A 66,565-nucleotide genomic window follows, 5' to 3' on the forward strand; every position below is an offset into this window, starting at 1 on the left:
TGCTATTGCAAATGCCTACATTAAACAAAACTGGAAAATCTGGAGGAAATGGAAATTTTTACCAGGTACCAAAGTTAAATCAGGATCAGATAACCATCTAAAGAGTCCCATAACTCCTAAAGAAATAGAAGCAGTTATTAAAAATTTCCCAACCAAAAGGATCCCAGGACCAGATGGGTTTAGTGCAAAATTCTATCAGACCTTCATAGAAGATCTAATATCAATACTAACCAAACTATTCCACAAATCAGGAATAGAACATACACTACCAAATTCTTCCCATGAAGCCACAATTATACTTATACCTAAACCTCACAAAGACACAACAAAGAAAGAAAACTTCAGACGAATTTCTCTTATGAATATAAATGAAAAACTACCCAATGAAGTTCTCTCAAACAAAATCCAAGAGCACATCAAAATGATTACTCATAATGTTCCTGTAATGTTCCACAGGGAGGAAGGGATGGTTCAATATACAAAAATCCATCAACGTAACAACCTGCAACACCACAGTACTGAGAACTGGGAATAAGCCTGGTAGATTTAACAAAGACTCAGACTCTGGACATTCACGCTATGAGAACGCCAAAGCTTTACTGAGGTTCACAGAATATATACACCAAGTCCACAGGGTGGAAAAACCCCTGGAATCACAATGGAAAAACGAGTTTACATTCTCAGGATGAAAACAGGAACTGACTTAACTCTGTTACCACCCGTCAGCTAAACAGCAAAGTCCAAGATGTTCTTTTCTTAAAAACAAAAGTTTCCACATGTATTAGCAAAGCTTAGCAGGGGCAAACACTGAGATAGCCCAGGAGGTTCCCACAAGTCCCCCTTTATGACTTTTTTAAAGTTGTGTCTGTCTTAGTTCACTCTGGGAAAACTAACTCCGTTTCCCATCATTGGGAGTCTCTGCCAGTCTCAGAGCACCTTTGTTAAGCTGGTGATGATCCCAAAGAGTTGCCCGGCATAGGCTAACTACTTCTTGTAAAGGCTGAGCCAGATTTGGGCATAGAGATTGTATCCTGACAAGAAGAGCAACACTTGCTTAGTCACTGCCTGAGGCTGGGAATGTTTTCTACGCATGTGAGAAAGAAGTAAAAGGCCAAGTACTGTGAGACTGAAGGCCATAACACCGAGGTTCATTGTAAGGTTTTGAACTCTAGTTGGAGTCACAAAAACATGCTTGAAAATAGAAGAACAAGAGGCCATATGAGATCAAGCTGTTCCTGTAAAATTGCTGTCTGTTGATTTAAATTTAGAATTCCCAATTGTCAGCAACTTCTCCCTTAAGTTTTTCCATTGTGCTTGCCTTAACAAGAGATTGGGAGAGGGCAATCCCAGACACTGCAGCCACAGTAGCCACAGCTGCAATGATTGTTATAATAGCAACAATGATGCTAAAGTCTCTCTTATGACAGGTCAAGATCAGTTGATTTTCTCCTGAATGGTTGGCAGACAATGGAACTATGCCTGGGATTCACAAACCCAGGGCAGTGTCCTGTGGTCCCCAGCAGCTTGGCATAAATGGCATTCCTGTGAAGAATAGTCAAGACGATCTCCAGCACTAGTACCATTCCAAACCACAATGAAAAATCGAGGAATTACAGAGGTAAAGGAAGAGATATTAAAATATTTAGTAAATCTGCTATTTTCAAATGTAAGTAAACCTTCAAAGATGATAGACATATTCCAAGGGGCAGTGGAATTAAAAGCTACCCCCATCTTAAAATCAGAGGAGTAGCATCCAGGTATGTAGGAGGACCACAAAGAAACATTCCAGCGGAAAGTGGAGGGAACAGTGTGTCCTATCTGCAACCACTCCTGGCAGAAGTCCATGTGCTGCCTTCAATCCTCCAGAGAAAAGGGGCCAGTGCTCTACTCACACAGGATCATAACAGCAAGCCATTTAGCAGTGATCTCCATGGCAAACCTCCCAATCCTGTCCCATCTGCATGGGTTCAAACAACCAGGTCCCATCAGTCCTAGGTTGATAGTCCCCCTGTCTTACCTCCCCAAACTCTTACCAGGGGAAGAAAAATCCCTGTTCATGCAGCATCCTCTGCACTGGTTGGAGTTGGGTGGTAACCACCAATCCCATATCATGTAAGATGTCTCTCCACTATCCTACAGCAACATCTTCCTGAGCTGTCTGGGTGCATTGCTCCCGACATTCTCCTCTCCATATGAGACAATCTCCCCAAGACAGCACTTCCCTACATAATTGTAAGTAAAGGGAGCAAGGGGCCCATAAGCAGAGCAACTCCTTACAACTGAGAGGAACATGTTTAATGAATTGACCTGTATTGTTGGGGTCTGATACCCCAACAACAGGATATGCCACTCCCTGTCTAGGGAGAGTCTGAGGAAAAATTACCCCTCTCCTTGGAGCCTTCTCTCCATAAAACCACTCCAAGGAAGGATAGGGTTTATAGACAGGAGTAGTAGCTCCCTCTTCTTTAAAGAATGGATTTTTACTAGAAGATGAGATTCTGATTTTGTTAGCCATCCTACACTTATTAATCTTCCTTTTTAGCTCCTTGATTTCTTTTTCTAATGTCTCTTCTTCATCCTCCTCTGAGCTTGATTCCTGATCTGAATTAGAAGTTTGTACATGTTAGCCATCCTACACTTATTAATCTTCCTTTTTAGCTCCTTGATTTCTTTTTCTAATGTCTCTTCTTCATCCTCCTCTGAGCTTGATTCCTGATCTGAATTAGAAGTTTGTACAGACTTACAAGAGGCATCATCCTGTGCAGCTCCAACTTTTTTTTTCTATCTCTGACATTTGTTTTTTTATTTTAGTTTTAGTACTCAAGAGAGCATCCTTGACCAATCTCCACAAACAGAACATGACAACAGGAATGGTCTCAGATCCATCTCTCTGCTGTGTTTTTTGCAAATCTGTCTTAACATATTCCCTATCAGGAACATTAAGTCCTCTTGAATGAACAAACCAAGGACTATTCTTTTCTAAAGTTTTAATAAATTCTTTAGATCTTTTTGCCTATATCACTGTTTTGTGCTGTTTGAGCAGAGCTACTATCTGATCTGTTAGCTATAATGTGAAACTCAAAGTTCCCATGGCACGACCCTTTTACTTACTGCAAACTAAATTTACCTTCAGTTTGTGCCACTCACCCAAAACGTTTCTTTCACTTCTCTGGCCAGGTACCTGGAATAATCCAGTCAGGCTTTCCTTACTTTCCTGATCTCAGTGAGACCTCATCTTGAGGGCACCTGTGCTGCCATGTTACTGAGAACCTGGTGTAAGCCTGGGGGATTTAACTGAAGACACAGTCTTGGGACATTCACACCATGAGAGTGACACAGCTTTACTGGGGTTCACAGAATAGATACACTAAGTCCACAGGGTGGAAAAATCCCTGAAAGCACAATGGAAAACTGAGTTTATGTTCTCCGGATGAAAACAGGAACTGACTTAACTGTGTTACCACCCGTCAGCCAAAAAATAAAGTCTAAGATATTCTTTTCTTAAAAACAAAAGTTTCCACATGTGTCAGCAAGTCTCAGCACTTGGCAAACACGGAGGGAGTCCAGGAGGGTCTCACAATCCACTTTGTAAAAAAAACTCACATTAAAACATGACATGATCATCTCATTGGATACTGAGAAAGCATTTGACAAAATTCCACACTGCTTCATGATAAAAGTCTTAGAAAGATCCACAATTCAAGGCCCCTACCTAAACATAGTGAAAGCAATATACAATAAACCAGTAGACAACATTGAACTAAATGGAGAGAAAATTGAAACAAGCCCACTAAAATCAGGGACTAGACAAGGCTGCCCACTCTCTGCCTACTGATTCAATATAGTACTCAGAGTCCTAGCCAGAGCAATCAGACAACAAAAGGAGGCCAAAGGGAAATAAAATTGAAAGGAAGAAGTCAAAATATCGCTATTTGTAGAGGATATGATAATATATTTAAGTGACCCCAAAAGTTTAACTGGAGAACTATTAAGCCTGAAAAACAATTTCAGCAATGTGGCTGGGTATAAAATTAACTCACAAGAATCACTAGCCTTCGTTTATTCAAAGCATAAATAGGCTCAGAAAGAAAGTAGGGAAACATCACCCTTCACAATAGTCACAAATAACATAAAATACCTCAGTGTTACTCTAAACAAGCAAGTGAAATTTTTGTATGGCAAGAATTTCCAGTCTCTGAAAAAAGAAATTGAGGAAGATCTCAGATGATGGAAAGATCTCCCATGCTCATGACTAGCAGAATTAATATAGTAAAAATGTCCATTTTTCCTAAAGCTATCTATAGATTCGAAGCCATCCCCATCAAAATTCCAGCTCAATTGTTCATAGAGTTAGAAAGAATAATTTTCAAATTTATGTGAAAGAATAAAATACCCAGAAATGTGAAAAGTATCCTCAACAATTAAAGAACTTCTGGGGGAATTACCATCCCTGATCTCAAGCTGTATTACAAAGCAATAGTGATAAAAAGTGTATGGTTTTGGCACAGAGACAGCCAGGTAGATCAATGGAATAGAATTGAAGAATCCAGAAATGAACCAACACACCAATGGCCACTTTATTTTTGACAAAGGAGCTAAAACCACACACTGTAGAAAAGATAGCATTTTCATCAAATGGTGCTGGTTCGACTGAAGGTCAGCATGTAGAAGAGTGCAAATAGATCCAATCATATCACCCTCTACAAAATTTAAGTCCAAGTGGATCAAGGACCTCAACATCAAAAGAGACACCTTCAAACTAATCGAAGAAAATGTGGGAAAGAGCCTCAAACACATGGGCACTGGGGAAAATTTCCTGAACAGACATCAGCGGCTTATGCTCTAAGATTGAGAATTGACTAATGGGATCTCATACAATTGCACAGCTTCTGTAAAGCAAAAGACACTGTCATTAGGAAAAACTGGCAACTCACAGATTTGGAAAAGATCTTTACCAATCCTAAATCTGATAGAGTGCTAATTTCCAACATATAGAAAGAACTCAAGAAGTTCAAGAGACTAGTTTTAGACTCTAGAGAGCTAAAAAAAAAAAAACCCTATTAAAATTGGGATACAGTATGAAACAAAGAATTTTCACTGAGGAATATTGAATGTCTGGGAATTATCTAAAGAAATGTTCAACAACCTTAGTCATCAGGGAAATGCAAATCAAAACAACCCCGAGATCCCATCTCACACCAGTGAGAAAGGCCAAGATCAACAATTCAGGTGAGAGTAGATGCTCATGAGGATGTGGAGAAAGAGGTACATTCCTCCATTACTGGTGCGATTGCAAGCTGGAACAACCACTCTAGAAATTAGGCTGCAGATTCCTCAGAATACTGTATATAGTACTATCTGAGAACCCAGCTATATCATTTATTGCCATATCCCCAAGTGATGCTCCAGCATATAGCAAGTACACATGCTCCTCTATGTTCATAGCAACCTTATTTATAATAGCCAGAAGCTGGAAAGAACCCAGTTGTCTTTCAACGGAGGAATGGATACAGAAAATGTGATACATCAACACAATAGAGTACTACTCAGCTATCAAAAACAATGATTTTTGAAATTCATAGGCAAATGGATGAAACTAGAAAATATCATTCTGAGTGAGGTAACCAAATCACAAAAAATAAAATAAAATAAAATACATGATATGCACTCATCAATAAGTGGATATTAGCTCAAAATCTCATATTACCCAAGATACCGTTCACAGACCACATGAAGCTCAAGAAGGATGTCCAAAGTGCTGGTGGTTCAGGACTTCTTAAAAGGGAGGAGATCAAAATTTTTTATAGGAGGAGATATGGAGACAAATTTTGGAGCAGAGATTGAAGGAATGGTGATTTGGAGCCTGCCCGACCAGGGATTCAATATATATATTGGACCCTCCACTGTTGAGGAATATCAGGGTGGGGAGGCAGGAAGTGGAGTAGTTGGGGAGGGGGAACATCCTCATAGAAAAGGGGGATGGGGATGGGATATGGAGCTTATGGATGGGAAACCGGGTAAGGGAAACACATCTGAAATATAAATTTAAAAAAATCCAATAAAAATCAAAAATAATTCATTACTGTTTTTCTTTAGGGTGAAATGAAATTCTGTTGCATGCATAGGTACACATTCATGTGCTGATGAAGAGTAAGTTGTTTTCATTTCCTTGACTGTAAATTTGGAAAAAAAATGCATGTGAAAATGAATATTTCTGCCCCCTTCTCCCACCAGTTCCTTCCCTCACTCTGCCTCCTGAGATTGCTTTCTTATCTTTTCCAAGTTGGCTTGAAGCATCCTCACTTGGATCCCTTGGCCTGGTAACCTTATTGAGATCTGTGAATTGTATCCTGGGTATTCTGTACTTTTTTGATTAATATCCATTTATTAGTAAGAACATACTATACATAAACTTTTGGGCCTGAGTTGCCTCACTTAGGATCATATTACCTATTTCCATCCATTTGCCTGCAAAATACAAGATGTCCTCTATCTTAATAGCTGGCTAGTATTCCATTGTGTAAATGAACCCATTTTTTGTATTTCTTGTTGTTGTTGTTGTTGTTGTTGTTGTTGTTGTTGTTGTTGTTGTTGTTGTGGGACATCTACATTGTTTACAGCTTCTGGCTATCACACATAAGGTCACTGTGAACATAATGAAGCACATTACCCTGTGTTATGTTGGGACATTGTTTGGGTACTTGTCAAAGAGTGACCGCTGTGGTAGAATTAGGGAAAGGTTGGAAGAAGGCGAGGTAGAGGGGCAACACCATATGAAGACTAGCAGTCTAAACTAACCTGAACCCGTTAAATCTCCCAGACTCTGAGTAGTCACCATTCAGGCAGCATACATTAGCTGATATGAGGCCCCTAACACATATACAGTAGAGGATTTCTTGGTTTGGCCTCAGTAAGATAAGATGTGTCTAATCCTGAGGTTTCTGGCAGGGGTAGTGGTGAGGGAAGTGTGGGAACATTCTATTGGAGGGGGGCAGGAAGAATGGGATAAAGAACTATGGGAGAGATGGACTGGAGGGGATAAACAACTGGGCTGTAAACAAATAAAAGTCATAAAAATGAATGTAAAAGTATTTCTGTAGTGGTACTTAAAGTCATCTGAATATTGGTCTATAATGGTATATTTGGGTCATGTGGTAATTCTACTTTTAGTTTTTTGAAAGCACCACCATAATCTTATCCAAAACGAATGTAACACATATTTTCATCAGTTTTGAATGAAGTTCTGTTGATTTGTAACGATACTCAATAGTTTTCATTAGTTGTTCATTTTCTCTATTCTCTAAAATTGTACAGATGAATAGGATTTGTATGCTAGCCTTAACAAAGGAAAGATTATAGAATAGTTCGGTCCTGTACTTTAGAAATCCCAAAGGAACTGAAAACAAATTATTTCCCAAGTGTAAAGTCGTCCATGTGTTATTAGGAATATTAAGTTTGGCTGAAGGTAAAGCATGCTGCTCGCATCAGCACATGGTTTGCAGCTTCCGTATCCCTGTGATAATGTTTCATCAAGCATCACATCTGAAGTAACCTCTACTTGCTTCCCTCCTTTCTCAAGCCAGTATCTTGGGGACTTATAGTGACCATAGAAAGTAAAACTGTCTTATACCTATGAGATACTCAACCCTTACCTATTTCAGAGAACTTTTTAATGGTTTACCACCAATTATTTTCCAGGAATTAAAGAATTATGATTTAAGATAGATGGATTTGCAGGCGAGTTCCTAGACATGTCTGTTCATACATAAAAGTTATTACAGATATATTTTTAGTTTTGACACTGCTATAAATCACTCATGTACTTAAGCATTTCCTTCATCTATGTGAGAGAAGTTTGTGTACTAGACATGAGGTTCAAGTAATCATCAAACCCTCTTGAATTGCAAATATTCTTTTTTAGGGGTTGGACTTTGCAATCACTTTATCCTCTCCCTGCTGTGATTTTGTTTGGGTTGAATGTTTGTTTTTGTGTGCTGTCACAGGCTTTGTGAAGTCATGTTTGAAGTCCTTTTTTTCCTCACAGGTCCATGATGCTTGAAGGAAGGATTTTAAGAATGATTCTCCATTTAGGGCTGAATGGTCAAAAGACTGTCACTTTCTGCACATTGTCCAGTTTGAGTATTCTGTCAGTTAGCATCTATTGTAAGTGGAAGCTTCTCTGACAATGAAAGAATGATGCTCCTGTGGGCATAACAATGCGTCATTAGGAGTCTGCTAAAGAGAAATTCAGTCTTCTCAAATGGAGTGTCTCTAGGTCTATTGAGCACACTGTAGGGTTGTAGGGAAACCAAATGCCCAGGAATAGTTGGCTGTCACAAAATGGAATCCATGTATCTGTTTTGTTTCATTTGTTTGGTGTTAGTTTCATGTTTTGTTGTTGATGTTTTCTTCTCTTTGGTATTTAGTTGGTTTGCTTTGATTTTTGTTTTATGTTTATTGGATTTTGGGAAAGGGGTAGTAAGAGAGAATGTCAAATTGAATCTTATAGAAGAGAGAAGCACTTAGGAGAATTTTGAGTAGGTAAAGGAATATGATCAAGGTTTATTGTATGAAATTTGTAGAAAATATTTAAAAAGTTTTTAAATGTAAAGCTATTATAAATATAGTACTTTATATTTTAAGTGAACAGGTATGTAAATCTAAATTTTGATTGGTGTTATCAAATACAACAAAAATATGTCACATATTTTTAGTAAATGGATTTTATCTGTCATTGAATATTTTATGTTGGAAAAATAGCTTCTCAAATTAACACCAAAGCATATTTATTAATATTGACCACACATTTTAACATATTTTGACCATTTCCTAAACCACAATAACAGATTGCCTTTTGAATTCTTATATATATATATATATATATATATATATGTATATATATATACATATATATTTCCAAAAAAGCAATTTATACAGGGGAAATGTCTACTGTTCGAATAACAACTCCTCCCATCACCATCACCAAGGAGGCAGAGCCATATAGATATTTATGAGTTCTTGGCCTGTCCAATCTTCATAGTTCCTGGAGAGACTCTAAACATAAGACAACCCACAAAAGAGTTCATGTCACTTTTCCATTCCTGTTATTAAAAATGAATGATGTCATATATAAAATTAAGAACTTGCTTTGCAGCCAGACTAAGGTTTGCTACATACCAGGAGAGAGCAAGGAACATACTGGTCATGTTGCTTACTTTTTCTAGCTTTGTGGTTTCAATAAAGGATATTCCACAGGAATTTTTGTTTACTCCTAATATTTTCTCAGAAATCTCTCTTTCTTTAAGAAAGGAGACAATGTTATATTTGTATTAATGTTTTTCTTATGCCTTCCTTTTTGTTCTCTGGCAAATTGAAAATTAAATGTATAAGGATTTTACTTTGCTTTAATTTTGTATTACATTTACTGTATGCATGTGCCATGGTTTGTTTTATGAATTCAGCGAACAATTTTTAGGAGTCAGTTATCACCTTCTTCTACAAGGGTTCAAAAGATTGAACTCAGGTCCTCAGACTTAACTGCAAATTATTTCTACCTGCTGAGCTATCTACACAACCATAAATAAAGTTACTATAGGAAAGCTGCTAATAGATAATTACAGAAATAAACCTAAAAACTCACATGACTACATCAGTGTGTTGTAGCATTTTATTACAGAGCTTTATAAGAAGACCATTTGCTTTTGTAACCAAGGAGATATAAGTCCTTGCATTCTGTAAACAAAAGTAAGTACATTACTGGGATTATATTTAGGAGGATTATACTAAGAATGAAACATATAATAAACATTTTTTGTAAGACAGTTACCTTGTTATTAGCTTACTGAATGAATTATTGTAAACTAGCATTTGACATGAGATTAAACACAAAACCTACACTTTAACCCTAAAACCATCTATTTTTAGAAAACAGAAAACAGTGTCTGAGTATTCAAACTATAAGTGAAGTTGTTGAATTTTATTTCAACAATGTATCTCAAAGAGCACTGCAAATATAGAAATTGTGGGTATAAGTAGACGATTTCTATGAACTCATGAATGAGGGATTTAGAAACACATATCTATGAATAAATATTTTCCTTCCAAGATAGTCTGTATCAAGGGTTTCTCTTTAAGACCAATAAAAAATAATTGCAATAATTCTAACACAGAGAGAAAGCCATTGCGATAATTACAGTGGAGATGGTAATACATATATATATTTTTCTAATACATCGCATTAAAATAATTCTTTTATAATTTGCCAATTGTTTGTGGCTGTTGTAAGTTTACTATTATAACAGCTGTGTCCTATTCAGAATATAGAGCCGCACTGCATTCCTCCCTATCACACAATTTATCCACCCTCTCTTCTGTAATGTTCGTTGGGTGTCAATGGATTGTAAGGCATGACAGCTGTCCTGTTTGAGACCAAATATTCAGCAGCCTCTTAATTTCAGCACTTTGACCCATCCCCCACTGCTGAAACGGTATAGTAAATCAAAACTGAGAACTCACTCATCTATGGGTATCACCATAAATATTTAGAAAGAAGTTCTCATACCCATTTGTCAAAAGCAAACAAACAACCCCCACAAAAAACTTTGATATTATATTCATCAAGAGGAATGGTGAGTTGTCTATAAACTTTTGACCACATCTACAGAGGCAGCCATGATTTCCCTCAAATAGAGCAGATCTCAAAACCAATATAGAAGCAACTTGGTACCCTTAGAATATTCATGTCATTATTGATCAGGTGTGCATACATATTGAGGCAGCTCAGTGTTGTGTCACAAATGGTATACATCTGAACATGGCTAGTTATTACTATTCCTCCTTAACAGCTTATATGAACTTCCTAGCACTGTTGCTACTAACCAACATGATGGAATGTTCCAGCCTATTTCAACCTTGAATCCTCTGTATTTTGTATCTAGCCTGTGCAGTGTATTAAGAGAAGGGTATTACTTTGTAATTTTGGAGTAAAAGCAAGAATAATGGAAACAATCTGTGTTGTTTTGAGCATTTCTAAGGCATGCTTGGCCAACAGTTCATAGGGAGGTGTCTTGCATCTGGAACCAGTGTTTTAATTTGAAACATAGTGCTTTTCCAAGCAGTGTTAACCACCCATATAAAATGCTTCTATCTAGTCTTCTTTAAAAGTACATTATTTTATAGATTTTATAGAACAATAGTTCACTAAATGGCTTTATCATGTATGCATGGTTTATTTGACTCCCCTCCCAGCCTTTATTCTCATATACCTCCTCCTTTAACTCTTTTCGCCAGTCAACTTTCATATTACTAAATTTGTTTTCGTTTCAACCACAGAGTTTGTTTAAAGAAGAGCATCATTATGAGAAACCACACTGTGATCACAGAGTTTGTACTGTTGGGTATATCAGACACACCAGAACATCAACTTGTAATTTTCATCTTTTTATTAATAACCTATGTATTAAGTGTCACTGGAAATGTAACCATCATCACACTTACCTTGCTAGATTCTCGTTTAAAGACTCCTATGTATTTCTTTCTCCGGAATTTTTCCTTCTTAGAAATTACGTTCACTAGTGTTTCAATCCCCTGATTTCTAGGATCAATAATCACTACTGTCAAGACCATTTCTTATAACAACTGTTTGGCTCAGTTATATTTCTTCATCTCCCTGGGAGTGTCTGAGTTCTTTCTTCTAACTGCTATGTCTTATGATTGCTATGTTGCAATCTGCAAGCCACTGCACTACACCCTCGTAATGAGTCGGAAAGTCTGTACCCTTCTTGTTCTCACTTCATGGATGGCAGGATTCCTGACCATCTTCCCACCATTAATGTTGGTCCTCAAGTTGGACTTCTGTGCTTCTAATGTCATTGATCACTTCTATGACTACTTCCCCATTCTAAAGCTCTCCTGCTCAGATACAAGGAGTTTAAAGATGATTGGCTTTTACTTTGCATTTGTCATTCTGTTGTTCACACTGGCTTTAGTGATCTTGTCATACATTTGCATCATCAACACCATTCTGAGGTTCCCATCTGCCAGTCAGAGGAAAAAGGCTTTCTCCACCTGTTCCTCTCACATGATAGTCATCTCCCTGTCCTACGGAAGCTGCATTTTTATCTATGTGAAACCTTCTGCAAATGAAAGGGCATCACTGACCAAAGCAGTAGCTGTTCTCAATACTTCAATTGCCCCTTTGTTGAACCCCTTTATTTATACATTAAGGAACCAGCAAGTAAAACAAGCTTTCAAAGATTTGATTTACAAAGCACTGTTGTATAGAAGTAAATGAAAGGATATGTCAATGTGAAGAAATGCCATTATAAAGATTTAATAAAGATAATCTCTTCCAGGTAAGTTGAAGATATGAAAGGCAGTAGAAAGTTACCACTTTTCCAGTCAATTAATTATTAAAACTTTAACTTTAACCATCATGAATGAGATAAATTTAAAATATATTTTGAAATGTGACATTTTCAAAGGGAGCATAAATGTTTGTTGTACTAATATATGTATGGGTAACTATATATATATATATATATATATATATATATATGCAGAGAGAGAGAAAAGCAAATCATTTCTATATCTCTCTTTCAATAAATGATAGGCTACATAGTTCTGTTTTGAAAAAATCCTTATTCATAGATAATCTGATGTTATTTAAACCCCGATAGTCATATGAATTAATGAAAATTATAAAATTTCTCTAAACCATGACTTTTTATTTAAAAATAAAGATGAAAATTTTACATTATAATATTCAGTGAGATCAAATATGCAAACTTTTAGTTAGTTGAAGAACTAAATAATGAATGACTTTAATAAATCACAACTCTTCTGAGTGTACTATCAAAGGTTGAGAATTAATTTCAAGTTACTGAACAGGGAGTAACACAGCTTTCCTCAGAGTCTTGGAGATTTTCAATTATTGCATCAAAATTGTTTATACAATATCACTTCTCAAAAACTCTCTTAACATTTTTATTTTATTTTGAACAGAAAAACTTCTCCTTAGAGAAGTTAATTCAGCTTAAAACAAAAATCATATCAGCCCATTTGAACTTTTATCTAGCTCTTAATAAACAAAACCCATATAAATCTGTGATATGAAGTTGAATTTATGACATCATAAATAAAAAATTAAGTTTTGAGATTGTAGTAATAATAGTATTAATTTATTTCATTTTCTTTCTTTACACTATATCTGTTCATCTACTAAACAAAACATGAGTTTGAACACATGATTTTCATAAACCATTATTATATGAAGATTAATACTTTAAAAAATTGTTACATGTTCTTTAATAGTCTCTCACTTGGCTAAATTCTATACATACTACTATTTATACTAAGAATTAATTGCACCATTTATTGTTAAATGTAATTAGTATATATTATTCATACTCCAGAATGAATCACATAAATTATTTTGAAAAGCAGAAGACAATCTAGTAAAATAAGTCTTCTGAAAATTCAAGAGGTTCGCCTGATGAGTCTTTGGTTTATTCAGGTGAGGAGAAATCCTTTGTCATAACTTAGACACTTCAAAGTATCAGCACTGATTGAAATGTATTGTTATATAATGTGAAGCTGTGTTATTTATTGCTTATAGACTATTAGATAAATAATAATTCTTTTCCCTCATGCATTGACCTCAATTTTAAGCAAGAGGTAAGCCATGTGTAATTTCTGTAATGACTTAAAAGAGGAGAAATTGAATACATACAGACTTTTAACATGAAGGGGTATTGAATTCTCTCAAATGCTTTCCTGCTATCCAATGAGGTGATCATGTGATTTTTTTCTTTGAGGTTGTTTTTGTAGTTGATTATGTTGATGGGTTTACATAGATTGAAACATCCCTGCATCCCTGGAATGAAGCTTACTTGATCATGATGGATCATCATTTTGATGTATTCTTGGATACAGTTTGCAAGAATTTTATTGAGTATTTTTTCATCAATATTCAAAAGAGAAATTAGTCTGAAGTTCTCTTTCTTTGTTGGGTCTTCATGTGGTTTAGGTATAAGCTTAATTGTGGCTTCATAGAAGAAATTGGGTAGTGTCTCTTCTGTTTCTACTTCGTGGAATAGTTTGGACAATATTAATGTGAGGTCTTCTATGAAGGTCTAATAGAATTCTGCACTAAACCTATCCTCATCCTGAGATTTTTGGGGGATAATTTTAATGACTGTTCCTATTTCTTTAAGGTTATGGGACTGTTTAGATGGTTTACCTGATCCTAATTTAACTTTGGTACCTGGTATCTGTCTAGAAAACTGTTCATTTCATCCAGATTTTCTAGTTTTGTTGATTAGAGGCTCTTTTAGTAGGATCTGATGATGTTCTGAATTTCCTCAAATTCTGTTCCCTCTTTTCTGATTTTGTTAATTTTGATACTTTCTCTGTACCCTCTGGTTAGCCTTGATAAGGATTTATCTATCTTGTTGGTTTTCCAGTGTGTTATTCTATGTCTTTTTATTGGAAAACTGAGTCCATTGATGTTGAGAGATATTAAGGACCAAGGATTATTGTTTCCTATTATTTTTGTTATTAACAGTGAAATTATGCTGTGTGTCCATCTTCTTTTGGATTTGTTGCAAGGAGATTAGTTTCTTGCTTTTTATAGAGTACTGTTTCCCTCCTTGTATTGGAGTTTACCAACAATTTTTCTTTGTTAGGATGGATTTGTGAAAAGATATTGCAGAGATTTGTTTTTGTCATGAATTATCTTGTTTTTGCCATCTATGTTAATGGAGAGTTTGCTAGATATAGTAGTCTAGCTGGCATTTGTTTTCTTTTACAGTCTGTATGATCTGTGCCCAAGGTCTTCTGGCTCTCATTGTGTCCTGGACTTCCTTGATGTTTTGGGTTAGGAGCTTTTTCTGTTTTACAATCTCTTTGATGGTTGTGTCAATATTTATTATGGTATCTTCTGCCCTTGAGATTCTCTCTTTAATCACTTGTATTCTGTTGGTAATTCTTACATCTATGACTCCTGATCTCTTTTCTAGATTTTCTATCTCCAGGGTTGTCTCCTTTTGTGATTTCTTTACTGTTTATATTTCCATATTTAGACCCTCGATGGTTTCATTCAATTCCTTCACTTGTTTGAATGTGTTTTCTTGTAGTTATTTTTTTTGAGTTTTGAGTTTCCTCTTAATGGTTTCTACCTGTTTAGCTATGTTGTCCTGTATTTCTTTCAGGGAGTTATTTATGTCCTTCTTAAAGTCCTATAACATTATCACAAGTTGTGATTTTAATTCCAAATCTCACCGTTCTGGTATATTGGGATATTCATTATTTGCTGTTTGGGTCCTGATGATGCCAAGTGGCCTTGGTTTTTGTTGCTTAGGTTCTTGCCCTTGCCTCTTGCCATCCGCTTATCTCTGGGGTTATCTGGTCTCACTGCTTCTGATGGTAGTTTGATCCTCCTGTAAGCCTATGTACCAGGACTACTGTAAGACTAGCTCTCTTCCTTGGCGATCTGGGTACTGAGAGCTCTGGCACAGGGTCAGCTCAGGGCACAGACAGAAACCCAAAAAATCCTGTCCCAGATTGTCCTTTAGTTCCTGTGTCCTGAAGGCTTCAGTTGGGTTCCTCTTGGGTCAGGAAGGTGAGCAGCAATGGTGGTTTCACCTGAGCTCTTGAGTGTGTCAACACTTTTGAGTATCCAGCTCTCTCTCCCAATGAAACAAAGAGCTAAGGCACAGGGTCAGCTCTGGACACCAGCGGAAACCAGAAGCTCTGTTTCAGAGATTCTTAAGAAAGCAATTTGAAGTAATTTTGATGAAATTGGTAGAAGGAATTGAGAGATTAATAACCTAATCAGTTTAGCTCAGCAATTAAAAACACTTGTTGCTCTTGCAGATGGACTGAATTCAGTTCCCCGCACCCACATAGTGGGTCAGTAATATCTCTTCCTCCAGTTTCAAAAGTTTTGGTTCCCTCTTCTTGCCTCCAACAGAACCATTTACATATGTGGTGCAGAGGCATTCATGTAGGCAAATCACTTAGATACATTAAATAAATAAATAAATAAATAAATAAATAATAAAATAATGAATAAACAATAAAGGTTCCCTAAGTCATATTCCCTCAGGGTAAGATAAACAAGTATATTCTCAAAATGAAGCTGAATACATTAGTTTTGATGCTCGGAAATTATAAGATGATGTCATTATGCAGCAAGGCAGGTCATGGATAAGGTGAAGCCTATCATTGGATGAGAAGGAAGGATAGGGTAGGTGGGGGTGATAGTCTGGGGGAGGGTGGAGAGAGAGAGAGAGAGAGAGAGAGAGAGAGAGAGAGAGAGAGGAAGGAGGAGGAGAACATGGAGGAGGAGGAGTAGGAGGAGGACATGGAGGAGGAGGAGGAAGAAGAGGAGGAAGAGGAGGGGGAGGAGGAGTGGGAGTATCAGAATGGAGATTGAGAAGGATGACCCAGATCCAGGTGGTCTTGAATTGCCAAGCTAGCTGGGATGGATTTCTGTAGGCAAATTTGTCTTATATAGGCGGGCACTTTATACCTTTATCAATTGGTTGTAAGTTTATTGTGTATATGTATTATAGATTGAGAATTTAACATATAAATCTAATTTTTAAATTACATATTTCTAGAGCTTTGATTTTACTGGGATACAGGGGATGTGTCAAATTCCCAGTGGGCAGACAGACAACCTGTTTTAGTTCTGGAAGCCATGCTAGGCTATAGAATGCCTGGGTCTAGCATGGTGTGTTCCCATGCTAGAATGGCTCATGCATTGCGATTTGTGTTTCAGGCATGGCAAGAACCTGTCAAAAGGACAGTGAGTGAAAGCAGCTAGTAGAGAAACAGCCGGAACTTATGGTTCCTAAGGATAAGTGCGGGAGTGGGAATGCAAGCGAACCTATAGCTGTCGATCCATTTTTATTTTTACTCTCCAGTCTCATGCCAAAACATTCTTAGAATAGTTTAAGGATCTTTGAATTTAAGAATGTTTATAATTCCCATCAAGTCACTTTTCTGTTGGTAAATGAATATATTCTTAAATTTTCATAAATATTTCATATGACACATATGGCATCCATAGATCTGAATATTAGATCATTTGCTTGATCCAAATCATACTAGGTTTATTTAGGCCTGTTTTTCTGGTCTTAAATGACTATCTAGAAGGTGTTCAATGGAAAGGATAGTCTCATGAACTCTTTCAACACCTCCTATGGATTTTTTCATATCTCTTCCTATATCTTTTCACAGCTTTAAAATATGAAAAATGTGGTTAGTTGTATTATCCATGAATCTAAAAATTAAAGTAAGCTAAAGAATGAAACTATATGAGTTTTATAGGCAAATGGATGCAACTAGAAAATGTCATCCTGAGAAAGGTAACTCAGACCCAAAAATACATGCACAGTATGTTCTCACCAATAACTGGATATTAACCAAGAAAAGGTACAGAATACACAAGATACAGTCCATAGAACTCAAAAAGTTCAACAATCTGAAGGGCCCAAGTAAGGACACCTTAGTTCCACTTGGAAGGAAGAAGAAAGCAGCCATAATGGTTGGGGGGAGGGAAAAGGGGATAGGAAAGGGAAAGAGGATAAGGGTGGGAGGAGAAGGGAACATGATCTTGTACTGGGTTGGGGAAAAGGACTGAAGGCCTGAGGGATGGCAGAAAGAATGGAAACAGGTGACCTTGGATAGAAGGAGGTTGGGAAGACCCCTCTAGAATGTACCAAAGACCTGGGAAGTGAGAGACTTCTAAGACTCAAAGTGGGGGAACCTAGGTGAAAGGCCATACAGTGGGGAGAGGGAACTCCAGCAAAAAGACAGGGTATCAAGTGAGGGATGGGGTTGCTATCCCACAGCCAAAACTCAGACCCATAATTCTTCCTGTCTGAAAGAAATGTAGGGATGGAAATGGAGAAGAGTCTAAGGAAAGGAAGGTCCAGTGCCAGGCCCAAAGTGGTTTCCAGCTCAAGGGGAGACCTCAAGAGCTGACACCATCACTGAAGCTATGGGGTGTTCACAAAAAGAGATCTAACATGACTGCTCTCCAAAAGACCCAAAAAGCAAAAATGAGTCAGATGCAGATATGTGCACCCAACTAATGAACTGATCCCTCTGGTTGAATTAGGGAAAAGCTGGAGGAAGGTAAGTAGGATGGCAACCCTGTAGGAGGACAAGCCATTTCAATTAACCTGGACCCCTGAGATCTTAGATACTTGATTACCAACCTGGCAGCATACACCAGCTGAGATGATGCCTCCAACAGATATATAGCAGAGGACTTCCACATCTGGGTTTAGTCAGAGAATATGCACCTAATCCTCAAGAGACTTGAGGTCCTAGGAAGTTTAGAGGTCTGGTGGAGTTGATGGGGTGGGGGCATCCTTGTGGAGACAGTATTAGGAATGCAGGGTGCAGGGAGGAGGTATGGGGTGCAGGGGGTAGTTGGGGAGGGGAATAAAATCAAGAGTGTAATAATAAATATGTAAATAAATAAATAGAAAAAAAGAATAAAACTATGTAGTTAAATTATAATGAAAAATATATTACACTGATATATTTTCACTACCAAATACTAATAATGCAGTGCCTGTTTTTCAAATATGAGCATACAAGTACTCACCTCTACAATAAATATATCCAACTGAAGAAACTTGGAAGTAGGAGAAGTGATCTTTCCTATGGAATATTGGTTTTTCAGTGACAACTGGTTATGCATATAGGAGAATCTGAAGGGAAGAAAGGGAAAGGAAAATCTTATGGTATATTACAGTCTCAAAACCTAAAAATATTATGAGTCTTTAAGAATATTATTGCAAGGTTTTTTAGTTTAGAAATTGAAGTAAAGTACATTTATTTAATGAGAAGGCATATTTTAACTTCAAGCTTTTATGAGAGACATAATATTCTTTTATTAAATCTGGATGCTGGTGATGTAGTAAAATGAATATAAAGAATGAGTTATATAGAAGTGTTGAAAACTAATCACAAACAGTAGTTTGTAAAAATTTGCTTAAATGTATATATCAATAAAGTGGGGAAGTACTCGTATGTCTTTCATTGCTAATTTTTCAATATAGAGAACTTGGAACAGAACCATAAGCATTATAAGGAAAATAATTAGGAAAAATCATTTTATAAAGCAAAGATGAAACTTGGTTATTTTACAGTATTTACAGTCTGAGTTATTGTCACCTTCTAGTTGTCGGTGTGGTTATTATTTTCCTTCGACACACACTAAAATCACACAAGGAGACCATTCTCATTCCTATGAATGGTCTAGTTCCATTAAATTAAGAAAAAGACCCTCTTTCTCAAGAAAACGTATGTCCCCATCCACTTCAAATATGTGTCCTGAATGGTCAGTATTCAAGTTTGGAAAGTTGATGTAGTTATTGTAATTTAGAGCAAATACAGCAATCATAAGATTTGGTGAAATCAGTCACTTTGTTTAAAATAGGAACTAGTGGATAGATGTTTTACTCCTGTAGAAAGAAGAAGGAAGAATAATGTAGGACAAAGAATTTGAATATTTTCAGGTGCAGGAAATCTCTAATGCAGCATTTGTGGTTAGAATTACTAGAGGCAGGAAGAGTCAGAGTAGACATGATTCAGAAAACCTGAGTCAACAGTCAGCAGGGTATCACTAAAATTTGATTTTTATATAGAAGTTAGAAAACTTCCATCAGCTCACAGGTATATTTCCCTAGATATTCAGGTAAGATTTCCTCATTTGAAATCCTTGTCTTAATCCTTAGAAGATAGGAAACCTACTGTTGACTCCCAGAAGTTTCAGAGCCATGGAAATGCTCAAAAGTACCCACTAATATCTGCCCATTGAGACCAAAATGTGTCCTTTCCTGGTTTTAAGGAGAACCCAATCCTCTCGGTCCACATCCTTTGTAGCTCCACCCTCCAGACTGGGCATAGCACAGTCCCCATCCTTCTAGGGCTTCTTGACTTGTATTTATTATGTACTGAGTTATCTGATGAAATCTAGTGTAAGGGTCTTCTATACAGCACCTTATAGGGAATGAGCTTGGTGTTAGATTTTAGATGTTATAAGTAATCATTTTTTTATTTTTGTCAGAGTTACCTTCACAATGTTTTATTAGAATCTGTTTAATAGTTTTGCTCATCTCTTCAACTTTCCCTAATGTTTGTTAAGTAGAGTCCAGGTAATATTTTCTTCATAGGGACCTAGATATAAACTGGATTACCTGTAAAATTTAGGAAGGTCAATTATCACTCTTAAATGAATGAAGGATACCAAGCACTGGACCTATTTGCCCAAGGCCTTTATCACTTCAGTGTCCTTTTCAGTTCTAGTGTGGAAAGATTCTATCCAGCCAGTGAAGTTATGTACAAACACAAAAATACACTTGAAATTGGCTACACACAAGAACACACACTAATTGTGGCAGCATGTGTCCTGCTCAAATCAAAATCATATGAGCCAAGCTTATTTGACACTCCCCACTTGAATAACTTCCATTTTCCTGGATTGGTTCAATGAACAAAAGAGAATGAGGATGGCCAGAGTTCTAATTATATTCTTTTCTTGCTACCTTGTTCTTCCTCTTGGGGAACATACTTTGAGTTTATATTATCTATATGTTGAGGAAAAAGTGATAAGTCTTGAGGAATCTCCATGGCTCTCTACTAGCCTGTTTCTTTAGGAGCATCAGGGATGTTCTGGGGAACCTTGCCATAGGTGGTACCTGCTAGAAGGATAGCTGGATAGTTTCTAAGAGATATAGAAGTTCTTATTCTTGCTTTATATTTGAGTTGTTGGTTGTCAATAGTCTTTACTCTTTTTTACTGTGACAAAGTTGGCATGGATTACCATGAATCACCATGCCCAACATGGTTTGATTCTGAAAATCTGACTGATGTGATGAAGTAGGGAATAAAGGACAGACTCAAATATACTCGGAACAGAAAATCTGAGATATAGTGGGCCTGATCACTTATTCAAGAATGGCAAAAACTGTACAATGACCAAAAACCTTCATATATTTCTTAGATTCAGCAGGAGAAGGTGGGTTAGCAGGACTAGGTTGGAAGTCTCTGAAGGGGAGCAGTCTTAGGTTGCAGTCATTTGAAAGATGAAACCGCAGTTATTAATTTTTATACATACAAGTCAATCACTCATAAACACACATACTGGGCCAGAAGAAGGATACATAGCACCATGGCAATAAACACTGATTAGGGCAAGCTTACTGAAGATAATGAAGTCAGGAATGCACATATTCATAATCTGAAAAACATATTAGCAGATATCCACATTGAGATCCAGTATTTGGAAGAAAGACTGCAAGAGCCAGTGGCAGCTGTACACATGAATTCACACTAATTGTGGCAGCATGCACAAGTCCTACTCAAAATCAAGTAAGACCAAATGCCAGCTGAGAGGGGAGATGGCAGGAAGTCCAATTCCCAGCAGAGGATCTTAAGGCAATTGATAGCCTCCGAGAGAGGAAACTTTCTCTATTAGGACTAACCGTGGTAAGTTGACCATGTTGCAGTAGAAGGCCGTACATCCATGATTATATTGGGGGGCACAAATTAGATTTTATTGGAAAAAAGAGCACAAAGTTAGGTGGATAGGGAAGAGAGGGTATCGCTAGAAAGATTTGGAGGACAGGGTGAATATGACCAAAACATGCTCTGTGGTACATCTACACAATGGAGTACTACTCAGCTATCATAAATAATGACTTCATGAAATACATAGGCAAATGGAATGAAATAGAAAATATCATCCTGAGTGAGGATCACAGGAAAACAAACATGGTATGCACTCACTGATAAGTGGATATTAGCCCAAAAGTTCGAATTACCCAAGATACAATCCACAGACCACATGAACTCAAGAAGAAGGATGATCATAATGTGGATGCTTCACTCATTCTTAAGAGGGGGAACAAAAATATTCATAGGAGGGAATATGGAGACAAAATTTAGAGCAGAGACTGAAGGAATGGCCATTGTGAGCCTGCCCCACATGTGGCCCATATATATACACCCACCAAAACTAGATAAGATTGATGAAGCTAAGAAGTGCATGCTGACAGGAACTGGATATAGATCTCTCCTGAGAGACACAGCCAGAACATGTCAAATACAGAGGCGAATGCTAACAGAAATCCACTGAACTGAGAACAAGATCCCTGTTGGAAGAATTAGAGAAAGGATTGAAAGAGCTGTAGGGGCTTGCAAGCCCTTAAAAACAACAATATCAACCAACCAGATCTTCCAGCGACTAAACCACTACTCAAAAAGTATACATGGACTGACCAACTGCATATGTAGCAGAGGATGGTCTTGCTGGGCTCCAATGGATGGAGAAGCCCTTGGTCCTGCCAAGGTTGGACACCCAGCATAGGGGAATGTTGGGGGAGCAGTAAGGAGGAGGATGGGGAGGCAAACACCCTTATAGAAGAAGGGGAAGGGAAGGAGATAGGGGGTTTATGTCTTGAAACCTGGAAAGGGAGTAACATTTGAAATATAAATAAAGAAATATCCAATAAAAATGTAAATTATTCAAGATCTATAACTGCCTATCAATTATTTTAACTGGCCTAGCATATTTGCTTTTTTGAAATTCATACTATAAATGCATGTCAATAAAAAGCAATATTATTAATATATTGCTTTATGAAAATTTGATTCATTGAAAGTTCAGAAAAATTCCTTTAACATGATCATGAATTTCACTGTTCTATTGTCATCGTGGTATATGAATAAAAATATGATAGAACTGAAAAAAGATATTCTCAAAAGTTAATAAAATAGTAAAAAACAACCCAGGAGTAGCAGGTCCGCTGCGTCTGAGACACCGCCAGAACCTGAAGGGACCGACCAGGTAAACAGTTCTCTGCACCCAAATCCCGTGGGAGGGAGAGCTAAACCTTCAGAGAGGCAGACATGCCTGGAAACCATAAGAGACTGCACTCTGCCCACATTTATGATGCCAGAGGAAAACACCAAACACCATCTTGAACCCTGGTGCACAGAAGCTCCCGGAAAGGGCCGCGCAGATAATCCTCAATGCTCCCCACGTGGGGAGCTCATAAGCAACACCCCACAAGCAAACTTGAGCATCGGAACCACAGGAAAGACCAACTTTTTTGCTGCAAGTGACCTGCCTAGTGAACTCAAGACACAGGCCCACAGGAACAGCTGAAGACCAGTAGATAGGAAAAGCTACACGCCCGAAAGCAGAACACTCTGTCCTCATAACTGGCTGAAAGAAAACAGGAAAACAGGTCTACAGCACTCCTGACACACAGGCTTATAGGATAGTCTAGCCACTGTCAGAAATAGCAGAACAAAGTAACACTAGAGATAATCTGATGGCGAGAGGCAAGCGCAGGAACCCAGGCAACAGAAATCAAAACTACATGGCACCATCGGAGCCCAATTCTCCCACCAAAGCAAACACGGAATATCCAAACACACCAGAAAAGCAAGATCTAGTTTCAAAATCATATTTGATCATGATGCTGGAGGACTTCAAGAAAGACGTGAAGAAATCCCTTAGAGAAACACAGGAAAACATTAATAAACAAGTAGAAGCCTACAGAGAGGAATCGCAAAAATGCCTGAAAGAATTCCAGGAAAACATAAACAAGTAGAAGCCCATAGAGAGGAGTCACAAAAATCCCTGAAAGAATTCCAGGAAAACACAATCAAATAATTGAAGGAATTAAAAATGGAAATAGAAGCAATCAAGAAAGAACACATACAAACAACCCTGGATATAGAAAAGCAAAAGAAGAGACAAGGAGCTGTAGATACGAGCTTCACCAACAGAATACAAGAGATGGAAGAGAGAATCTCAGGAGCAGAAGATTCCATAGAAATCATTGACTCACCTGTCAAAGATAATGTAAAGCAGAAAAAGCTACTGGTCCAAAACATACAGGAAATCCAGGACTCAATGAGAAGATAAAACCTAAGGATAATAGGTATAGAAAAGAGTGAAGACTCCCAGCTCAAAGGACCAGTAAATATCTTCAACAAAATCATAGAAGAAAACTTCCCTAACCAAAAAAAAAAAATAGATACCCATAGTCATACAACAAGCCTACAGAACTCCAAATAGATTGGACCAGAAAAGAAACACCTCCTGTCACATAATAGTCAAAACACCAAACGCACAAAATAAAGGATGAATATTAAAAGCAATAAGGGAAAACGGTCAAGTAACATATAAATGCAGACCTATCAGAATCACAGGAGACTTTTCGCCAGAAACTATGAAAGCCAGAAAATCCTGGACAGATGTCATACAGACCCTAAGAGAACACAAATGCCAGCCCAGGTTACTGTATCCTGCAAAACTCTCAATTAACATAGATGGAGAAACCAAGATATTCCATGACAAACCCAAATTTACACAATATCTTTCTACAAATCTAGCACTACAAAGGATAATAAATGGTAAAGACCAACATAAGGAGGCAAGCTATACCCTAGAAGAAGCAAGAAACTAACCGTCTTGGCAACAAAACAAAGAGAAGAAAAGCACACAAACATAACCTCATATCCAAATATGAATATAACAGAAAGCAATGATCACTATTCCTTAATATCTCTCAACATTAATGGCCTCAACCCCCCAATAAAAAGACATAGATTAACGAACTGGATACGCAATGAGGACCGTGCATTCTGCTGCCTACAGGAAACACACCTCAGAGACAAAGACAGACACTACCTCAGACTGAAAGGCTGGAAAACAACATTCCAAGCAAATGGTCAGAAGAAGCAAGAAGAAGTAGCCATTCTAATACGAAATAAATTCAATGTTCAACTAAAATTCATCAAAAAAGATAAGGAAGGACACTTCATATTCATCAAAGAAAAAATCCACCAAGATGAACTCTGAATCCTAAATATCTATGCCCCAAATAAAAGGGCACCTACATACGTAAAAGAAACCTTACTAAAGCTCAAAACACACATTGGACCTCACACAATAATAGGAGGAGATTTCAACACCCCACTCTCATCAATGGACAGATCATGGAAACAGAAATTAAACAGAGACGTACACAGACTAAGAGAAGTCATGAGCCAAATGGACTTAACAGATATTTATAGAACATTCTATCGTAAAGCAAAAGGATATACATTCGTCTCACCACCTCATGGTACTTTCTCCAAGACTGACATTATAATTGGTCAAAAAAAGGCCTCAATAGGTACAGAAAGATAGAAATAATCCCATGCGTGCTATCAGACCACCACGGCCTAAAACTTGTCTTCAATAACAATAAGGGAAGAACGCCCACATATACGTGGAAGATGAACAATGCTCTACTCAACGATAACCTGGTCAAGGAAGAAATAAAGAAAGAAATTAAAGACTTTTTAGAATTTAATGAAAATGAAGGTACAACATACCCACACTTATGGGAGACAATGAAAGCTGTGCTAAGAGGAAAATTCATAGCACTGAGTGCCTGCAGAAAGAAACAGAAAAGAGCATATGTCAGCAGCTTGACAGCACACCTAAAAGCTCTAGAACAAACAGAAGCAAATACACCCAGGAGGAGTAGAAGGCGGGAAATAATCAAACTCAGAGCTGAAATCAACCAAGTAGAAACAAAGAGGACCATAGAAAGAATCAACAGAACCAAAAGTTGGTTCTTTGAAAAAATCAACAAGATAGATAAACCCTTAGCCAGACTAATGAGAGGACACAGAGATTGTGTCCAAATTAACAAAATCAGAAGTGAAAAGGGAGACATAACTACAGATTCAGAGGAAATTCAAAAAATCAACAGATCTTACTATAAAAGCCTATATTCACCAAAACTTGAAAATCTGCAGGAAATGGACAATTTCCTAGACAGATACCAGGTACCGAAGTTAAATCAGGAACAGATAAACCAGTTAAACAACCCCATATCTCCTAAGGAAATAGAAGCGGTCATTAAAGGTCTCCCAACCAAAAAGAGCCCACGTTCAGATGGGTTTAGTGCAGAATTCTATCAGACCTTCATAGAAGACCTCATACCAATATTATCCAAACTATTCCACAAAATTGAAACTGATGGAGCACTACAGAATTCCTTCTATGAAGCCACAATTACTCTTATACCTAAACCACACAAAGACACAACAAAGAAAGAGAACTTCAGACCAATTTCCATTATGAATATCGACGCAAAAATACTCAATAACATTCTGGCAAACCGAATCCAAGGGCACATCAAAACAATCATCCAACATGATCAAGTAGGCTTCATCCCAGGCATGCAGGGATGGTTTAATATACAGAAAACCATCAATGTGATCCATTATATAAACAAACTGAAAGAACAAAATCACATGATCATATCATTAGATGCTGAGAAAGCATTTTGCAAAATTCACCACCCCTTCATGATAAAAGTCCTGGAAAGAATAGGAATTCAAGGCCCATACCTAAACATAGTAAAAGCCATATACAGCAAACCAGTTGCTGTATTAAACTAAAACATTAAACAAAATGGAGAGAAACTTGAAGCAATCCCACTAAAATCAGGGACTAGACAAGGCTGCCCACTCTCTCCGTACTTATTCAACATAGTTCTTGAAGCTGTAGCCAGAGCAATCACACAACAAAAGGAGGTCAATGGGATACAAATCAGAAAAGAAATCAAAAAATCACTATTTGCAGATGATATGATAGTATATTTAAGTGATCCCGAAAGTTCCACTAGAGAAATACTAAAGCTGATAAACAACTTCAGCAAAGTGGCTGGGTATAAAATTAACTCAAATAAATCAGTAGCCTTCCTCTACACAAAAGAGAAAGAAGCAGAGAAAGAAATTAGGGAAACGACACGCTTCATAATAGACCCAAATAATTTAAAGTACCTCGGTGTGACTTTAACCAAGCAAGTAAAAGATTTGTACAAAAAGAACTTCAAGACTCTGAAGAAAGAAATTGAAGAAGACCTCAGAAGATGGAAAGATCTCCCATGCTCATGGATTGGCAGGATTAATATAATAAAAATGGCCATTTTACCAAAAGCGATCTACAGATTCAATTCAATCCCCATCAATATACCAATCCGATTCTTCAAAGAGTTAGACAGAACAATTTGCAACTTCATCTGGAATAACAAAAAACCCAGGATAGGTAAAACTATCCTCAACAATAAAAGGACTTCAGGGGGAATCACTATCCCTGAACTCAAGCAGTATTACAGAGCTATAGTGATAAAAACTGCATGATATTGGTACAGAGACAGGCAGATAGAACAATGGAACAGAATTGAAGACCCAGAAATGAACCCACATATGTTTGGGCACTTGATTTTTGACAAGGAGCCAAAACCATCCAATGGAAAAAAGATAGCATTTTCAGCAACTGGTGCTGGTTCAACTGGAGGTCAACATGTAGAAGAATGCAGATCAATCCACGCTTATCACCCTGTACAAAGCTTAAGTCCAAGGAAATCAAGGACCTCCACATCAAACCAGATACACTCAAATTAATAGAAGAAAAACTAGGGAAGCATCTGGAACACATGGGCACTGGAAAAAATTTCCTGAACAAAACACCAATGGCTTATGCTCTAAGATCAAGAACCGACAAATGGGATCTCATAAAACTGCAAAGCTTCTGTAAGGTAAAGGACACTTTGGTTAGGACAAAACGGCAACCAACAGATTGGGAAAAGATCTTTACCAATCCTACAACAGATAGAGGCCTTATATCCAAAATATACAAAGAACTCAAGAAGTTAGACCACAGGGAGACAAATAACCCTATTAAAAAATGGGGTTCAGAGCTAAACAAAGAATTCACAGCTGAGGAATGCTGAATGTCTGAGAAACAGCTAAAGAAATGTTCAACATCTTTAGTCACAAGGGAAATGCAAATCAAAACAACCCTGAGATTTCACCTCACACCAGTGAGAATGGCTAAGATCAAAAACTCAGGGGACAGCAGATGCTGGCGAGGATGTGGAGGAAGAGGAACACTCCTCCATTGTTGGTGGGATTGCAGACTGGTACAACCATTCTGGAAATCAGTCTGGAGGTTCCTCAGAAAATAGGACATTGAACTGCCTAAGGATCCAGCTATACCTCTCTTGGACATATGCCCAAAAGAAGCCCCAACATATAAAAAAGATACGTGCTCCACTATGTTCATCGCAGCCTTATTTATAATAGCCAGAAGCTTGAAAGAACCCAGATGCCCTTCAACAGAGGAATGGATACAGAAAATGTGGTACATCTCCACAATGGAATATTACTCAGCTATCAAAAACAATGACTTTATGAAATTCGTAGGCAAATGGTTGGAACTGGAAAATATCATCCTGAGTGAGCTAACCCAATCACAGAAAGACATACATGGCATGCACTCATTGATAAGTGGCTATTAGCCCAAATGCTTGAATTACCCTAGATGCCTAGAACAAACGAAACTCAAGACGGATGATCAAAATGTGAATGCTTCACTCCTTCTTTAAATGAGGAAAAAGAATACCCTTGGCAGGGAAGGGAGAGGCAAAGATTAAAACAGAGACTGAAGGAATACCCATTCAGAGCCTGCCCCACATGTGGCCCATACATATACAGCCACCCAATTAGACAAGATGGATGAAGCAAAGAAGTGCAGACTGACAGGAGCCGGATGTAGATCGCTCCTGAGAGACACAGCCAGAATACAGCAAATACAGAGGCGAATGCCAGCAGCAAACCACTGAACTGAGAATAGGTCCCCTATTGAAGGAATCAGAGAAAGAACTGGAAGAGCTTGAAGGGGCTCGAGACCCCAAAAGTACAACAATGCCAAGCAACCAGAGCTTCCAGGGACTATGCCACTACCTAAAGACTATACATGGACTGACCCTGGACTCTGACCCCATAGGTAGCAATGAATATCCTAGTAAGAGCACCAGTGGAAGGGGAAGCCCTGGGTCCTGCTAAGACTGAACCCCCAGTGAACTGGTCTATGGGGGGAGGGCGGCAATGGGGGGAGGGTTGGGAGGGGAACACCCATAAGGAAGGGGAGGGGGGAGGGGGATGTTTGCCTGGAAACCGGGAAAGGGAATAACACTCGAAATGTATATAAGAAATACTCAAGTTAATAAAAAAAATGTGAATGCTTCACTCCTTCTTTAAAAGGGGAAGAAGAATACCCTTGGCAGGGAATAGAGAGGCAAAGATTAAAACAGACACAGAAGGAAAACCCATTCAGAGCCTGCCCCACATGTGGCCCATACATATACAGCCGTCCAATTAGACAAGATGGATGAAGCAAAGATGGGCAGGCCGACAGGAGCCGGATGTAGACCGCTCCTGAGAGACACAGCCAGAATACAGCAAATACAGAGGCGAATGCCAGCAGCAAACCACTGAACTGAGAATAGGACCCCCGTTGAAGGAACCAGAGAAAGAACTGGAAGAGCTTGAAGGGGCTCGAGACCCCATATGTACAACAATGCCAAGCAACCAGAGCTTCCAGGGACTAAGCCACTACCTCAAGACTATACATGGACTGACCCTGGACTCTGACCTCATAAGTAGCAATGAATATCCTAGTAAGAGCACCATTGGAAGGGGAAGCCCTGGGTCCTGCTAAGACTGAACTCCCAGTGAACTAGATTGTTGGGGGGAGGGCGGCAATGGGGGGAGGATGGTTAGGGGAACACCCATGAAGAAGGGGAGGGGCAGGAATTAGCGGTATGTTTGCCCGGAAACCGGGAAAGGGAATAACACTCGAAATGTATATAAGAAATACTCAAGTTAATAAAAAAATAGTAAAAAAAGTTAATAAAATATTTTGTATTCACATGTTACGGTTATTTCAAAAATGATAATGACAAAGGGGGAAACACATTTGCATGAAATGCTGTTATTTCTTTGATTTATTTTCTCTTATGTGTCACAGGACACTGTCCCTCAAGGCTCATTTTCCAACTTCAGCACTAATGTCTGCTGTAGTTGATATTCCTTTGTGTTTTATGTCCATTCATTCACTTACAGTAATTATGATCCTCTGAATTATTCCCTTGAGCTATTTACAGAAATTAGATAAAACAGATTTATGAACAGATACTATCATTTTGCTTGTTTTCAAACATACAATGATTTTTTGTCTTGTGTATCAGTGAGGTATATCCACTCTTGATAAAATGCTTCAATGAAAACAGAAATTTTGCAATGTATAGGTTACTTGATCAAAGAGAGAATGGACTTTTTTTTTTTAAATTCTGCTTTCTCTGGACTAAATACCTCTAGAATTCACTGAGTCTTCAAAACATTAGAGCCATTCCCAGTGCTTCTGAAACTTTTTGAGAACTAGAGGCAAGGTAAGCATCAAGACAGCAAAGAAACTCTCAGTTTCTAAATGATTTATTACTTAAATGAGCAAGACTTTTAGAATGTTTCTTATCATATCAATTTATTAATTGAATAAAATAAAAATAGCATGTGTCTGTAATTTAAAGTTTGTGTAGGCAGTGTTTCAGGGAATACGGGTTTACTAGGGGTATTCAGAAATTGTATGAATATTTGCTGACTATAGGAATTAGTGTGTTTTACAAACTTCCATACTACATTAACTTAAATGAGAGTCACCATAGAAGTATTTATTCAGTGCTTTGACAGTATTTGTAGTAATTCACATATACTTTGAGTATCCTTCCCAAACTTTAAGGTTGATAAAAAACCCAAAGAAGAATAAAATATTAGTGCAGCTATTTTTATAGCCTGAATGCCACATGATTTAAAAATACCAATATTTGCATAATTTTCTTTAATTTTAAGAAGTTCTGTTGACAGTTTAAGTCAACTTTAAGCAGAGAAAACCACATTTGAACTAATTTACTAATCTAATGTCATAAATGCACATATATTCTCTTTGTTTTCAGTCAACTTCTCATTGATCTCAAAGAGCATATACTTTCCCTAGTGTTAAATTGACTTTATGATTGTTTAAGGACTTTAATCTTTTTTATGTGATAATTTTACTGACATTTCCTTTACTCTCTTGCATGATTATACATGGATAGTAATGACCTGAAACTATTAGATTCTAAGTAGACATTTGCCATGAACACTTACAAATAAGGGAATTTACTTTTTATTAATTTACAAAATGATGGGATCTGATGATCTCTCCTCTGATTTCTTTCTGTGGTCAGTGGGGTTAATTCTGTAAACCGAATGTGTCTATCATTCTTGAAGTTGATTAATATTACTTGTTCACATTTGTCTACATGAAACCATCTAAGTTCATTACAAAATAACAAATGGTGAGTGTTTGCTATTCTTGCTACTGCCCACCCACTGCCCATTGTTTTTATTTTTATTTCTGAGGCAAATGAAATTATAATGTTAATTATAATTAAATTATATGTAAATTATAATTAAATTATTGTGATACTTATCCAAAACAATAGAGACAGATTTTTGCCATGGAGATAAAATATGACACTGATTATTAATATTCATTAAACATGACTGAAATGCAATTGGGTGGAGGCATTTAACTGGGAATAACCTCATTCTGCTACGAATTGAATACCCTCTCCTGAGAAGTCCTTGCTTTATTGAAGCTAATAAAAAGTCCCCAAGGAGTCTTATATTGTACGATAGCATCTAAAATACTGAACTAAGCTTATTGCTTTATGATTAGAGACTGAACCAGATATTATCTCTTGTCTAACTATTCGTTTGTGTAATGTGTTACCCGAACTCTGAATAAATCTTTAAACTTATGAACTATAAAGAAAACTTCTGACATGATCACTAAAGTTCACCTTTTAAATAATTGTTCTATTGAATAATTGAAATTTTGAAAATTTATTGAACAGAAAATGTTGAAAATTAAGTGGTATTATTAAAGGAAATATTAATCTGGCAGACAATATAACATTATTAACATAAAGCATGTTGTTAAGAAATAAAATGGAACTCTTCAAAATCTCTTCATCAGTCTCCTAAAGAGCATCTTCTGATACCTGAGCACAATACGCACTTCAATAGAAAAGAATTTTGTTTCTCTTGAGCGCTCTTGGTTACATGGAGGATTCCTATAAGTACTTGCTTGGTGTCAGAGATTCGAAGAGCACAAGATATGAGGTTATTCCCAGTTAAATGCCTCCACCCAATTGCATTTCAGTCATGTTTAATGAATATTAATAATCAGTGTCATATTTTATCTCCATGGCAAAAATCTGTCTCTATTGTTTTGGATAAGTATCACAATAATTTTGATTAGGTGCATAGAAGGAAATAAAAGATTAATTACTTATGCCAAGCTCCCTGAAGAGATAAAACAAGGATCTAAATTTATATCGAAAAAGCTCAGATGAAGAGATAAATGCATTAAAACATTATTCACACTCTACAGTTACACCTGTGTAGTAGTTGAAGACCAGGAATCATGTGTACTATTATTATTGAAGTTCAATCGAAAGGACTATGAATACTCATGATCCTCATTAAACGTATTGTATGTTAACATATGCATAATCCTTTGATTTTTATAAATATTTATACATAAAAGCATAATTTTGTACTTCTGGTCCTGGACAGTGGACCTCCTACTGCTAGAATATTAAATATGGTTTTTCTAGGCTTTAGAGATTGTTTATAGAAATGATCTTTTGTCATATGCTCCTTATCATCATCCCTTTGATGCCCACTCATATCTTTCCACAAAGATTTTCTTACATCTTTTCATAACTTTACTCAAAAACAGAAAAGGAATGAACAGTATCATTATTGTTTAGAATAATATTAAAATTAACAAGAAGTTTAAGAATATAGATGCATGATAAATTTGAAACAAGGTTGGAATAATTGGATATATTCCAGTATTGAATTATGCGCTATCTAATAAAGAGTTCATTGTGGCTTATGGGTGATATAGAAAACCCTTACTCTTAATAAATAACAAACAGATGAACTGAATTGATGCTACAGAAAAAAGAAAAGATAGTTGAAGAGCTGGTAGGAAAATGACTTATAAACAATATATATATATATATATATATATATATATATGTATGTATGTATAATATAAAACCAATATTCCACTATTCTCACATGTTCTTTTGCTTAAACAGGTAGATCTGGGGGGGTTGGAGCAAATAAGTAATATATATTTGGAAGTATGTAATTATGGAAATACAGTCCAATACATGTCAATACCATGGAGTTGTTAATCACTATTGCTTTGTAATGCAGTCTGAAATCAGAAACAGTGATACCTCCAAAATGTTTTTTGTTGTACAGGATTGTTTTAGTGATCCTCGGGATTTTTGTTTTTCCATATGAAATTAAGTATTGTTGTTTTATGGTTTCTAAAGAATTGTACTAGAATTTTGATGGGAATTGCACTGAATCTGTACATTGCTTTTGGTAAGATGGCCAATTTTACTATGTTAATTCTACTGATTCATGAGCAGGGGAGATTTCTCCTTCTTCTCTACTTCTCTACTTCAATTTCTTTCTTCAAAGACCTGAGGTACTATTACATAGGTCTTTCACATGCTTGGTTAGAGTTACACCAAGATATTTTATATTATTTGGGGCTATTATAAACTGTGTTGTTTTCCTAATTTCATTCTCGATCCACTTATCATCTGCGTAAAGAAGAGCTACTGATTTTTTAAGGTAATTTTCATCCAGACACTATGCTGAAGTTGTTTATCACCTGTAGGAGCTGTTTGATATAATTTTTTGGATCACTTATATATACTACCATATAGTCTGTGAATAGTGATGCTTTGACTTTTTACTTTTCAATTTATATCCACTTGATCTTCTTTAGTTGTCTTATTACTATAGCTAGAACTTCAAGTACTATATTGAATATATATGGAGAGAGTGGAGAGGCTTGTCTTGATATGAAGGTATATGCCTGGTCATATTATACATTGCTATGCACAGTTCAGTTCATATCACTGGGAAGCTTGTTCTTTTCAGAAGGGAAATGGAGGACCAATGGATCTGGGCATATGTGTATGCATGTGTGCATGTGTGTATGTATGCTTCTGCTTTTTTGGTTTGGATTTGAGATATATATTTTCAGTGTTTTCTTGGTTGCAGTTAATCTTCTTGGGTTGCAATTTTCCTTTTAGTATCTTCTGTAGGGCTAGTTTTGTAAATAGATATTGTTTAAATTTAGTTTTGTCATGGAATATATTGTTTCTATGTCTATGTTTATTGAAAATTTTGCTGGGTAGAGTAGTCTGAGCTGACATCTGTGGTGTCTTAGAGACTATAAGGTATCTGCCCAGGCCCTTCTGGCTTTTAGAGTATCTGTTGAGAAGTCTATTTCCCATTTTAATTGGATTATTAGTGTGGTTGATGTCCAGTTTCTTGTGTTAGTTATTTGTTTTGGATAAATCCTCTGTCCACTGTAGAGTTGAAATCATTCTTGATATTTAATTCTTGATATTTGATATGTAAAAATGGATATTAGCTGTTAAGTATAGGATAATCACACTGCAATCCTCAGATGTAGATAAACTAAATTAAAAGGAGAGTTCTGGGCTGTGAGAACACATGGTTCTTTTTGGGATGGGGAAATAATAGATGTTGTGGGTAGTCTGGAGGTAAATGAGGATGCGAAAAGAAGGGATCATGTTGGGGAAAGACAGAAGGAGGGAGAGAATACAGGGAGAGACACTGAAATGTATGGGTATTTAGAGGGCAATAGATAAGCTTAGTGCAATAGGAACTTACTGGAACGTATGGGATTCACCTTAGTGAGTACTTCTGGTAATTAAGGATATGGACCCTGAAGCAACCATCATCTATAACAAGGCTAGGACCGCAGTGATGGTTCTGGGTCATCAACCTCACTACAAAACCTACAAGCCATAACCTTCCTCACCTTCAAGATGCACTGGATCAATGGTAGGAGTTGTCAAGCAATGACTGGTGCCCATATTATGAGAGGGAGCCCATGACCAACATTGTGTAGAGGACCAAGGTCCAGAATCAGAAGCGGGATGGCTCAGAGACATAGTGTAGAACCAAACAATATTAATAAAAAGATAACAGAATGATTTCTAATGATATTCTGCTATATTCATAGGATTGATGTATAGCCCAATCATTATCAGAAAGGCTTCCTCTAGTAGCTAATAAAAGCAGATACAAAGACCCACAGTCAAACATTAGGCAGAGATTGGTGAACCCTGTAGGAAAAGTGGAAGGGTTCTAGAACACAGGAGGAGTCAGTGACATAAGGAGAATCTATCCCAAGAATCAACTAAGGAGAGCAAATAGAGGCTTGCAAACACTGAAGCAGCCATCACGGAGTCTGCATGGGTCTGCACCTTGTTCTCTGCATACATGCTATGGTTCTTTAGCTTGGGGTTTTTGTTGGAAAATGGGATTAGGTTTGTCTTTGATTCATTTGCCTACTTAACCTGTTTCTTCCTACTGTGTTGCTTTGTTCATATATAAAGGTATATGCCTAGTCCTATTATATCTTGTTATGCCCAGTTTAGTTCATATCACTTGGACGCTTGCACTTTTCAGAAGGGAAATGGAGGACCAATGTATCTGGGCAAGAAGGGAGGTGTGTGTGTGTGTGTGTGTGTGTGTGTGTGTGTGTGTGTGTGTCTGTGACTGGAAGGAAGGGAAAGAGGGGACACTGCTTTTGGGATGTTTTGAATGACAAGATAATCAAAATTAAAAATGAAAGATATTAAAAGATTATTGACAGAAAATGGAGAAAATGGTTTGGCATATCAAATTTCCGAAAAGCTCAAGATAGGAATTGGAAAAATGATGTTTCCAGCTTCTGGCTATTATAAATAAGGCTGCGATGAACATAGTGGAGCACGTGTCTTTTTTATATGTTGGGGCATCTTTTGGGTATATGCCCAAGAAAGGTATTCTGCAGTCATTGGTAAGTGGCTATTAGCCCAAATGCTTGAATTACCCTAGATGCCTAGAACAAATGAAACTCAAGACAGATGATCAAAATGTGAATGCTTCACTCCTTCTTTAAAAGGGGAAGAAGAATACCCTTGGCAGGGAATAGAGAGGCAAAGATTAAAACAGACACAGAAGGAACACCCATTCAGAGCCTGCCCCACATGTGGCCCATACATATACAACCATCCAATTAGACAAGATGGATGAAGCAAAGAAGGGCAGGCCGACAGGAGCCGGATGTAGACCGCTCCTGAGAGACACTGCCAGAATACAGCAAATACAGAGGCGAATGCCAGCAGCAAACCACTGAACTGAGAATAGGACCCCCGTTGAAGGAACCAGAGAAAGAACTGGAAGAGCTTGAAGGGGCTAGAGACCCCATATGTACAACAATGCCAAGCAACCAGAGCTTCCAGGGACTAAGCCACTACCTAAAGACTATACATAGACTGATCCTGGACTCTGACCTCATAGGTAGCAATGAATATCCTAGTAAGAGCACCATTGGAAGGGGAAGCCCTGGGTCCTGCTAAGACTGAACTCCCAGTGAACTAGATTGTTGGGGGGAGAGCGGCAATGGGGGGGGATGGGGAGGGGAACACCCATAAGGAAGGGGATGGGGAGGGATTAGGGGGATGTTTGCCCGGAAACCGGGAAAGGGAATAACAGTCGAAATGTATATAAGAAATACTCAAGTTAATAAAAAAATAAAAAAAGAAAGAAAAATGATGTTTTAAACACTGATAGATGACTTAGGAGAAAACAGTTCCTTTTAAAAATAAAATACCTTTCTCGTGTTTTGTAATACACGATGTTAATCCATGAAGAAAGCAAAATTCATCCAATCTAAATATCATTCCTTCATACTTCTGTCCAGTCAAACTTAAACCGTTTAAATTTTATGTTAACAATTTGGACTTTTGGGTGAGCATTTCAAATATGAAAGAATTATATGGTACTTGTCTTATTTTGTATGTTATATGTCTTACATATTTTGTATATTATATATTTGTCTTATTTTTTCAACATAATGTTCTTCAATTATATACATTTTGCTTTAAATTCTACAATTTCAGACATTTTTCTGGCTGAGAAAAATATTTCATGATACATTATCTGTTAATGTGCCACAGAATTGATTCCATATTGAATTTATTAGAGTAATGCCACAATAACATAGAACTGTTAGTATTCTCTATCTGAGGGAGATCGTTGGATATTGCAATAGTTCCATAATAAGCACTGTAAAGACGCCTTAATGTTCTCCATAGTGACTGTTCAAATTTATATGCTACCAAACATTTATTTTTCTCTCCACAGATGCCCCAGAGTTGTTTTTCCACAATAGTCATTATATTTGAGTTGGAATAATTTGTATCTCATGTTGTATTTGGCAATTAATTCAGTTTAAATTTTTGCTTTCAATACAGGTTTATTCCCTACAAAATGAGAGGAACTAATGGACCATTGCTATTATTGTGTGGCTTCCAACACTCATGGATGTACAGAAAGCTTATTTCTGCAATATTCTAGCTCTGTACTGAGAGATTTATTACTCTGTACTTCAGATTGGTTATCTGTGTTTTTGTTAATATGTTTGGTTAAAAATTATTTTAAATGGGTTCCAAATGAGAAACCATACTGAAACAAAGAGTTTATTCTTCTGAGATTGTCTTTTCCTGTATGATTGTAATCTCCATCTCTTATGGCAGCTGCATTTTTATGTACATTAAACCTGCAGATAGAGCATCATTGACCAAGGGAGTTGCCATACTAAATAACTCAGTAGCCACTGTGCTAAACCCCTTCATTTATAGCCTGAGGAATCAGCAAGTCAAGCAAGCCTTTATGAACATAGAAAGGAAGATGGTGTTTCTCACAAGTACATGAAATCATGTGGACTGTGAAAAAATTAATAAATTAAATGAATGTTTTAAATGATAGAACTGGATGCAGTTCTATCAGTATGCTGCTCCCCACCTTCCCTGTATATTCTTTCATTTTTGTTAACAGCTTACCAGTCTATCTCACTATTGCATGTCTTATCCAACTATTTATCTTCTTAGGTCTTTCTGATAGAAGATTCTTCTGATATTTCATAATAGCAGCTTTTTAAGTTGTAATTATTATGCACAAAATTATAGTTTGAGTTTTATTCCAGAAAATGTATCTCCAGAAATGGGAAGGTCACTCTGTAAGCATTCATGTATTTTACTCAATACATACTTGAAATGCAGTAGCCAATTTTCACAGATTTTTACATTACTTCTCTTTATGATTGGGTAGCCTTTCTAGGATGTATTTTTAAATGCCATGAAGTTAAAAGAAACATTGCCTCCAATTTAACTTCACTTGAAAGCCCAAATAATACTACGTGTTCTTTACAACAATGTGACACATTCATGTAATTTATTTATCAATAAAGAATGTCCATCACTCATAAAATACACATAAGCTATGTGTTTTAATGAACCTTTTATATACCAATCTCATTGTCTCATATATATATATATATATATATATATATATATATGTGTGTGTGTGTGTGTGTGTGTGTGTGTGTGTGTGTGTGTGTGTGTGGTATATAGTCATACAGACTTAATATTGATGTGTTTACTACAAACATAACTTTTCCTTCTCACCTTTGACCTATTTAGATACAGAAATATAATTTTATTTATTATGGAGATGATCTATTTTCTATAGAATTTAACCTTAAAACAAAGAAAGATTTAGCATACAAAGTTAGTGTTATAGTGTGGGCATGAAGTTTCTAACAATGATGCATTTGCTGAGAGCTTTGTCTATGAATGAATTGGTATCAGGCAGCTGACTTCATAGGCTACAAATTTGTGCACCATGGTTGGATGACTGAAAACACGAGAGATGTTATTTTGGGAAGTTTGTGTTGTTCCCAGATCCTTCTTCTCAAGATACCTGCTTTCTCATTGCCATAAATTTAGCAGCATGCTACTGCCATGTTCCTTCATGGCATTTAGCTTCCAAAACATAGCAGTGGAGTTAATAAACAAAACATCAGCCAAAATAAATTCTTCTTCCTTCAAACCATTTCCTTAATTAATTTTTCATAGTTGAAAACTAACAAGATTCTGTTTGCTAAACTCACCATTTAATGTATTATACTTAAAACATTAAGAATATCTAAAAACATAACTAAGCACTTTGTGTGCACATGTGCAGGGTATGTGTAAGAATTATGGACAATAAAAAATTTTTCAATTTCATGAACCAATGTCTTCATATTAAAACTAATACCATTGTGATCTGTGTTGCACTAGTTTTGATGATTGCCACTTAGTGAGAGATAGCATATTGTAAATTTTGCTTGACAGTGCTGAATTTGGGGAAGGTTTGGAGAAGCTGATATAGAGAGCTATCCCATAGGAAGACAAGTGATTTCAACTAACCCAGACGTGAGGAAGCTCCATGAGACTCAGCCACCAACCAGGAGCATATGTGCTTATATGAGGCCTTTGGCACATATTTTGCAGAGGTCTACCTGGTCTGTCCTCAGTGGGAGGAGATGTACTTAATCTTTGAGAGACTTGAGGCCCCAGGGAATGGGAAGTCCTGGTGTTGGGGAAACATCCCATCAGAGGCAAGGGGGAGGAGGAATGGGATGAAAAACTGCAGGAGGGGGAACCAAGAAGGGGCAATGACTGGAATGTAAATAAATAAAATAATTTAAAAAGAAAAATAATAATAATTGAAGGGATTCAAATCATAGGATGAAATAGTTGATTTTTCCTTTAAATTCCTACCTCCTATAAAGAATGACAAATCTTACATTAAAAACATCAATTGACAGAACTGTGAGTTCTATCATCTTAAAACATATATTGTTCTATTAGCATAGAAAGGAAAATACCAGGTAAGTTAAATCTAAGTAACTGGTTTGGAGACAAAATTAGACCTGTATAATATACAAAACAATGGCCTAAAATATTATAATGTTGACAATTATTACATTTTCTTTAAATATGATGCACAGCTCAGAATTAAAACTGTTATTGAGGTGGCTCAATGTGGCTCTACAAATAAGGTATCTGCCACGTTAGACTAGAAGTCTAAGTTCATTCCCTATACCCACATGTTAGAAGAACTAACTTCTAAAACCTGTCCTCTTATCTCCACCCAAAACATGGCACATATGTGACTACACACAATATACACATAGACACAAAGTAAATAATATTTTTTTTGTTTTTACCACAAATAATTTACTGACTTTGTCTATGTGATGCCATGACATCTGAATGAAAGATTTGATACTTACTATCCAGATCCATTGCCTTCCTGATTCCATCCAGCTGTCTGGACTTATTCTTTAAAAACTGCTTGTTTCTGTTTGTCTTTCTCAGCTGAGGATTATCAAATGTCCAAAAAGCACCTAAAGAAATGTTCAACATCCTTAGACATCAGAGAAATGCAAATTAAAACAACCCAGAGATTCCACCCCACACCAGTGAGAATGGCTAAGATAAAAAACTCAGGACACAGCAAATGCTGGACAGAATTTTCAGAAAGAGGAATACTCCTCCATTGTTGGTGGGGTTACAAACTGGTATTACCACTCAGGAAATCAGTCTGGAGGTTCCTCAGAAAAGTGGACATTCCACTACTTGAGGGTCCAGCTCTACCTCTCCTGCGCATATACCCAAAAGACGCTCTAACACAACAACAAAGACACACGCTCCACTATGTTCAAGCAGCCTTATTTATAATAGCCAAAAACTGGAAAGAACCCAGATGCCCTTCAACAGAGGAATGGATTAAAAAATGTGGTACATCTACACAATGGAGTACTTCTTAGCTATCAAAAATAATGAATTCATGAAATTCATAGGCAAATCGATGACAATATAAAATATCATGCTGAGTGAGGTAATCTAATCACAGAAAAACACACTTGGTATGCACTCATTGATAAGTGGATATTAGCCAAAAGCTCAAATTACCCAAGATGCAATGCACAGATCACAGGGAGCTCAAGAAGAAGGATGACCAAAATGCAGATGCTCCCACTCCTTCTTAAAACGGGAAAACATTCATAATTGGAGATATGGAAGCAAAGTTTAGGACAGCGATTCAAGAAACAGCCATTCAGAGCCTGCCCCACATCTGGCCCATGTATATACAGCAACCAAAACTAGATAAGATTGATGAAGCTGAAAGGGACCGGATATAGATCTCTTCTGAGAGACACATCCATAGCATGTCCAATACAGAGGTCAATGCTAGCAGCAAACCACTGAACTGAGAACAGGACCTCCTTGTGGAGAATTAGAGGAAGTATTGAAAGAATTGAAGGAGCTTGCAACCCCATAAGAACAACAATGCCAACCAACCAGAGCTTCCAGGGACTAAACCATTACCAAAAGACTATACATGGACTGACCCATGGCTCCAACTGCATATGTAGCAGAGAATAGCCTTGTGCACCAGGGGAAGTGGAAGCCCTTGTCATTGCCAAGGTTGGACCCCCAGTGTAGGGGAATACGGGGGGACAGAAAGAGGGATCTATATGGGGAATACTCGTATGGGGGAGGGAGATGGGAGGGAATGGAGGCTTACGGACAGGAAACCTGGAAGGGGAATAAAATTTGAAATGTAAGTAAAGAAAGATATCTAATAAAAAATTTAAAAAATATTTATTTTTATTAAATATTATATCACTTGCCCACTTCTTTCCTCCCTCTAATATCTCCTATGTTTTCTTCCTTTAAAGCCTTTCTGTGTCCCCCTCTCAAACTAATGACATCTCTTTCTTTCACTATTATTGTTACCTATAAAGAGATGCATCATTATATGACTACAACAACTGAGTTCATCTTTGTTCTTTGTGCAAATACCATTTTAGAGTTAAGTATTTTATTATATTGTCAATTGGAGGAGTCATCTCTAAAAAATTGTAATTTACTCTCTCCCAACTGTCAATTAACAACCCAATCTCAAACAAATTAATTCCTGTGGTTCTTTGTCTTCCAGTCTCAATTTAGCATGCCCATAGATACTGACATTCTCCAGGTTTTGTTTATGCAACCATTTCTAGAACACATGATCTCACAGCAGACACCCTGGTCCTATGGCTTTTACACTGTTTCTACCACTTTTTCCATGATGCTTCCTGAGTTTTGGTATATTTGTTATGTTTTAGATGTACCCATTGTGGCAGGCTTCCCACAATCTTTTGACCTCTGCAGTTGCAGCTTCTTCAATGGTCTCTGTTTTCTGTAAGAGAAGCTTCTTTGACGAGGAACAAAAGCTACATTCATCTGTGGGTAAAAAGCTAAGTTTTAGAATGTAGTTAGAAATTATGTTGGTCTAATGTAGTAGTAGTTGGTTCACCTCCATGTTTCATGATTTTATGAGCCATGGATAATATCACAATGCCCTTATTTTATGGTTCTAAAATCAAGTTAAATGGAACATCCCAGAAAGCTGTTCTTATATATCTTGAAAATGATTGAGAACAAAGGCCAAAGCAGGAACTATTTATTGTGTTATCATCCCCGTAACCAAAAGCAACATACTATAAGATATAAACTACTGACTCATACAAAGAGATTGTAGACAATTCTGTTCTTGACTTTTTCTTACTCTGTCTTGTTTCTGTCTTCTAGGTCTGTAGTTTATGGCTCAGTAATATCACTTTTCAAGTACATGAATAACAAAAACAAACACAGTAATATTTATATATTTGTGCATACATGTACATGCATATAATAATACAATAAACAATAATAATCAAGGAAAAAGAGGCAATCAATTTGAGTAGGGGAGTGGGAGGTTACTTGGGAGGTACTGGAGGGAGGAAAGGGAAAGAGATATAATTCTGCTTTAACTTAAACATGTCTCCAAACTAAATATCATTATCACATTTAATCATTCTATTCTGCTGTAATTACCACTCCTCTTTCTTTTGATTTTGGCATTGTCTTTATTGCTTTGTGCCTGTAAAAGCCAAATCTGTGCCTCTGGAGTTTAGACCTAAAATTTGCTTTAAATATACCAATTTGTATGTACCTAATACCATACAGAAACAATTATCAGTCACAAAACACTTTCAATACATTATAATTCTATTTAATATATGGTCGCATACTATATATTTTATAAAATCAAAATAATGATTTATAAAATCATGTTATATTGCATTTAACATTTCTCATACATTCTCACCTTTCAACTAACTTTAAAGTTTCTCTATGTCAAAGTATTTTTCCTTTTTCTTTTTTTTTTTTTTTTCGGAGCTGGGAACCGAACCCAGGGCCTTGCGCTTGCTAGGCAAGCGCTCTACCACTGAGCTAAATAGCCAACCCCCAAAGTATTTTAAAATGACATATTCTTTAACTTGGCTGACAATAGTTTAACAAAAGATCAAATAAAGTGAAAGAAATAATAAATTTTACAATAATAGTAATTGGTAAATATGGATAAAGATTTGCTGTATTATTTGAAAATATTCTAAAGTCTTCCAAAATCTCACAACAAATACTTGATTTTGATTTTCAGTTTCAATCCTTATCTCTGAGGTGGGCAGACAATTCCCCATCAAAGCAGGAGATCCTGTACCACAGTAAATAGTAAAACAGAGCTGAGCATAACACTAGGTATTCATCCCAATTCTGCAACACTAGGTATTCATCCCAGTTATTGATTCAATGTGACTTTCTGCTTCAAGTTTCCGCTGCCTTGATTTTCCCAAAATGTTTGTTAATACCTTAGACTATGAGCTAAAATAAAACCTCTACAAATAAAAAATAAGAAATAAACATGCGAGAATGAAACAATGTAATCGTTAATAGCCAATGCATAAAAAGAGTAAAAGAAAAAAGTGAAAATATCTTATACTTCATAAAATTTGATGAGTACAAAAATTGAAGGCATAGTAAATAAATCTTTATAGAATATCAATAGAAGTATAACTTTATGGGTATATTTGGGAAAATATAATTTATATATATGTACGATCAGAAGTCACACTGTGTCCACACAAATTGATGTACATAAAATTAAATGTATACAATTAACATCGAATCTGTGGTTTATACATTAGAAAATTAAAGAAAGTAATGATTAAATTTAAGTCAAGTAGAAGAGAAAGAAGAATATATACCATAGCAAATAGTTAAGCAATTGATAAGAAAATTCGATGAAAACAAAAGCTGCTTGAAAATGATCAATTAAATTGATAAACCCTTACCAAATCTAAGTGCAGCATTAGGAAAGTCAAACAAGCAACTACCATTATGAAATTTGATAGTTAAAAATGATTATTAACTTGAATGGATTGAAAGGCACCTGGAAAATTAATGAGGCACTGTAAAATAACCTTTATTTACCAGATTTAAATTTGGTCTTGGAGGCTTACTGTGGAATAAGCTCATTCTTTCTAGTTCAGTTTAAACTCTGGATGGCTGACTCAAGTCAGCTGTTTTGGCTCAAATTCCTCTCCAAGCTGATTGATTCAATTTGACTTCTCTCAGCTTCTCACTGAATTGCTATATGTGATCTCTTACTTGGGCAGTTTGTTCTAATCTTCTGGCTTCTTCTTATTCTCTGGCTTCAACTCCCTCTGCTGATCTGCATTGAACTTCATGACCGCACAAATGAACCCAGCTTCACTGCACTGCACTTAACTGCACTGACTCCCAATTAACTGAACAGAACTGATTGACTCTCCCTGCACTCCTCTTAAACAGCCTTTCTCCTGAGAGTTGAAGCTATACTATCTCTGACTCTGGTGGAAAGGAGGAATAAAGTGAGATCTCAAACATGACATAGTAGTTGAAGTCAAGTATCTGAATTTGAAGATGAAAGCAGATCCCACATCAAGGACTACTTTCCAACCCAATTTTGCTCTGTCACTTACTAAGCAGACTCATGGACTTCACAGTGGTACTGCCAATATCTATCATATTCACAATGCAATCAGGATAGTTATTTCAATGCAAAGAGTGTGAAATGATTACAGTAGAAAGAGGCTGAAAGAGACTGAGGGTGTGCTTATTGAAGACTGGGTCTGAGAGAACCTGCATTCCAGGTTAGAATGGACTTGAAATGACTAACTTATATGGCCTGTTCTCCTAAGGTTTACCTCAGCCTGAAACACATTATTACTAAAAAGGACTACTTCAGTAGACTTTAGATTTGCTAGACATGTGAGAGATTACTGTCTTGAGAAAATTAAAGTTTCTGATTTATGGGACACAATAATGAAGTGATTTTCTTTAATCCCAAATTAGTTTCTATGCATAACTTTCCACATTTCTACATCACCTTTAATTTAAACTATAGTATTTCAAGAGCTTTTTTATATTAAAGAATATCTCAATGTTAATATACTGTGGAGAATTATTAAAATAACACTTCTGGCTAGTTTTATATCAATGACACAGTTAGTCATCTGGGAAAAAGAGAACCTCAACTAAGAAATTGCCCCCCACTAGATTGTTCTATAGGCATCTCTGTGGGGTATTGTTTGGATTAATGATTGTGGTGAAAGTGTCCACTCTATTGTGGATGGGGACACCTCTGGGCAAGGAATCCTAAATGCTATAAGATCTTCTTAGCACCTCATGGCGCCTTTTCCAAAATCAGCCACAAACAGGCCTTTAGATATACAAGAAGATTGATATAATCTGTTGCATTCTATCACATTACCATAGACTAAGGCTGGTCATCAATAACAAGATAAATGACAGAAGACCCACATACACATGGAAATTGAACAATACTTTACTCAATGATAATATGATCAAGGAAAAAATAAAGAAATTAAACACTATTTAGAATTTAAAAAAATGAAGGAACAACACACCCAATCTTATGAGACACAAACGAAGAAGTACTATGAGAAAAACTCACAGTTCTGAGTGCCTCTAAAAAGAAACTGGAGAGAGCAATACAATAGCAGCTTGATGGCACAACTGAAAGCTCTAGAACAAAAAGAAGCAAATACACCCGAGATGAGTAGAAGGCAGGAAATAATCAAACTCTGGGCTTAAATCAACCAAGTAGAAACAAAAGAACTACACAAAGAATCAACAAAGCCAGGAGCTGTGAGCTAGTTCTTTGAGAAAATCAACAATATAGAAAGACCGTAGCCAGACTTACCAGAGGACACAGAAAGAATAGCCAAATTAACAAATTCAAAAATGAAAAGGGAGACATAACGACATAATCTGAGGAAATTAAAAAAATCATCAGATCCTACTACAAAAGCCTATATTCAACAAAACTGGAAAACATGGAGGAAATGGACAACTCTCTAGACAGATACCAGGTACCAAAGATAAATCAGGATCAGATAAACCATCTAAACAATCCTATATCTTCTAAATAAATAGAAGCAGTTATTAAAAGTCTCCAAACCCCCCCCAAAAAAAATCCCTAGACCAGATGATTTTAGTGGAGAATTCTACTAGACCTTCATAGAAGACCTAATACCAACGAATACTGTCCAATCTATTCCAAAAAAAACAGAAAAAGAAGGGACACTACCCAATTCCTTCTATGAAGCCACAATTATATTTGTGCCTGAACCACACATAGACCCCCAAAAAGAAAGAGCCATCAGACAAATTTTCCTTATAAATATGGATGCAAATTTAGAACACATTAAAATGATCATCCACCATGATCAAGCAGGCTTCTTCCCAGGGATGGTTCGATATATAGAAATCCATCAATGTAATTGCTATATAAACAAACTAAAATAATAACAACAAAAGAAAAACATGATCATTACTAGACACTGAAAAAGAGTTTGACAAAATTCAACACCCCTTCATGTTAAATTTCTTGGAAATAACAGGAATTGAAGGCCCATACTAAACTTAGTAAAAGCAATATTCAACAAATCAGTAGCCAACATCAGACTAAATGGAGAGAAACTTGAATCAATCCCCCTAAAATCAGGGACAAGACAAGGCTGCCAACTCTCTCCCTAATTATTCAATATAGTACTCAAAGTCCTAGTCAGAGCAATCAGACAAAAAAGGAGGTCAAAGGGATACGAATTGGAAGGGAAGAAATCAAAATATCACTGTTTGCAGATGATATGATAGTGTACTTAAGTGACCACAAAAGTTTCCACCAGAGAACTACTAAGCCTGATAAACAACTTCAACAAAGTGGCTGTGTATAAAATTAATTCAAACAAGTCAGTAGCCTTTCTCTACACAAAGGATAAACAGGCTGAGAAAGAAATTAGGGAAATAACAGCCTTCATAATAGTCCCAATTAGTATGAAATGCCTTGGTGTGACTCAAACCAAGCAAGTGAAAGACCTGCATGACAAGAATTTCAAGTCTCTGAAAAAAGAAATTGAAGAAGATCTCAGAAGATGGAAAGATCTCCCATGCTCATTGTTTGGCAGGATTAATACAGTAAAAATGGCCATTTTGCAAAAAGCAATCTACAGATAGATTCAGTGAAGTCATTATCAAATTTCCAACTCAATTCTTAATAGAGTTTCAAAGAGGAATTCACAAATTCATTTGGAATAAAAAAAAACAAAACAAAACAGGATAGAAAAAAATTATTATCAACAAAAAAGAACTTCTGGCGGTGGTGGAGGGGGGATCACCATCTCTGACCTCAAGCTGTATTACAGAGCAATAATGAAAAAAATGCATAGTATTGGTACAGACACAGGAAGGTAGATCAGAGGAATATAATTGGAGAATCAGAAATGAATCCACACACCTATGGTCACTTGATCCTTGACAAAGGAGCTGAAACCATTTTCAACAAATGGAGGTTAGTATGTAGAAGAAAACAAATCAATCCAGTCGTATCACCCTATACAAAGGTGAAGTCCAAGTGGATCGGGGACCTCCACATAAAACCAGGTACACTCAATCTAATAGAAGAAAATGTTGGTAAGGGCCTCAAACACATGGACAGTGGGGAAAATTTCCCGAATGTAACACCAGTGGATTATGCTCTAAGTTCAAGAATTGACAAATGGGACCTCATAAAATTGAAAAGCTTCTGTAAGGCAAAGGACACTATTGTTAGGACAAAATTGCAATGAATAGATTGGGAAAAGATCTTTACCAATCTTATATCTGACAGAGTGCTAATATCCACAATATGCAAAGAGCTCAAGAAGTTCAACTGCAGAGAATCAAATAATCCTATTAAAAGTGGGATACAGAGCTTAAGAAAATTCTCAACTAAGGAATATCAAATGCCTGAGAAATACCCAAAGAAATGCTCAACATCCTTAGTTGTCAGGGAAATACAAATCAAAACAACCCTGATATTCCACCTCATATTAGTCAGAATGGCTAAGATCAAAAATTCAGGTGACAGCAGATGCTGGTGAGGATGTAGAGAAAGAGGAACACTCCTCCATTTTTGGTGGAATTGAAAGCTTGTATAACCACTCTGCAAATCAGTCTTGTGGATCCTCAGAAAATTGAATATAATACTACCTGAGGGCCCAGCTATACCACTTCTTGGCATATACCCAAATGATGCTCCAACATAGAGCAAGGACACACACTCCACTATGTTCATAGTAGCCTTATTTATAATAGCCAGATGCTGAAAAGAATCCTGATGCCCTTCCACAGAGGAATGGATACAGAAAATGTGGTACATCTACATAATAGAGTACTACTCAGCTATCAAAATCAATGACTTTATGAAACTCATAGGCAAATGGATGGTGTTAGAAAATATCATCCTGAGTGAGGTTACTAAATCACAGGTTATAAAACCACAGGTAGCACTCACTGATAAGTGGATATTATCCCAAAATCTCTAATTACCCAAGATACAATTCACAGACCACATGAAGCTCAAGAAGAAGGACGGCCTATGTGCGGATACTTGAGTCCTTCTTAAGAGGGGAACAAAAGAATTCATAGGAGGAGGTATAGAGACAAAACTTAGAGCAGAGACTGAAGGAATGGCCATTCAGTGCCTGCCCCATTGTGGATCCAGTCCATATATATATATATATATATATATATAGTCACCAATCCCAGAAAATATTGATGATACCAAGAAGTCCATGCTGACAGGAGCCCGGTTTATCATTCTCTTGAGAGGCCCAGCCAAAGTATGACAAGTACAGAGGTGAATGCTAGCTACAAACCACTGAACTGAGAACAGGGTCTCCATTGAACAAGTTACAGAAAGGAGTGATAGAGCTGAGGGTGCTTGCAATCCCATAAGAACAACAATAACAACCAACCAGAGCTCCCAGGGACTAAACCATTACCTAAAGTGTACACATGGACAGACCCATAACTCTAGCTCCCTATGTAGCAGAGGACAGCCTTGTTGGGCACCAATAGCAGGAGAAGTCCTTGGTCCTGCCAAGGCTGGACCTCCCAGTGTTGGGGAATGCCAGTGTGGAGAGGCAGGAATGGGTGGTTTGTTGGGGAGGGGTTACATTCTCATAGAAGAAGGGGGAGGGGGTAGAAAATAGGGGGTTTATAGATGAGAAATTGGGAATGGGAATAACATTTTAAATGTAAATAAAAACCCAATAAAAAAGAAAAATATATTCCTATATAAGAGAAGAAAATTAAAACAGGTTCATTGAATGAAACAAAAAGAAAGAAGACTAATTTATTAGTAGCAAGCTAGTAAGTTGCACACCTCCATGTCCTTTATATCAATTCCTGCCTCAGGTCCCTCCCCTGACATACTTCAAAGATAGACTATGATGTGACGTTATGAAATGAAATAAATCCTTTCCTGCCCCCCAAATAGATTATTTCAAATCAGAGAATTAGGAATCACTTTTGGGGGGATTAAAGTTATGTATTAAACAGTTATAGCCAGAGGGACTAAGGTGTGCACTAAGGGTTTGTCTGTGATCAGTCAGTTCACACAGACCTAGAAGGCCTTTGATTGTGGTCAGAGCAGCCATGTGAATGGTTTAAAATCCCTCTACACAACACATTTTTGTTTATACTGTGAAGATATTTCTCAAGAGGAATATGTATTAGGCATGGCTCATCTCCAATATTGGCTATATGTTCATAGATAAATATGTATGGGATAGAATTGGAAAGGAAAAAATATCTAGGACAATAGTATTTTCTCTAAAGTCATTAGGACACCATGATTTACCCCATATGAACAACAATGCCTACCAACCAGAGCTTCCAGGGACTAAGCCACTACCCAAAGACTATACATGAACTGACCCTGGGCTTCAACCTCATAGGTAGTAATGAATAGACTATTAAGAGCACCAGTGGAAAGGGAAGCCCTTGGTCCTGCCAAGACTGAACCCCCAGTGAACTTGATTGTTGTGGGGAGGGTGGTAATGGGTAAGGATGGGGAGGGGAAGCTCATATAGAAAGGGAGGAGGAGGGGTTAGGGGGATGTTGATCTGGAAACCGTGAAGGGCAATAATAATCGAAATGTAAATAAGAAATACTCAAGTTAATAAAGATAAAATAAATAAATAAAATTGTTCCATGGTACCATGTAGTTCCATCACTAACATAATCTGTGGGAGGGAAATGAACATCTATCAAAAACCTCTACTTACATTATACCAATAGTTCTCACATGTGTGCAAAAAGAGAGAGGCACTGCAGCATCATAACCTGTGAGATGAATTAGTAATGACCCAATTCCCACTTCTCTATCAAAAATTAAATTAATGAATTGCATATAACTCATGTAACAATTATAACAAGAACAACATTCAGTGCTAACTGTATAGTTAAAAAGCAGAATAAGAAAGTTACAGAATTTTTAAAGTGACATGATTATATAACTACTTCCTTTGGGAATTTTTAACATGGACTAAATAAAAATAGCTTAATATATAAAATATTTGGTAGAATATTCTGTTTTTATACTAATAAATTTGAAGTTTTGAGGGTAATGAACACCTGGTAAGAAATACATTGATAGGTTTTTATATACTACTATGGTACTAGATTCTCACATAATAATTATAAAATTCAAAATAAAATGCAGAAGTATAATTCTAATTTTTAAAGATATTATTATAATTTTCATTACTCATTTTAGGTCTGGAGAGATTTACTAATGAATAAACTAGGTGTCCTCCATTCAAAAAAGAATCATTATAGGATTGGATTCAGCAAATCCCAGAGACTTTGAGAATACATTACTTTCATTGTATAGACTGAGTCTATCTTCTTGTTAGGAAAATTAAAATTGGCCAAAGGGAAGCCAGATCAGATAATAACAGCTGATTGGTACAGGTTTCCCATTGTCTCCTTATATTGTGACATCACAGTGTCTTATGATTCTTCCTCTGCTTGCATTCTTCCCTTCATCACCCCAGTCTCTCAGGACTTCTGAGTCGTCCAGAAAAAAATCACTTCATGTTATCTTTAGCAGCATTGGTGCTAACTTAACCAGAGTGTTTTGAAAAGTTTCCCCTTCAAGCTCCTAAAAGCAGTTTCCCTGCTAAATTTGCTTGAAGAAATCTTAGGATTACCAGAGCAACTTTTGGAAATTGTGTCTTCATCTGTTTCTATGAAACAATAAAAGGTATTAAGGAGAAATATGCTTTATTTGTGAAGCTGGCAGTAATCTCAGAAGCAATCCAACCTGTGCTTTTCCTATGTGACACGCTTTGTGTAGAAGAGACAAACATTTGTTCTGAGGAATATTGTGAATGTATTTCAACTAGTTTTTAAGTAAAAGACTACTTTAGGATTACATGCTTGATAGTATCATCAGATATACCAAGCATATATTGCATCCTTGTGAAAAAATGCACACTTTTTGATATTTAAAGACTTATTTTGGAAAAAAAAAGTGGAAGGATTACTATGACTATTATTTTATTACTACTGATTTCGGCATTTTCATTACAGTTCAAACATTGTTCAATCCACAGTATTAGTCTGCCATTTAATCTCTGTTATAAGGCATTTTAACAACACACACACACACACACACACACACACACACACAGAGAGAGAGAGAGAGAGAGAGAGAGAGAGAGAGAGAAAGCACGCTAAATATTAACAACAGAATATAAAACAGTATGAAATAAATAATGCCAATCATTAGCTTTAATGTCTACCACATGATGTGTTGCTCTACAAAGAAAATAATAAAGTGGATATGGTCAAGAACATAATTCACAGACACTATGATGTTTGTTAAGTAGTAGGAGAGACTGAAGTGAGGATGGCATAGGGTAGCACTTTGTAGTTTAAATGAGGTAAATCCTATAGAAAATTTTATATATTCTGATCTGTTTTTAAAACAATGTGCAGTAGTTTACTTTGAGATTTAGAAATTACTTTAAACGTTCTTTTCTACACTCAGAAAAATGTTACAGAGATGATCCAAAGTGATCATAGCAAAGAAATATAAAAATGACAAAACATATTCCACTATAATAGATATATTACTGATCTCTATATTGTAGTTAACCTCTTGCTTATGTCTTCATTCCTACAGATTAAGATATGGATAAGAACAGATACTGTACTTGTTCCTAGACAAAACTTTTTTTCCATCTTTATTAACTTGGGTATTTCTTATTTACATTTCAATTGTTATTACCTTTCCCGGTTTCTGGGCCAACATCTTCCTAACCCCTCCCCCTCCTCTTTTCTATGGGTATTCCGCTCCCCATCCTCCCCACATTACCGCCCTCCCCCCAACGATCCAGTTCACTGGGGATTCAGTCTTGGCAGGACCAAGGGCTTCCCCTTCCACTGGAGCTCTTACTAGGATATTCATTGCTACCTATGAAGTTGGAGCCCAGGGTCAGTCCATGTGTAGTCTTTGGGTAGTGGCTTAGTCTCTGGAAGCTGTGGTTGGTTGGCATTGTTGTTAATAAGGGGTCTCGAGCCCCTTCAAACCCTTCCAGTCCTTTCTAAGATACCTTAAACGGGGGTCCCGTTCTCTGTTCAGTGGTTTAATGATGGCATTCGCCTATGTATTTGCTGTATTCTGGCTGTGTCTCTCAGGAGAGATCCTTATCCAGTTCCTGTGGGCCTGCACTTCTTTGCTTCACCCATCTTATCTAATGAGGTGTCTGTATATGTATTGCCCACATGTGGGGCAGGCTCTAAGCGGGTGTTCATTCTGCCTCTGTTCTAAACTTTGCCTCCCTATTCCCTCCCAAGTGTATTCTTGTTCCCCTTTTAAGGAAGGAGTAAAGCATTTGCATTTTGGTCATCCCTCTTGACTTTCATGTGTTCTGTGCATCTAGACCATTTGGGCTAATATCCACTTATCAATGAGTGCATACCATGTGTGTTTTTCTGTGATTGGGTTACCTCACTCAGGATGGTATTTTCCAGTTCTATCCATTTGCCTATGAATTTCATAAAGTCATTGTTTTTGATAGCTGAGTAATATTCCATTGGTACATGTACCACATTTTCTGTATCCATTCCTCTGTTGAAGGGCATCTGGGTTCTTTCCAGCTTCTGGTTATTATAAATAAGGCTACTATGAACATAGTGGAGCATGTGTCTTTGTTACATGTTGGGGAATCTTTTGGGTATATGCCCAAGAGAGGTATAGCAGGGTCGTCAGGTAGTTCAATGTCCAATTTTCTGAGGGACCTCCAGACTGATTTCCAGAATGGTTATACCAGTCTGCAATGCCACCAACAATGGAGGAGTGTTCTTCTTTCTCCACATCCTCGCCAGCATTTGCTGTCACCTGAGTTTTTGACCTTAGCCATTCTCACTGGTGTGAGGTGAAATCTCAGGGTTGTTTTGATTTGCATTTCCCTTATGACTAAAGATGTTGAACAATTCTTTAGGTGTTTCTCAGTCATTTGGCATTCCTCAGCTGTGAATTCTTTGTTTAGCTCTGAACCCCATTTTTAAATATGGTTATTTGTCTCCCTGCAGTCTAACATCTTGAGTTCTTTGTATATTTTGGATATAAGCACTCTATCAGTTGTAGGATTGGTAAAGATCTTTTCCCAATCTATTGGTTGCCGTTTTGTCCTAACAACAGTGTCCTTTGCCGTACAGAAGCTTTGCAGTTTTATGACATCCCATTTGTCGATTCTTGAACTTAGAGCATACGTCATTGGTGTTTTGTTCAGGAAATTTTCTCCAGTGCCCATGTGTTCGAGGTTTCTCCCCACTTCTTCTTATAGTAGTTTGAGTGTATCTGGTTTGATGTGGAGGTCCTTGATCCACTTGGATTTAAGCTTTGTACAGGGTGATAAGCATGGATCAATCTGCATTCTTCACCATTTGCTGAAAATGCTATCTTTTTTCCATTGGATGGTTTTGGCTCTTTTGTCAAAAATCAGGTGTCAATAGGTGCGTGGGTTCATTTCTGGGTCTTCAATTCTATTCAACTGGTCTATCTGTCTGTCTCTGTACCAATATCATGCAGTTTTTATCACTGTTGCTCTGTAATACTGCTTGAGTTCAGGGATAGTAATTCCCCCAGAAGTCCTTTTATTAATGAACTCCTTTTTATGAATTCAAAGTATGAGGTTTTGAATAAATATTTGTCATAAACTATAACAGTAATTATTGCTATCATTTGATAATTTCTTATTAAATGAGGTGTAATGATCTCTTTCTTTGATTTATTTCTATTCACACTTGTATTAATACTCACAAATAAATACCCTCATTACTGAAATCACTAATATAAGACATATTTTCTTGTAGAAAAGTTATGAAAAGTAATTGTGGAAGTAGTAAAAAAAATCTAATAATGTCTTCTAAACACTCAGTGGCCTCTCATGAGGAATTTTGTTTTATCTAGTTCAATAGAAATCGACCCTAAAGAATTCTTGTGTCATGACCCAGATGCAGCAATACTTGAATGCTGATAAGCATGTTTCAATTTAATTATGAGTAGAGTTGTTTCCTACACCTTGAGATAAATAATCATTGATGTTATATATATTTTATCTTAAGCTTTTAACATTGCTTCAAATGTATAAAATAGAAAGAAAAATATGGCATGAATGATATACATTTGAGATAATAAGCTTGTAAAATTTTTCCAATTATTTTTAATGAGTTCTAAATGAATAAAATACAGGCAAATATAGAAAAAGTTGAAAATATTATTCTTTTAAAGTTATTGAGGTACTAAGGAATGCCTTGATCATATACAGCAAAAATTATTAATGAACACATAGCACACACTTTATAAAGTATAAAATCAGTGTTAATTTTTATTTTTCAATGACTCAATGTTAGACAGATTATTTGGAGATTAAGCTAGAATAATTTGAATGAAGTCATTGAAAACAAATGATAATGGAAATGAAAAGAACCATATTCTTCTAGGGAAAATATGGAGCTGGGCTAAAGAAGCAAAGCTTATGTGATGATGTCAGTGCCTCAGGATAACCTGTACCAAAACATCTTGGTATATTGAATATATTATTTTATTAATTATTTTATTTATTTACACCCAAATGCCCCCCTTCATGGGTTCTTCAGCCTCTCCCCCCTCTTCTTTGCTTCTGATAAGGTGCTCCTCTGCCCACCCACACACTCTCACTTCAACCCAATAGTTTCCCCCTTCCCTGAGGCATAAAATTTCTATGGGATTAAGTGCATCCTTTCCCACTGAGGCCAGATGAGACAGTCCTCTGCTACATATGTGTGGACAGGGACACGGACCAGCCTAAGAATGCTATGTTGTTGGTGGCTTAGCTTCTGGGAGCTCTGAGGGGTTAGTTGATACTATAAATCATCTTTATCGGACTGCAATCCCTTTTAGTTCCTTCACTCCTTCCTCTATCTCTTCCATTGGGACTGTGACAACAATCCAATGCTTGTTTCAACAAGAAAGCACCTATTTCAACAAGGTCACAACTCCTAGTAGTCCCATTCCCTGGGCCAAGCATATTCAAACCACTATAATAATCTATGTTAAATTATTAACATATGATAACATTTATATTACATGTCTAAGTGTAGAAAGATAAAATTTTTAGAAATGGGTTTTTGCCACTATGAAAATAGAAAATGCAACCCATTCTTCATGCCAGATTTATCATATGTCAGGGTACAATAAATAAAAAGTTGTGATATATAAAAATGTCACAAGATATTCTGAAGTGGAGACGTTCATATAAGTTATGTCTGAATTCTTTCCATCAAAGACTGATGTTGTTTAAAGCAAGTAGAAACTATAGGTATCTGCATTGGCAATAAGATAAGAAGTACTGGATATCGAATTTGAAATTTGACCAGAAGGCTGGAACTGGGACAACAAAGAAACCAATGGCCAACTGTACATTTAACAGTCTCACTGTTTTCTACCACGTGATAAATTCATAGATTAAATCACAGGGTTTTGATGACCATGAGTATATTGTATAAACATATATCTCTGTTGAAATTTTAAAATTCATTCTTTTTGTTTAATTAAAAATAAAATTCTTGGTAGTATGAATCACGGTACGCCAGAGGAGTGGGCACCAGGATCTCGCTGAGCATCCCCCTGGCCTCGTCTCTTCCTCGCTTGTCCGAGCTTCAACACAGTCCGAGATGGCTGGCGGTAAGGCTGGAAAGGACTCCGGAAAGGCCAAGACAAAGGCGGTTTCCTGCTCCCAGCCAGCGAGCTTGCAGTTCCCTGTGGGCCATATTCATTGACACCTGAAATCTAGGACAACAAGCCACGGACGTGTGGGCATGACTGCAGCTGTGTACAACGCAGCCATCCTGGAGTACCTCACCGCAGAGGTACTTGAGTTGGCAGGAAATGCATAAAAAGACTTGAAGGGAAAGCGAATTACCCATCGTCACTTGCAACTTGCTATCCGCGGAGATGAAGAGTTGGACTCTCTGATCAAGGCTACGATTGCTGTTGGTGGTGTCATCCCACACATCCACAAATCGCTGATCGGGAACAAAGGACAACAGAAGACTGTCTATGGATGCCTGGATTCCTTATTATCTCAGGACTCCAAATATTCTTAACAGCTGTCCAGTGTTGTTGATTCCAGTGGACTGTATCTCTGTGAAAAACACAGTTTTGCCTTTTTGTAATTCTATTTGAGCAAGTTGGAGGCTTAATTAGCCTTCCAAACCAACCAAATTTCTGCATTCGAGTCTTAACCATATTTAAGTATTACTGTGGCTTCAAAGAAGCTATTAAATCTGAAGTAGTGGGTTTTGATTGAGTTGACCGTTTTTTTTTTTTTTTAATTTTTTTTTTATTAACTTGAGTATTTTTTATATACATTTCGAGTGTTATTCCCTTTCCCGGTTTCCGGGCAAACATCCCCCTCCCCCCTCCCTTTCCTTATGGGTGTTCCCTTCCCAACCCTCCCCCCATTGCCGCCCTCTCCCCATAGACTAGTTCACTGGGGGTTCAGTCTTAGCAGGACCCAGGGCTTCCCCTTCCACTGGTGCTCTTACTAGGATATTCATTGCTACCTATGGGGTCAGAGTCCAGGGTCAGTCCATGTATAGTCTTTAGGTAGTGGCTTAGTCCCTGGAAGCTCTGGTTGCTTGGCATTGTTGTACTTTTGGGGTCTCGAGTCCCTTCAAGCTCTTCCAGTTCTTTCTCTGATTCCTTCAATAGGGGACCTATTCTCAGTTCAGTAGTTTGCTGCTGGCATTCGCCTCTATATTTGCTGTATTCTGGCTGTGTCTCTCAGGAGCGATCTACATCCGGCTCCTGTCGGTCTGCACTTCTTTGCTTCATCCATCTTGTCTAATTGGGTGGCTGTATATGTATGGGCCACATGTGGGGCAGGCTCTGAATGGGTGTTCCTTCAGTCTCTGTTTTAATCTTTGCCTCTCCCTTCCCTGCCAAGGGTATTCTTTTTCCTCATTTAAAGAAGGAGTGAAGCATTCACATTTTGATCATCCGTCTTGAGTTTCGTTTGTTCTACGGATCTAGGGTAATTCAAGCATTTGGGCTAATAGCCACTTATCAATGAGTGCATACCATGTATGTCTTTCTGTGATTGGGTTAGCTCACTCAGGATGATATTTTCCAGTTCCAACCATTTGCCTACGAATTTCATAAACTCGTTGTTTTTGATAGCTGAGTAATATTCCATTGTGTAGATGTACCACATTTTCTGTATCCATTCCTCTGTTGAAGGGCATCTGGGTTCTTTCCATTTTCTGGCTATTATAAATAAGGCTGCGATGAACATAGTGGAGCACGTGTCTCTTTTATATGTTGAGGCATCTTTTGGGTATATGCCCAAGAGAGGTATAGCTGGATCCTCAGGCAGTTCAATGTCCAATTTTCTGAGGAACCTCCAGACTGATTTCCAGAATGGTTTTACCAGTCTGCAATCCCACCAACAATGGAGGAGTGTTCCTCTTTCTCCACATCCTCGCCAGCATTTGCTGTCACTTGAGTTTTTGATCTTAGCCAATCGCACTGGTGTGAGGTGAAATCTCAGGGTTGTTTTGATTTGCATTTCCCTTATGACTAAAGATGTTGAACATTTCTTTAGGTGTTTCTCAGCCATTCGGCATTCCTCAGCTGTGAATTCTTTGTTTAGCTCTGAACCCCATTTTTTAATAGGGTTATTTGTTTCCCTGCGGTCTAACTTCTTGAGTTCTTTGTATATTTTGGATATAAGGCCTCTATCTGTTGTAGGATTGGTAAAGATCTTTTCCCAATCTGTTGGTTGCCGTTTTGTCCTAACCACAGTGTCCTTTGCCTTACAGAAGCTTTGCAGTTTTATGAGATCCCATTTGTCAATTCTTGATCTTAGAGCATAAGCCATTGGTGTTTTGTTCAGGAAATTTTTTCCAGTGCCCATGTGTTCCAGATGCTTCCCTAGTTTTTCTTCTATTAGTTTGAGTGTGTCTGGTTTGATGTGGAGGTCCTTGATCCACTTGGACTTAAGCTTTGTACAGGGTGATAGGCATGGATCGATCTGCATTCTTCTACATGTTGCCCTCCAGTTGAACCAGCACCATTTGCTGAAAATGCTATCTTTTTTCCATTGGATGGTTTTGGCTCCTTTGTCAAAAATCAAGTGACCATAGGTGTGTGGGTTCATTTCTGGGTCTTCAATTCTATTCCATTGGTCTATCTGTCTGTCTCTGTACCAATACCATGCAGTTTTTATCACTATTGCTCTGTAATACTGCTTGAGTTCAGGGATAGTGATTCCCCCTGAAGTCCTTTTATTGTTTAGTATAGCTTTAGCTATCCTGGGTTTTTTGTTATTCCAGATGAATTTGCAAATTGTTCTGTCTAACTCTTTGAAGAATTGGATTGGTATTTTGATGGGGATTGCATTGAATCTGTAGATTGCTTTTGGTAAAATGGCCATTTTTACTATATTAATCCTGCCAATCCATGAGCATGGGAGATCTTTCCATCTTCTGAGGTCTTCTTCAATTTCTTTCCTCAGTGTCTTGAAGTTCTTATTGTACAGATCTTTTACTTGCTTGGTTAAAGTCACACCGAGGTACTTTATATTGTTTGGGTCTATTATGAAGGGTGTCGTTTCCCTAATTTCTTTCTCGGCTTGTTTCTCTTTTGTATAGAGGAAGGCAACTGATTTATTTGAGTTAATTTTATACCCAGCCACTTTGCTGAAGTTGTTTATCAGCTTTAGTAGTTCTCTGGTGGAACTTTTAGGATCACTTAAATATACTATCATGTCATCTGCAAATAGTGATATTTTGACATCTTCTTTTCCGATCTGTATCCCTTTGATCTCCTTTTGTTGTCTGATTGCTCTGGCTAGAACTTCAAGAACTATATTGAATAAGTAGGGAGAGAGTGGGCAGCCTTGTTTAGTCCCTGATTTTAGTGGGATTGCTTCAAGTTTCTCTCCATTTAGATTAATGTTAGCAACTGGTTTGCTGTATATGGCTTTTACTATGTTTAGGTATGGGCCTTGAATTCCTATTCTTTCCAGGACTTTTATCATGAAGGGGTGTTGAATTTTGTCAAATGCTTTCTCAGCATCTAATGAAATGATCATGTGGTTCTGTTCTTTCAGTTTGTTTATATAATGGATCACGTTGATGGTTTTCCGTATATTAAACCATCCCTGCATGCCTGGGATGAAGCCTACTTGATCATGGTGGATGATTGTTTTGATGTGCTCTTGAATTCGGTTTGCCAGAATTTTATTGAGTATTTTTGCGTCGATATTCATAAGGGAAATTGGTCTGAAGTTCTCTTTCTTTGTTGTGTCTTTGTGTGGTTTAGGTATAAGAGTAATTGTGGCTTCGTAGAAGGAATTCGGTAGGGCTCCATCTGTTTCAATTTTGTGGAATAGTTTGGATAATATTGGTATGAGGTCTTCTATGAAGGTTTGATAGAATTCTGCACTAAACCCGTCTGGACCTTGGCTCTTTTTGGTTGGGAGACCTTTAATGACTGCTTCTATTTCCTTAGGAGTTATGGGGTTGTTTAACTGGTTTATCTGTTCCTGATTTAACTTCGATACCTGGTATCTGTCTAGGAAATTGTCCATTTCCTGAAGATTTTCAAATTTTGTTGAATATAGGTTTTTTTTTTTTTTCATCCCAGGTAAGTATGGTTTATTTAGTTATTTATGCAATTTAAATTATTTTTTTTGTTTTTTTTTTTTGTTTTTTATTAACTTGAGTATTTCTTATATACATTTCGAGTGTTATTCCCTTTCCCGGTTTCCGGGCAAACATCCCCCTCCCCCCTCCCCTTCCTTATGGGTGTTCCCCTCCCAACCCTCCCACCATTGCCGCCCTCCCCCCATAGACTAGTTCACTGGGGGTTCAGTCTTAGCAGGACCCAGGGCTTCCCCTTCCACTGGTGCTCTTACTAGGATATTCATTGCTACCTATGGGGTCAGAGTCCAGGGTCAGTCCATGTATAGTCTTTAGGTAGTGGCTTAGTCCCTGGAAGCTCTGGTTGCTTGGCATTGTTGTACTTTTGGGGTCTCGAGCCCCTTCAAGCTCTTCCAGTTCTTTCTCTGATTCCTTCAATAGGGGACCTATTCTCAGTTCAGTGGTTTGCTGCTGGCATTCGCCTCTGTATTTGCTGTATTCTGGCTGTGTCTCTCAGGAGCGATCTACATCCGGCTCCTGTCGGTCTGCACTTCTTTGCTTCATCCATCTAGTCCAATTGGGTGGCTGTATATGTATGGGCCAAATGTGGGACAGGCTCTGAATGGGTGTTCCTTCAGTCTCTGTTTTAATCTTTGCCTCTCCCTTCCCTGCCAAGGGTATTCTTTTTCCTCATTTAAAGAAGGAGTGAAGCATTCACATTTTGATCATCCGTCTTGAGTTTCGTTTGTTCTAGGGATCTAGGGTAATTCAAGCATTTGGGCTAATAGCCACTTATCAATGAGTGCATACCATGTATGTCTTTCTGTGATTGGGTTAGTTCACTCAGGATGATATTTTCCAGTTCCAACCATTTGCCTACGAATTTCATAAACTCGTTGTTTTTGATAGCTGAGTAGTATTCCATTGTGTAGATGTACCACATTCTGTATCCATTCCTCTGTTGAAGGGCATCTGGGTTCTTTCCATTTTCTGGCTATTATAAATAAGGCTGCAATGAACATAGTGGAGCACGTGTCTCTTTTATATGTTGAGGCATCTTTTGGGTATATGCCCAAGAGAGGTATAGCTGGATCCTCAGGTAGTTCAATGTCCAATTTTCTGAGGAACCTCCAGACTGATTTCCAGAATGGTTTTACCAGTCTGCAATCCCACCAACAATGGAGGAGTGTTCCTCTTTCTCCACAACCTCGCCAGCATCTGCTGTCACCTGAGTTTTTGATCTTAGCCAATCGCACTGGTGTGAGGTGAAATCTCAGGGTTGTTTTGATTTGCATTTCCCTTATGACTAAAGATGTTGAACATTTCTTTAGGTGTTTCTCAGCCATTCGGCATTCCTCAGCTGTGAATTCTTTGTTTAGCTCTGAACCCCATTTTTTAATAGGGTTATTTGTTTCCCTGCGGTCTAACTTCTTGAGTTCTTTGTATATTTTGGATATAAGGCCTCTATCTGAGGTAGGATTGGTAAAGATCTTTTCCCAATCTGTTGGTTGCCGTTTTGTCCTAACCACAGTGTCCTTTGCCTTACAGAAGCTTTGCAGTTTTATGAGATCCCATTTGTCAATTCTTGATCTTAGAGCATAAGCCATTGGTGTTTTGTTCAGGAAATTTTTTCCAGTGCCCATGTGTTCCAGATGCTTCCCTAGTTTTTCTTCTATTAGTTTGAGTGTGTCTGGTTTGATGTGGAGGTCCTTGATCCACTTGGACTTAAGCTTTGTACAGGGTGATAAGCATGGATCGATCTGCATTCTTCTACATGTTGCCCTCCAGTTGAACCAGCACCATTTGCTGAAAATGCTATCTTTTTTCCATTGGATGGTTTTGGCTCCTTTGTCAAAAATCAAGTGACCATAGGTGTGTGGGTTCATTTCTGGGTCTTCAATTCTATTCCATTGGTCTATCTGTCTGTCTCTGTACCAATACCATGCAGTTTTTATCACTATTGCTCTGTAATACTGCTTGAGTTCAGGGATAGTGATTCCCCCTGAAGTCCTTTTATTGTTGAGGATAGCTTTAGCTATCCTGGGTTTTTTGTTATTCCAGATGAATTTGCAAATTGTTCTGTCTAACTCTTTGAAGAATTGGATTGGTATTTTGATGGGGATTGCATTGAATCTGTAGATTGCTTTTGGTAAAATGGCCATTTTTACTATATTAATCCTGCCAATCCATGAGCATGGGAGATCTTTCCATCTTCTGAGGTCTTCTTCAATTTCTTTCCTCAGTGTCTTGAAGTTCTTATTGTACAGATCTTTTACTTGCTTGGTTAAAGTCACACCGAGGTACTTTATATTGTTTGGGTCTATTATGAAGGGTGTCGTTTCCCTAATTTCTTTCTCGGCTTGTTTCTCTTTTGTATAGAGGAAGGCAACTGATTTATTTGAGTTAATTTTATACCCAGCCACTTTGCTGAAGTTGTTTATCAGCTTTAGTAGTTCTCTGGTGGAACTTTTAGGATCACTTAAATATACTATCATGTCATCTGCAAATAGTGATATTTTGACATCTTCTTTTCCGATCTGTATCCCTTTGATCTCCTTTTGTTGTCTGATTGCTCTGGCTAGAACTTCAAGAACTATATTGAATAAGTAGGGAGAGAGTGGGCAGCCTTGTTTAGTCCCTGATTTTAGTGGGATTGCTTCAAGTTTCTCTCCATTTAGATTAATGTTAGCAACTGGTTTGCTGTATATGGTTTTTACTATGTTTAGGTATGGGCCTTGAATTCCTATTCTTTCCAGGACTTTTATCATGAAGGGGTGTTGAATTTTGTCAAATGCTTTCTCAGCATCTAATGAAATGATCATGTGGTTCTGTTCTTTCAGTTTGTTTATATAATGGATCACGTTGATGGTTTTCCGTATATTAAACCATCCCTGCATGCCTGGGATGAAGCCTACTTGATCATGGTGGATGATTGTTTTGATGTGCTCTTGAATTCGGTTTGCCAGAATTTTATTGAGTATTTTTGCGTCGATATTCATAAGGGAAATTGGTCTGAAGTTCTCTTTCTTTGTTGTGTCTTTGTGTGGTTTAGGTATAAGAGTAATTGTGGCTTCGTAGAAGGAATTCGGTAGGGCTCCATCTGTTTCAATTTTGTGGAATAGTTTGGATAATATTGGTATGAGGTCTTCTATGAAGGTTTGATAGAATTCTGCACTAAACCCGTCTGGACCTTGGCTCTTTTTGGTTGGGAGACCTTTAATGACTGCTTCTATTTCCTTAGGAGTTATGGGGTTGTTTAACTGGTTTATCTGTTCCTGATTTAACTTCGATACCTGGTATCTGTCTAGGAAATTGTCCATTTCCTGAAGATTTTCAAATTTTGTTGAATATAGGTTTTTTTTTTTTTTTTTTTCATCCCAGGTAAGTATGGTTTATTTAGTTATTTATGCAATTTAAATTATTTTTTTTGTTTTTTTTTTTTGTTTTTTATTAACTTGAGTATTTCTTATATACATTTCGAGTGTTATTCCCTTTCCCGGTTTCCGGGCAAACATCCCCCTCCCCCCTCCCCTTCCTTATGGGTGTTCCCCTCCCAACCCTCCCACCATTGCCGCCCTCCCCCCATAGACTAGTTCACTGGGGGTTCAGTCTTAGCAGGACCCAGGGCTTCCCCTTCCACTGGTGCTCTTACTAGGATATTCATTGCTACCTATGGGGTCAGAGTCCAGGGTCAGTCCATGTATAGTCTTTAGGTAGTGGCTTAGTCCCTGGAAGCTCTGGTTGCTTGGCATTGTTGTACTTTTGGGGTCTCGAGCCCCTTCAAGCTCTTCCAGTTCTTTCTCTGATTCCTTCAATAGGGGACCTATTCTCAGTTCAGTGGTTTGCTGCTGGCATTCGCCTCTGTATTTGCTGTATTCTGGCTGTGTCTCTCAGGAGCGATCTACATCCGGCTCCTGTCGGTCTGCACTTCTTTGCTTCATCCATCTAGTCCAATTGGGTGGCTGTATATGTATGGGCCAAATGTGGGACAGGCTCTGAATGGGTGTTCCTTCAGTCTCTGTTTTAATCTTTGCCTCTCCCTTCCCTGCCAAGGGTATTCTTTTTCCTCATTTAAAGAAGGAGTGAAGCATTCACATTTTGATCATCCGTCTTGAGTTTCGTTTGTTCTAGGGATCTAGGGTAATTCAAGCATTTGGGCTAATAGCCACTTATCAATGAGTGCATACCATGTATGTCTTTCTGTGATTGGGTTAGTTCACTCAGGATGATATTTTCCAGTTCCAACCATTTGCCTACGAATTTCATAAACTCGTTGTTTTTGATAGCTGAGTAGTATTCCATTGTGTAGATGTACCACATTTTCTGTATCCATTCCTCTGTTGAAGGGCATCTGGGTTCTTTCCATTTTCTGGCTATTATAAATAAGGCTGCAATGAACATAGTGGAGCACGTGTCTCTTTTATATGTTGAGGCATCTTTTTGGGTATATGCCCAAGAGAGGTATAGCTGGATCCTCAGGTAGTTCAATGTCCAATTTTCTGAGGAACCTCCAGACTGATTTCCAGAATGGTTTTACCAGTCTGCAATCCCACCAACAATGGAGGAGTGTTCCTCTTTCTCCACAACCTCGCCAGCATCTGCTGTCACCTGAGTTTTTGATCTTAGCCAATCGCACTGGTGTGAGGTGAAATCTCAGGGTTGTTTTGATTTGCATTTCCCTTATGACTAAAGATGTTGAACATTTCTTTAGGTGTTTCTCAGCCATTCGGCATTCCTCAGCTGTGAATTCTTTGTTTAGCTCTGAACCCCATTTTTTAATAGGGTTATTTGTTTCCCTGCGGTCTAACTTCTTGAGTTCTTTGTATATTTTGGATATAAGGCCTCTATCTGAGGTAGGATTGGTAAAGATCTTTTCCCAATCTGTTGGTTGCCGTTTTGTCCTAACCACAGTGTCCTTTGCCTTACAGAAGCTTTGCAGTTTTATGAGATCCCATTTGTCAATTCTTGATCTTAGAGCATAAGCCATTGGTGTTTTGTTCAGGAAATTTTTTCCAGTGCCCATGTGTTCCAGATGCTTCCCTAGTTTTTCTTCTATTAGTTTGAGTGTGTCTGGTTTGATGTGGAGGTCCTTGATCCACTTGGACTTAAGCTTTGTACAGGGTGATAAGCATGGATCGATCTGCATTCTTCTACATGTTGCCCTCCAGTTGAACCAGCACCATTTGCTGAAAATGCTATCTTTTTTCCATTGGATGGTTTTGGCTCCTTTGTCAAAAATCAAGTGACCATAGGTGTGTGGGTTCATTTCTGGGTCTTCAATTCTATTCCATTGGTCTATCTGTCTGTCTCTGTACCAATACCATGCAGTTTTTATCACTATTGCTCTGTAATACTGCTTGAGTTCAGGGATAGTGATTCCCCCTGAAGTCCTTTTATTGTTGAGGATAGCTTTAGCTATCCTGGGTTTTTTGTTATTCCAGATGAATTTGCAAATTGTTCTGTCTAACTCTTTGAAGAATTGGATTGGTATTTTGATGGGGATTGCATTGAATCTGTAGATTGCTTTTGGTAAAATGGCCATTTTTACTATATTAATCCTGCCAATCCATGAGCATGGGAGATCTTTCCATCTTCTGAGGTCTTCTTCAATTTCTTTCTTCAGTGACTTGAAGTTCTTATTGTACAGATCTTTTACTTGCTTGGTTAAAGTCACACCGAGGTACTTTATATTATTTGGGTCTATTATGAAGGGTGTCGTTTCCCTAATTTCTTTCTCGGCTTGTTTCTCTTTTGTATAGAGGAAGGCAACTGATTTATTTGAGTTAATTTTATACCCAGCCACTTTGCTGAAGTTGTTTATCAGCTTTAGTAGTTCTCTGGTGGAACTTTTGGGATCACTTAAATATACTATCATATCATCTGCAAATAGTGATATTTTGACCTCTTCTTTTCCGATCTGTATCCCTTTGATCTCCTTTTGTTGTCTGATTGCTCTGGCTAGAACTTCAAGAACTATATTGAATAAGTAGGGAGAGAGTGGGCAGCCTTGTCTAGTCCCTGATTTTAGTGGGATTGCTTCAAGTTTCTCTCCATTTAGTTTAATGTTAGCAACTGGTTTGCTGTATATGGCTTTTACTATGTTTAGGTATGGGCCTTGAATTCCTATTCTTTCCAGGACTTTTATCATGAAGGGGTGTTGAATTTTGTCAAATGCTTTCTCA

The 66,565-nt window shown here is 37.4% G+C and overlaps 3 pseudogenes; all 3 read left to right on the forward strand.

Annotated features, from left to right (window-relative positions):
• Window positions 11,357-12,292, forward strand: Or6c5b-ps1 (olfactory receptor family 6 subfamily C member 5B, pseudogene 1; annotated as a pseudogene).
• Olr977-ps (olfactory receptor pseudogene 977) lies at window positions 37,289-37,812 on the forward strand (annotated as a pseudogene).
• Window positions 56,336-56,843, forward strand: LOC103692766 (histone H2A.Z pseudogene; annotated as a pseudogene).
• The last annotated feature ends 9,722 nt before the right edge of the window (window positions 56,844-66,565 follow it).

This window comes from Rattus norvegicus, chromosome 7 (genome assembly GCF_021556685.1).
Source record: "Rattus norvegicus strain SHRSP/BbbUtx chromosome 7, alternate assembly SHRSP_T2T, whole genome shotgun sequence".
NCBI classification, from domain to species: domain Eukaryota; kingdom Metazoa; phylum Chordata; class Mammalia; order Rodentia; family Muridae; genus Rattus; species Rattus norvegicus.